Source organism: Hydra vulgaris, chromosome 13, assembly GCF_038396675.1.
Source record: "Hydra vulgaris chromosome 13, alternate assembly HydraT2T_AEP".
In the NCBI taxonomy this organism is placed as follows: Eukaryota; Metazoa; Cnidaria; class Hydrozoa; order Anthoathecata; family Hydridae; genus Hydra; species Hydra vulgaris.
Genome location: NC_088932.1, coordinates 5,479,736 through 5,551,824, shown reverse-complemented (window position 1 = coordinate 5,551,824; position 72,089 = coordinate 5,479,736). Strand labels below are relative to the sequence as shown.

Sequence of the window (72,089 nt, the reverse complement as noted above, 5' to 3'; positions counted from 1 at the left end):
TGAATTCTTGTTTATCGAAGTCCGTGTTTAGTAAATTAAAAGCATGTAAAATTAAACAAGTTAATAAGCGTGTTCTTATTTCTAATATTGTTATCTATACCTGTATTTTCACGCACCGTATCCGCATCATACTTATACAATACATTTAACATTAGAATTTCTTTGAAATTAAAATTGAAATTATTTTTTTATAGCTTTTTTACTTGTAAAAATTATTATTATGTCATCTTATGACAGAGATGTATTCAATTCATTTTCAACAGAGTATCCAATATACTTTGTTGTCACTATAGACCCTACCACCTTTATTTAAATCAATTTTAGTTTACTTAAAGGTTGTTCACCTTTTGAAATAGGTATTGGAATTATGTTAAAAAATTGAATTAGTATGCATATAGATTGGAAAATGGACTATATATATTTGAAGTTACGCTTTTGACAGTAACTTTAAATTCGCCCCCCCCCCCCCCCCCCAAAAAAAAAAAAGTTTTTTAAAAGAAGCCCCCTATCTCCCATACAATCCATGACAATCTGGTAGATAATAATTTTATGTTTTTAATTATCGACCCACTTTTGAGAAATGCTTATCCGTACCGTGTGGGGGTCGTTGTGTGCGATCGACCGTTTTTTTTTACCGAATTATCTTTATTTCACGCAAGTTTTAGCATAAAAATTGAGCATGATACATATTAGATACATTTATATGTTTATACATATTATATTGTTATACACAGTACAGATGAGTATTCTGAAACAAGTCCCTGCGACGACTTTTTATATCCGCAAATCGGTCAATGATCTGGTCAACATCCATATCTTTTGCCCGCGAGGCTTAAAAAAAATGTTGAACATTTGAGAAAAAGCAGTTGTTTATAAACTTGAAATAAATTTCGGAAAGAATATCTTTTATTTCAAAAGATTTAAAAGGCTCAATATTATTTATTTATTCATTTTATTTTAAAAGGTAATTTTAACGACAAGAGTAAAATTTAGCTACATCATTTTGAGAGTACTTTTGAGAAAGCTTGAAACTTCAGTTTTATTGTAAAATAAAAGGGTGCAATCTACCAACAAATACTTGAATTCATAACTGCTTTTTTTTAGTAATAGTTTTTAATTTCACATTCAAGTAAAATTCAGTGGACTAAAAAATTTGAAGAGAGGATTTGTTTTCAAAAATACCAAAATGAAACTCCAAGTAGAAGCCTTATTATGCTAAGGCAAAATGAATTTACCACAAAACAAAAAATATTTTAAACTAATGGTAAAGCTCTATTTAATATTAACTCATTTTAAAGGAAAGAAAACAAACTTAAAACAATTTTAAGTGTTACTTAATCTAAAATTTGTAAAAAAGACAGCTCTTCCTTATACATATTATTTCTTAAAAGAATTTTTTTACTAAAATATTTTTAAGAAATAATATGAATAAAGAGAGTTGAAAATAAAATCCATAAAATTTTAGATTATATTATAATTATTTTTTTGATATATATATATATATATATATATATATATATATATATATATATATATATATATATATATATATATATATATATATATATATATATCAAAAAAATAATTATAATATAATCTAAAATTTATGGGTATATATTTTCATTTAAAAGCCCCAATAAAATGTTTTCTCGTTGTGTTTTTTTACATATAAGGTGAATCCAAAAACATCACACTTAATAAAGTATAAATATATTATCAATAACTAACTTACTATTACTTCTTTAACAGCACTGCTGAGATAATATATAATTATTACAGACACTTTTTATAAATGGTTTATGCATCCTATTTATCTCTTTTCTTAAGTTTAAAATATTCTAAAATATTAAAGCTGTATTACTTAAATAAAGTAACTACTTTATTTAAGTAATACTTTATACTTTATTTAAATAATCCTTTTCTTGTTGACACAGTCTTTATTATTTCTCTTCTTTTTGTAACCTGATCACATCTTGTGCTATTAAAATTTGTTCCTTTTTTTTTGGCCTTGAGACGTACTTCATGTTTCTCTGTTAATGATTTTATTGGTTCCCATGGATTAGTGGTAAGTATAGGCTTGATTGTTGATTTTCACAACATAAATTTTTATTCATTAGATGTATCTAGTTAATTTTGCTTTGGTTAGGCATCTATGATGACGATAATGAATAGACATTCACTATCGTCATCATCGGTTTCAATTTGTCAATAGGGCACAGTAGAGTATAGGGGCACAATTGCCTAATTCTAAAAAAAGTCCTCTATATCTAAAAAATTTCTGAAATAAAAAAAAGCTTTAGAAAATTAGGCCAACGTTCTTTGACACTCCCCCGGTGTAGTTTGACCTGTAGGATAAAGACCACAAACATGGAAACCACCTTTTTAGAGTTTATCATTAATCTTACTGACAAAAATGTTTCGCAATGTTGAAATTACAGATTTATCAAAATTGTTGTACCTGTTTTCTCTCAACCAATTTTTAAGAATCTTTTTTTAATGTTTAAACGGATCAAAAGAATCAACATCAAGAGGTAGTAACAAGTGACTTGTATTAGGAGGTAAGCAAAGTAAAGTCATATAGTTATCCTATTTCCTAAAATTCCCATTCATTTAGGATTTACAATAACTTTAAATTTGTTAAGCTTTGGTTGAAAAATAGGGAGGGAAAAGAGCGAAAAATATTTCACTTTACTATTACCCTTATGTTATAATTATTCATACCTGTGCAAGTTATTGGTGGACTAGTCTAAATCATTTCTATTATTACGTTTTCCAATGTTTTGCTGAGTCTTTTTGTTTTTGTTATTCTTTTTTATGCGTTTATATGTTTTTTCAAAACTATTAACACTTATTTAAAGATGTTTTTTTCTGAATACTTGTGCTTAAAGGCCTGAAACCAATTAGAACCTTAAATATCTGCTCTCATTAATTTACTTAATGCAGTCTTTCGAAAAATCATTTTTTGAATCTTATGTTAACCTTTTAAATTTATTTTTGTCAATTCCAATTCGATTGTTTGCTGGATTTTAGTTAAATTTTATAAAATAAAAAAATGTTGATTTTTGAAATTTGTTTTAAAAACTGTTTTTAACAACTTTTATTCTGAGTTAAAAAATAAAGTCAAATATTTTAGTTTTAAAAAAACTAAGATTTAAAAGTTGCAGTAAAATTGATGACGAAAAACATTACAATGGCACCAATAAAAGAACCAACTTGGTTTGACAATCCAGCATAAAGCAAAAATTTGGAACCGTATTTTCTCATATTTGCAGCAATTGATAGTTTGCTATAAGAGACCACTGATGAACCAATTACGAAGACGCAAATCTAAAATTATAAAGCACACAAATAAAATTATGAAGCACACAAATAGAGTTATGAAGCTCACATATAACATTATGAAGCACACAAATGTATGAACACATATAACATTATGAACCACACAAATAATATTATAAAGCACACAAAAAAAATTATGAAGCACACAAATTAAATTATGAAGCACACAAAAAAAAATTATGAAGCACACAAATTAAATTATGAAGCACACAAATTAAATTATGAAGCACACAATAAGATAATTTAATTATACATGTTATTATACTTTAAGGGTTTCATAAAGTAAGGGGGGAGGGGTCAATGAAAATGAAAAGGGAATAAAAATAATTGGAGAATTAATTTCAACCAAAAGGAGAACTAATTTTAACTTTCAAAGAGTAAGCGTTTTCAAAAGTAATAAAAATTTCATTATCAAGCCCAGAGTTAATATAAGCTAACAAGAAAAAATTATTGATTCATTTAGATTCGTTGATTTATTAACAATTTATATTTAAAAGCCAATAAGATCAAAATTAAAATAGTTAACATGAACTATGTAGTTATTGTCTGGAGTAGCGCAGCGAAAATTAATTTTTGTTGTCGTTAAAAACAACTTAGCAACACTAAAAATATTACGATCGTTTAAATTAGGTTTTAATTTATTTTGTAAAATGACTATGATGTTGAACTATCAATATAATGATTTAAACATTCTCAAATTATTTTAAGACACCTTAAATGGTAAACAAAACTAGCCTTCACTCAAATTTATAATTCTGACAAGTAAACCGATATATAAGCAATGTTTTTTTAATTCATTTTTCAAGGTGAATTTAGGAACTTTTATAGCCTGCAAAAAAGGTCCATTATTTTAAATTCTTATTTCGAACATTTTAATTTTGAACAAAATATAAAGTCGCATGAGTTTGCAATGCATGTCATACAAACGTTACTGAATATTAAGTAAATTCGATGCTATCATTAATCAAAGAGAAAATATCAAGAAATTTATAACTAGGTTTGCTAACACTTAAAAACTGAAAGTTAATATTTTGAAACTGGTATTTTGAAAAAATTGAAATTATATTTTATTATTATATTGTAAATATAGTATGATAAAGAGATATTTTATTTTGCTTTAAAGTTTCGCTCAACAAAAACGAGAACCATGCTGGTGGAAATTGCTATCAGTTTCAGTAATATAGCTATCAGTATCAGTAAATAAAATAACTATCAGTATCAGTACTAGAACATATAAGTGAGATTATATATTATTATAGATTATATATATCAGAAGTTTAGTATAGATAGGTAAAATACTAATTCTACGGTAATTACCTGGATTATTAAGAGATACGGCTTAATAAGCGGAGTTATTGGTGAACTTGATAGATCTTTTGGTACCATCCCATTCTTTAAGTACTGTTATAAAATATTTAATGTTATAAAGTATGCCACAAAAGGAGATTTTTAAGGTGTTCAGAACTTACCCCATAGTTATCTGGGGACTTATTACTATTTAGTTGTGAAATGCAACTTATAATATTAATAGTCTCTACCCTGGTAGGGTGGATCCATAGGAGGGAGGAGGGTGTGTGTGACTGGGGCAATTGCCCCCCCCTTCCCTTACATAATTTGAAAAAAAAAATTTGTATTTAGTGTTTGTAAAAAAAAAAAATTGTTATAAAAGCATAATCGATTTGCTAATTATTGTAACGACTTGTATTACAAATTCTAATTTACGATTTCCCAACTTCGCGAAACGGTCAATACGTTTTCAACATTCACTGAAATCTCTCTGTGCATATAAAGTAAGGCCAATCCGACAAGTTTGTTTTTTGTCATTCTTGTTCTTAGCCAATTTTTAATTCTTCGCAGTTACAGGACATGACTTACAATATTACATTAATTTAACAGGTTTGTATTAGGTAAATTACTCTTTCAAAATTATAAAAAACAATAAGATTAACTGAGATAATTGTTGAGATAATTATTTAAAAGAATTTTAAAGAACAAGACAGAAAAAAAGCTGAAAAGCATAAAAAAAAATAGTCTGTTGCAAAACCAAAAACCTTAATGAATGTTTCTATCTTTTGAATATCCCTAACATTCAGTTTAATATGTCACTTTGAATATATTTAAAGCAAGCATTGCTAATATCAAATTAATAATAAAATATTAAATTTCGTCATTTTTAAAAAACTAAATAAAAAGTAAAATAATAAAAAGAAAATGTGTTGTAATGTTTTATTTGAAAAAATAAAAACCATGGTAGGCAATTAAATAAAAAAAGTTAAGAATTTAGAAGTTCATATAAATTCCCTTTCGTATTTGAACTTTCAACGTACTATTTAAAAGTGATTCAATTAAATTGTGCCGTGCAAATTTTAAACCGGACTACTGAGATACCAATATATGACGTCATTTCATAGTTGCACTGATTTTTGTAGTTTGTTTAGAATTAAAGAATAAAATTAAAAGTTAAAGAGTAATATATATATAAGTATAAAAAAAAGACAAAAAAAGAGTAATGTTCAAACGAAAATTGTATAAAAAAGATTTGTGGGGTCGCTGAAAAATTGCCCCCCCCCTTACTTTATGGTCAGGATCCGCCCCTGATTCCATCTATTTTCTGTAATTGGCAAATGATATTTTATATAACAAGAAATTAAACGATTTTTTAGTCTGAAGCGGCTTATAAAGTGCTAAATTATTGCGGCTGTTAAAAAGAAAAAAAAAAGAAAGTAAAAAGCATCTTGATTTTTTTCAATTTTTCTTTACGCAGTAGTTCTCACATTTTTCTCGTAATAAATATAGATCGCTTCTAATTTTTTTGTTTTCTGATTGGATTGCTTTTGCACAGTCGAAAAGCTTTTTTAAGGTCGACTGCAGAGTTATATCTTGTATAATTGGTGTAACTGTTGACTGTTTGTTTGCAATTTGCTATCAATTTGTTATAACCTTTATGAAGCTGTTTTCCAGTTAATGTTATCGGCATCAAATGTATTTTAGACATGCAATTTTGTCACATTTACTAAGATTTTTCTTACAGGATCTTTAGCATTAAGAGTGATGTTGATAGAAAAGAACTGATCTATATTGAAACTTTCTACAATCTTGGTGAGTTGTGGTAACTCTTTGGATATCAGCTTTTTTAAATTGTGAAAATCATTGAATGTTAACATTTTTGGATAAAAGCGTATTTCGGCAACATAATATTCAAAGATATAATTTTTTGAACTCGAAGTTGAGATTATCTCAATAATTTCTCTTGGAGCCATCTAACTTTTGTTTTATCTGGTTAAATTATCTTTTTTTGAAATCATCTGATTAAATATTTAATTTAGTTAAATCTAACGGGTTGAAAATTATACTAATAATACTTTTATTAATTTTGAACTAAAAATTATATGATTATAAATATATTTTCGGTATATATTCAGAATATTTAACTATATTTAACAGGGTGTATAACGAATTGCCCTGGTGGGCCCAGACGTCTGTAAGACATTTATACGTCGTCTTAAAGAGGTCACAAATTTGTAATATGGCACGTTTTTTCTATAGGACCTTATTATTTTTTAGAAAATTCTAGGTATAGAGGACTTTTTTTAGAAATTGGCGATTGTGCCCCTCCACTTTGAAACCACCTTCGTCGGTCATAATGGTTTAATAAATTTCAAACCAAAGCGTTATAGAGATCTAAAATTTACGACGCGGGTTACATCTCTAGATTTTAGGACTGGTGACCATTTCAAGTTTAATTTTATTAGAAAAGATTCCTTGTTCTAAAGAGATACTAAAAGTATGCGAGAGCGGGATTGCTAAATAAAATATTAATCTAATAACTAATATTACAGTTTACATCATAAACTCTAAGACCTTAGTATGGTTTTAATAAGTCATCAAATATTTCTTTTTTTAGTTTGTTTGCTATTTTCCCTATTATTAGAGGTATGGATACTTTTTAGTTATACTGTGTCTTACATTTGATGACTTACTTGAACAATTGCAAAAATCAAAAAATCTTTTTCAAATATAGTTATTTATAATATTTTTGTTTCCGGAAAGCTATTACTGCTTATATATTTTTTTTTTTTACACACGCCCTTCATTATTATGCGCTACGTATTTTGTACATTATTTGCATGTTAAGTTATTGATTAGTACAATACAATACAGTACAATACAGTACAATACAATACAGTGTAATACAGTACAATACAATACAGTGTAATACAGTACAATACAATACAGTGTAATACAGCACAATACAATACCGTGTAATACAGTACAATATAGCTTTTTTAAGCATATTGTAACTATAAAAGACGTTTACAATTTTTATATTCTTTATTTTCATAATTTTTGTATATGCGTTGCTTATTGTTTTGAGGATTTTATAATATCCGATGGTATCCAGGGATTCTAAAGTGTATTTGTTTTAACAAATTTAATAAGAAATGGGAATGCTTTATTATATCGGATTTAAGTAAAGCTATGAAAACTATAACGCATTTTTAACAATCAGCATTTTTGATTTTTAATTTGTGGTGGATAAGAGAATGTTAAAATTTATGAGAAGAACCATGGACGTTACGTAGACAGGGGTTACGTACAAGATGATCGTATTATGCATATTTACAAACGTAAAAGAAAATCATTAAAACCTGAAAAAATATTTTTAATTCGTTCGATTGAAGTTTACCTTTGCCTCTAACCTCAAATTTATCAACATAATTTTTGTATTATTTTTAAGTACTTTTTCCTAAAGTAACTTAAAATGCGATGTTTCCTAAAGTAACTTAAAACGCGATGTAAATTTTAAATAAATTATTCTTAAAAGATTTTTACAAAAATATAAAAACGCGGTTAGTCATGTCTGTTTGTCGTCTGAAAAAAACGTTCAATGAGACTTTAAAAAGATTTTTAGGGGTATTATAATGATTAAATGCTGTTTTTAGCATTTTATTTGTCTAACGTTTAGTTCTGTCAGAAGTCAAGAACAAAAACTCAAAACAATTAATAAATCAATAAACCGAGTGTTCAAATTGTTTACTATATCAATAAACTTAATGTTCAATATTGTACCGATAAAGTAGACAAAACATAATAAACATTAAAAGGTTAAAACCCCATAGGAATGTAAAAACAGGTTCTACGGGGTTTTGGCATTTTAACTTTTTGGCATGCACGCACATAGAAATAAAAACGTAAAAATACCATCAGAGATTTTCCTGATACTTTATCTTTATGCCACGGGTTCGGACTTTCAAGTGCTATCACAACAGTATAAAGACAAAGGAGAGAGTAAGTTATTGTCCCAATAACAACCACTTTGCTTGTTTTTAATGTTACCCAATGAAACAACAAACAAGAAAAGCTTGATGAAAATGAGCCAAGTGTGACAGCTAAATCAAAAATATAAAGTTACACATTAAAAAGTAAGAATTTAAATTCGAACAAAAAATCAAAACAGACGTGCTTCATTAAAGAATACCTAAATGATATGTCATAGACCCATATGGCTGAAGGGCGTAGCTCGAAATGCTTGAAATTACACCGTTTTGCAGTATATTTAACCACGTAAGAATGGCTAGCAACATAAATGTTGAAATTCTACCTGGTTTTAAACAATCCATTTTATTTTCAAGAAGAGCCAATCGCTTTTGATTTAAAACAATAGAAAGTTTGTTCAAAGAAAAAAAAGAAGCTAAGCATGCAAATAGCATCATTGCAAGAACTAAAAAAAATGTATCCTGTGAAAATCTTGCTGCTTTAACCAAATTTTGACTGTTTTGAAAAGTGTTTCCACTTAGGTTTTTATAATAAACTGAAGTTAAGTTTGACTCGTATAAATTTACACCTTGCATAAGAGCAACTATACCAGGTATGAAACCACTTAATGTTTCTCCAATATAAAGAGAACTCATGTATTGACTTGGTAAAGTTGCCATGTAAGGCAAAAATGTGACTGATGATGTGCAATCAACTAACGCAAGAAAAAATGTAAGCGTTAAAAGTGCAGTACTGCGATTGCTGCCAAATATTACTGTTGTCTTTTTCCACATTTTAAACAAAAGTGTGCATGATAAAATACCTGTTACAAGTAAAATATATATGGTGTTTCGTTCAAAACGTTCTCCACGAAAACGCCTACGTAAAAAAATATAACAGATAGGACCAATATTAGCTAATTGACATATGACAGTTAAATAAGAAGCCAGCTTCCAACCTTCTGGAGTATCATTAATTAAGTTCGGAAGTTCTACCCAAATTCCATTAATTGCTACCCATGATCCAATACCAAACAAACAAACAAGAATGTACGTTTTCCAGCACACATTATTTATAAGAGATTCTCGACTTGAAAGAAACCCTGACAGCGAGTGTTCGCTGTTGTCGTTCATTAGACTTCTGAAATAAAATTTATTTCTTTAATTAAAATACCATAAAAGAATTCATAAACAAAATAGTTATGTAATTATTGTTTAGCGTTACCAAAAATAAAGTGATTACCAAAAATAAACTAGCTACTTACGGACGTAATTTATGTGTAGTAAATTTTTTTTGAAAAAAAATATAAAAAAACAAGCAACAAAGCAATTCAAGTAACTTATTGATATTACTAAAACGTCTTTTTTATTTTTCAATTACTAAATAAGAACAAGTTTTAACATCATAAAATACTTTTGTAATTGCAAATGTATTTCAAAATAAAGATTGTTTATAATTGAAGTTTTAAAAACATTTATAAAGTTTGTGTGTAAATAAGCTGACAGCGCTGAAACATTTTTTTGTAATAATTACGCGTAACTTAAAATTGCTAACGCTTCAGCGCTGAAAACTTTTTTAAAAACTTAAGATGCTCTATGAAAAAAAATTAGCGTTTGTTTGAATTTTAAAATGAATATTTTATACTTAAGTTCATTTGTTTGGCAATATTTTTAGATAAACTAGATGTTGCGTAACTTAGTAAAGCTTATTTTAAGTATAAAAATATTAAGTGTATTAAAATTAATTTACGCAGTAGCGTCATTTTATGGCAAAACGACGAGCTTTGTAGTAAAATACTACCTCCGCCTCAATTATCAACTCCCCCAACTAAATCTCAATACGAGGCTGCGCTTTTAGGTTATAGCTGTTAGAAGTGTACCGAAGACGTTGGTACTACTTTAATAAACATAAACAACAATAAAAGACGCTTAAATGATAAGAGTTCTAAAGATTAACTTGGTTTCTTGTGATATTCCATATACTTTTGAAAAGTAGTACAAAAACGCAATGTAAAAAAGATTGATAGTGATTAAAAATATACTACTATAAACTAATTAGTTATATCTTTACATAAAATACTTTATAAATACTTTATATCTGTCTGAATTATCACCTCCCCTAGTAAATCATTAAACTTACGTCTGAATTATTTCCACTTAAAAAATCATTTAATAAGTGATAGTATGAGAATGATATTTAGGTGTAGTGATGAAAATTATACAACTATAAACTAATAAATTATGTATTTACATGAAAATACTTTACAAATACTTTTATGTCTGTCTAAAATTACCTACCCCTTGTAAATCACTCAATATAAGATGGTTTGATAATGGCATTAAGTCATAGCGAGAGAAATTATACAACTATGAACCAATTTGTTTTATAATTATGTAACTATACTTCAAAAATAAATTTATATTTGCTTGTATTATCACATTCGCCCCCCCCTCCTTCCCCCAAGTTAATCATTAAAATTGAGTCTGAATTATCACATTCCCCAAGATAATCGTTCAATATTATCATACAGGATAATGTTGTTGAATGATAATGACAAAAATGATAACTATATTTTTATAATAACTTATTAAATAATGTAACTATATATTATTTTTACTATAATTGGAATTTCTAGAGCTTTTGATATTTAAGTTGTAGGACTCATTTCTTGTGCCATCTACTAAAATCCATTCTCATGTTACTTGTCATTTAATGAGGTGTCGTCTTTTTACTGTGACTACTTCTAAGTCTTCCAATAATTCTTATTCGTCTAGTTTTTTTCCTCAAAGATCAGTTCCTTGAAATTCGCTTCCTTCATCTTTTTTTCCTGATTCATATAACTTGCAATCTTTCAAGTCATCTGTTAATCGCTATCTTGCTTTATAAACTTCATCTTTTCTCATCCATTTAAAGATATAATAATGTTGTATTAATTTTTATATTTTTTCAAGTTTAATTAACTTTTTACTATATATATTTTTAAGTTCTATGATTGCCATTTTTATTGTTTTATTCTCATGAACTGGTATTGTATATTTTATATTTCATTAAAAGGATTATATATTTCATTCAAATTTAAAAATTCCTTTGTGTTTTTTCTTTTTTCCCTTTTTTTAGTTTCTCATTGAGGTTAGGTTTTGAGGTCCTTCGTTATTTATGTTTAAGTTGTTTACTCATGAAATTTGGTTTAAATTCAGTAAATTTTCATAATTTGAAATTTACTTTATTCATCATTGGCCAACAATTTAGGTAATAAAATTGATTTCAACACAAAGTAAGAATTTTGTTTTCTGGTAACTCATAAGTTTTTTGTGATTATTAACATGTTATTTCTATTTTCCCTTTTTTTTCTTCAGATTTTACATTTTTGTTAAAGCTATCCTTGCAAGAAGTTTCAATAGTTAAACATAAAACGAACTCTGGGCTTATAAACAATAGTACCAAGCCACTAAATGTCATCAATTTTTCATTTATAGAAGTTCAACCAACATATTTGGAACTTCTGGACACCAGAGAAAAATCGATATAAAAAGCTATAGTTCTTTTGGGACTCAGCATCCCTGGTTTCTTGAATTAAAAAAGATTGGATTTTGCTAAAAAGCTTGAATTTTTATTTTTTATTTTTTTAAATTAAAAGTCTGTAAGATCTTTTTATTCATTGAAAACCTAGCTAAAAAAATAATTTTTATCAGATAAAATTTTTTGATTTTTCTTCTACCATGAGCCATAAAACCATGCTCTGTAATGGCTTTATTCTACTGCTGCTAAAGTAATGGCTTTATTCTACTGCTGCTAAAGTCAGTGCTTTTTTTATTTTCCTTGAACTTGTTGCATAATTTGGCTTTAATAGTTGTCCTATATCATTTAAATGGACTAAGTTAGGATAATAAATACAATTGTGAGTAAGGTAGGATTAGGTAATAACAAAATTGATGTCGCTTTAGAAGTTTACATTAGATTTGAAGTATTAGGAAGAGACTCATACTAAAAGATTGTACTACTATTGTGACTGTTCCAAAGTGACATTAAGTACTTTTTTTTCTTTACCTTTCAATATTTATTGAAAGGCTTTATAGTTTTGACCTTAAGTCTAAAAGTTTTACATTTCTTATTTCTAAGCATTTTTTACCTAATATTTAAATAAGCTTTAGCAGTAAGCAACTTATAAAGTTAATCTTTAATGATTGCTCTATTGAGAAATGCTTTGTAGCATAGCAAGTAATCTAAAGAAGTTCCAATAATAATACACAATAAGTTACAAAACATATCTGTATGTAATACATTCAAACAAAAAATTATTACAATCATATCTTTACTATAAGTTTAAAAAAAATTGTTGTTGCCATGACTAATTGAACAAAGTTAAATAAAAAAGCAATAACATGTTAATAATTTTAAAAAACTGTTTATTGGTGTTACCAGAAAACAAAGTTATTGTTACCTTAAGTTGAATTCATTTTTATTACCTAAACTGTTGGCTAATGATCAAATTAAAGTAAATTTCAAATCATAAAAATTTACTAAATTTAAACCATATTTCAACAGTAAACAAACTAAACATAAACAATGAAGGGCAAAACCTCAAGGAGGAACTAAAAAAAGGGAAAAAATAATATAGTGCAAAGACGTTTTTAAACTTGAATAAAATATATAATCCTTTTAATGAAAATATAAAATAAACAATACCAGTTTATGAAAATAAAAAATAGATATGGCAAAGATTGAACTTGAAAATATATATTGTAAACAGTAAACTTAAAAATATAAATTGTAAAAAGAGCTTAAAAATATATATTGTAAAAAGTTAAAGTTTAAACTTAGAAAAATATAAACTTTAATACAACATTATTATATCTTTGAATTAAAATCATTATGATATGTTGGACTAATAAACTATAACTAAACTTAAAAACTAATAAACTAATAAATCTATGATTGACACTAGTCTTTTTTCCTATGTTCCTTAAGTAAAGAAATAGATGATTTAGCGCCAAACCAGCCTATACAACGAATTTGTTGAAATGAGATAATTAGACGCAAAGATTAAACAAAGTCTTTAACAAAAGCCTTTAACAAAAGCTTTTAACAAGTCTTTAACAAAAGCTACTGAGCCGAACAAAATTGAAAGTATTTGCAATTAAGTGCACTTAAAAATTTTATTGATAGTATATTGGTTTTAGCAAAAAAACATTACATAAATCTTTTCTTAACATAAACTGAAGATTTTTTTCAACTTTGTTGTATAGACAGGTTTGGCACATAACCATCCAAATAGTCCTACAACTTTTACATCAAATGCTCTACAAATTCCAACTACATTACAAATTAAATATAGCTACATTATAGTAATATTATTCAACACTATTATCATACATCTCTTATTAAATGATTTACTAGGAGTGATTAACTAGGAGAGGTAATAACTCAGGCAAACATAAAAATATATGTAAAGCATTTTCCTGTAACTTATTAGTTTATTATCACCTTTTTTATACTATCTTTCAAAAGTAGGGATTCGGAATATCACAAAAAACCAAGAAAACTTCATTTTTAGAATTCTTATCCTTTGAGCATCTTTAATCGTTGTTTATGTTTAATAAGGTAAGTACGGACGTCTTCGGCACAGTTCTTACATCTTTAACCTAAAAGCGCAACCTCGAGTTGAATTTTTTTTTTTTTTTTAAAAAACCCACTTAAAAACCACTCGTTCAAAGTGAGGGAGTGAGAAATCAGGCAGAGATAATCTACTACAGTTTGCTCTTGCATGTATCAAACATTTTTTGATTAATTCTAATCATGATGCAAAAAACTGCATAGGTAGGTATAAAACTAGTACAGATATATCATTTTGCGGATAAGAGTTTGTATTCATCGTCCAAGTAATGGTGTTAGCGAAACTTGGTTTAAAAAATTTTCAGTTGTTAACATAAATAGATAAAGCCTTTAGAGAAGAAACTGATGTGATGCACAGTGTGCCTAGAGCATGAAAAAATTCATTTTTTGAACATTTTATTTGTTAACTTTAAATAGTAAATTTATATTGTGTAGAACATATGTAGGTCAGGTACAAAAAAAATTTTCCAAATTCATCAAACCATTTTGTTGTTATAGCTGTTTGAAGTTGAAGAAAAAAATGAAGATAAATATTTATCTTAAAATTGTACCGATACTGTTTTTAACAACAACTTAGAAGTGCTATACAAAAAAAACCAACTCCGTGAATTTAAAATATTTTTTCTGCTCTGATCTGGAAATGATATTGAATTATTTAAATAGAAATAAAAATTGAGGTTTAAACATATAATTTTTGTAGGTTTGTTTTGACCTAAAAAAATTTTAAGCTATGTAAAAATATATTTCTTTGATTAAAAGCAAAGTGACAGGAAAAAAAAGGCCGCAAACAAACTCAATTGTTTCATATAATATAGACTTTCTTTTTTTACGTATAAAAATTCCACAGTCCAGTCAATTTAAATTTGAGTTTAGATTGTTAGTGCGTGTTGATATTTGAGGTTCTGTGATTATGAAATCACTTTTTACAGACAATCCAATAATACCTTTTATATCTTGTGTCAAAATGTTATTGATAAAAAAAGAAGAATTTGAAGAATTTTTAATAAATTTGAACATAGAATTAAGTTCATTGGATAAAATAAAAAAATTGTTGTCGAATTAGAAACTTGTGGTTGAATTGAAAACTTGAAGAAAGGAAGTTGGGATAAAACTGTCTGGGATCCACCTTTAGCATAATCATCATCTATGATTGATATAAAAGAGGAGGGAGCTGCACATGCTAAAAGAGAACGGAAATCAAAAAGACTTCATCCCCCATGAACACTGTTATCAAAGATACTGTCGAGTCTCTGCTTGATATATCCGGGTTTTTTCAAAAAAAATTCCAAATTTTTTTGTTTTTTTTGTTTAACATAGTGTTCTAATTTTTATAATGCTCTTTTAAATATATATAAAATAAATTCTGTTACAAGAGTATACACTAGTATTACAATTAAATAAGGTTAAAGCAGATAGGAACTCAAAGAAAACAAGGATAACATTACGTTATCGCAATCTTTTCATAGAGTCCCTTTTAAAAGAATAATAAATCGTAGATTTATATAATAAATAAGAAGAGTAATAAATCGTTTTAATAAATCGTAAATATACAGCATTAATAGCGAGTATAATATAAATGTAAAACTCATAATAAATATACTAAAGAGATCGTATTAAGAAGTATATAAACACGTATAATATAAAGCTCGTATTAAGAAGCAAATAAGTAGCAAAGTTACCGGTAAAATAGTCAAACAAACAAAAAATTAATTAGTTAAAATAGAAATTTTTTATTAAGATCAATACATCTTAAAAATTTCTTTTTTTGCTTGAAACTTAAATGAACTTAAGGACTTCACCGTAAACTTAAAATCCTTTTGACATTCATTCCATAATTTAGGTCATCGATAAGTTATACTATATTCTGAGAGTTTGTTACTTTCCGAGGCAATTTATAGTTAATGTTTCTATTTGATCTTAGATTATACTTATCATTTAGCTTTATTTCGAACTTATCATTAAAATTTACTGGTAAAAGATTGTTGTAGTATCTATACATAAAAATTAGATGCTGATAGATATTTATTTCAAATATATCCATCATTGTCATATCTTTCATAAGAGATTTTGCATGTTCACGTTTAAATTTAGAGTATATGATTTGGCAAGCGTGTTTTTGTAGCTTATAAATTTTTTCAAACTTTGTTTTATACGTACTTGCCCATGATATATTAGCATAGTTAATGAAACAGTGAATCAGCCCAAAATATATCAATTTGAGATTTGAAATATTCACGTTTGGGCGGACTCGATACATTACGCCAATAGTTCTGGTGATTTTTGATTGAATATAGTTTATCTGGGGAAGCTAGGATAAACTTTCATCGACAAGAATTCCTAGAAACTTTATACTTGCTTGCTTTTTTATTAATTTATCATTTAAATAAAGTTCAGGCAACTTAAGTGGAATGTTTAATTCTTGTTTTTTTTATGAAATAAAGTATAATTTGTTTCTCAACATTAAGTGACAGTTTGTTTGCCTAAATCAAATATTAACGTTATTCAATTCCATATTCATATCTGAATAGAGACGTTTAATATTATTATTGGTAAGAAATAGATTTGTATCATCTGCAGACATTATTGAATTTAGTTTTAATGATGCATTACAAAAGTAATTAACATAAATAAGGAATTGGAGCGGACCAAGGATTGATCCCTGCGGAACTCCGCTTACGACATTTAATGTTCCGGATTGTTTATTATGAACATATTGCTTTCTATCTGTAAGATAACTTTTTATCCAGGAATATATTGTATTATTTATACCGTAATGCTTAATTTTTTCTAAGAAAATGCATTGGTCAACTGTATCGAATGCTTTAGATAGATCTATATATACTCCTAAAGTATATTTGTTATTGTTAAAACCTTTACTTATATGGTTGACTATTTCAATAATTGCATGTTCAGTTGAGTGATTTTTCTGGAACCCGAGTTGTTTTGGGTAAAACAAACTGTTTATAGTAAAATACTCGAATATATTATTATGAATTACGCGTTCAAACAATTTTGAGAATACAGAAAGTAATGATATAGATCTATAATTTGTAATGTCTGAATGATCGTTGCATTTGTAAATTGGGATTTCTTTTAACTATTTTGAGAGCATCAGGGAAAATACCGAACTTTCATGAAAGTTTCAGTATATGAAACAAAGGTTCACTTAAGCTAGTTTTGTTAAAAATCACTATATTACTAGAGATTTCATCATATCCTAGGGATTTTTTTTTTTTTAAAGAAGAGTATACTGTTTCAAATTCTTTATAACTTAATTCATTATCATATAATATTTTGTTATTTGAGGGTTTTAGATATATTTTAAATTATTCTGATGTTGCCAATATTTTGTTGGCAAGTTTAGGTCCAACATTTGTGAAATACTTGTTGAACTCTTTTGAGATTAGGTTTTGACAGAATATATCGGTGTTGTCAATATTAATTCTTTAGGCAGTGAAGGAGCAATATTTTTGTCTTTTCCGATGATGTTATTAATTATGGACCATGTTTTTTTACTATTAAATTGGCAATTCGAAATTAGCTTACTGAAATAACTTTTTTTTGCATTTTTGATTAGTGATTGGTAAAAGTATTTATATTTTTTGTAATTTAGTTCATTTTTTGTGTTTTTATTTTTTAGAAATTTGTTATATAGTTTTTGCTTTTTTTTGAGCACTTTAATAGCGATTTGGTCATCCATGGGTTAGCAATAGCTTTTGCCTTAACTTTAATATCCTCATATGGACAGGTTTGATTGTAGTGTTTTAATAATGTACCTAAAAAGTTATTAAAAGCTTCGTTAGTACCATTGCATTTATATACATTACTCCATGATTCTTTTTTTAATCTACACATTAGTTTGTTAATATTATAAAATTTAATGTTACGTTTTTTCAAGTTAATAACATTTAGTTGACTATCAGACGCGGTTTTTAAATAATTTACTTTTAAGAAGATAGGAAAATGATCACTAATATCTGTAAGAAAAATTCCAGTTTCAAATGTTGATTTTAGGTGGTTATTAATGAAGATATTGTCAATCGCAGTTGCTGAGTTTTTTGTAACACGTGTGGGTTTATTAATTATTGATAAGACGTTGAGTTTAAATAGCATTTCAAAAAAGGATTTTATTTTAGGAGATTTTTGATAAGTCAGAGCATCAAGGTTTATGTCCCCAATAATATATTTACTCTCTACATTTACATAGAGCAAATTTACACTCTACATTTACATTCTGTACATGTATAGGGTAGATTTAGACTTCATGGTTCTGGAAACCCTAACTATTGCATATTGCATTACTTTTCTGATCCTCAAACTATAGACTTAAAGGAAACAAACTATATTTGTTCCCTTTGGTGTCCCCTAAAATTTAAAAATTTAAAAAACCAAGTAATCTGGACTAATCCAATCCCATTAATTATATTAATTTGGCAGGCCTGTTACTCTAGTAAAAGAAACTAGGAAGAATGTAAAGGAGTATTTTAAATGAAACTCAGCCTATTCTTTTAAAAAGTGGTTTACAAATATTTGTGAAAACAGAGGTAAGTATGGTTGGTTTTTAAATAAAAATGGTAGATTTATTGGTAGGTGGTTCTGGTGCATTTTGCCACTATTGCAATTGTTCCAGAAGTTGCACTATTGCAATTGTTCCAGAAGCCAATGACCTAGTATGTATTCTACATGGGTTCACTATTGATAAAAGCTTATAAATTATGAAAAAGTTGTAAGGCGAGATAAATGTCATTGTAAATAAATACACATGACATTTACTTCATATTTATAATAAGAACAATAAAAATAAAAAGCTAGTAAAAAAAAGTAGAAAATGTGGAAAACTTGGAAAAGTATGTAAAAAATGTCCCTAGTGAGAAAAAACTGATAATTCAAGAATGTTTTCCGTCATCATATAAAATCAATAAAACTTATGTCAATGTATATTTGTGTTTGATATAAAACTATTTTGAACTCAAATATACTTGATTTAGGATATGATATAATATCATTTTTCAAAAATTATATTACCCGTGTATTAGTCATAGTTAGAGTAAATTAGTAATTACCCATATATTAGTCATACGTCATGCCAGAATCATGTAAGTTGACCTCAAAGCAACATAGCCAGTTAATAACTTGTTGGTCAAAGGGATCGCATCGTAGGGCAGCAGCAGACAAATTTTTTAAAAAATATATATCTTTTAATTTATACTTTATAGTTTATTTGAAAAATTTAGAAAAAGGGGGGGGGGACATGACTCTCTGCGTTCCTCCCCATCCCCCACTGTTGTCCCATTCCCTGGAATCTGAATTTTTTCCTAAAAACCACATTCTGGGCACACTGTGTGATGGTAGAAGAGGAGTTGGTGTATGTCTTTATGTTGATAATTCAATTGATTTATATAAAATTAGTGAAGGTTGCTTTGGTTCAAACAAAATTGAATAAATGTCCCAGTAAATACAGATTGGTTCAGAATTGGTCAATATTTAGTCGAAATCGGTCGAAAAATAGATAAAACGTTTAGCGACCTATTATTGACTAAAAATCGACGTTTGAATTGAAATGTATATTTCAAACTTTTTAATATATACGTTTACTAAACGTCGATGCAAGAACTTTTTTCGTAAGTTTTATAAACAGTTTAAATTCATTTTGTAAGCGCTAGTATGATAGTGTAGCAGTAGGTATTCATCTTTGCATTAATCAAGAGGTTTAAAAAATAAATTTTATTTTTTTATTTTAGACACATTTTAGTTTAATTTAGTTACATTTGCTATAGAAAATTGGTAGAACAGAGCTGGTAAAAGCCACTGCATATAATATGGCGCGACGTCACGAAATTTTAAATGTCAAAAATAAGCATGGGTGGTACAGGAAATTTTGAAAACTTCCATTCAGAAAATCCTCTTTATGTAAAGTTTATGTATGTGTGTATGTAAAGTGTGTAATTCCACTTTATGTAAGTGTGCAATTCCAATTTTGATTTATGAATGTACATTTAAAATGCTAACTGTTTTACCATAGTTTTTTGCGGTTACAAATCAGGTTACGAAATCAGACGATCAGGATAAGAATGTAGAAGACGATGTTGCACAAACAGGTGCATGATAAACAAGTGGTAGACGGTATTCTAGCAAGATTTTTGATAATGCATAAACCAGTGATCCAAAATATTTGTTTATGAGTTTATTAGTTTTATAAGTAATTTTTGACTTAATTTTAATGTAAACTTTTTTTTTCTGCTAATGAGATTAAATTTAAAAAATATTTGATAGAAATTTTTTTAGTTTAATATTTCCACCGCCAAAACTTGATCATTTTATTTTTTTTAATTATCGAAACATAAACAAGTATAGTGCACAAACATTTTTTCTCTAAATCCCCACTATATGAAAATGTTTTATACAAGTTTATAACTTTATATATAGTTTTATAAAATAAAAGTATAGTATACATAGTATAGTATAGAAGTTTATAAACATATTATAGTAGTCATAAAAATTTAAAAAAAAAAGACCAGGTCTTTTATAACTATATATTATTTATAAATTTCATTTACTTTTATAACTATGTCATATTTATAAATTTCATGACCTATATAGCTCTCATTACTTATATAAAGTTAAAAAGTTACAACGTAATTTTAACTTATATTAGTTTTAAAACTTAAATAAATTAAATTTACGTTAACTAAATCAAAGAAACTAATAGACAAGTTTAATATACGTTTACTTAGACTAAATCTAAACGCATATACGTTAATTAGACTAGATTTAAACCAAAATTAAACAAAATCCTTACGCTTTATATACGTATAGTAATCCTATAATAAACGTCTAAAATACTTAATATAGACGTTTTACGGACGTTTGTTCTAAACGCTAATCTGGATTTCATTCTAAACGGATAATTGACCAAATCTGAACGTTTTGTTGAAATGTTGCTTTTACGTTTAGTAGACGTTTGTGTGTTTACTGGGATGGATTATCGTGTATTTTGGTAAAGAAAAATACCGAATTCGTTGTCTGTATAGGCCAAGTGATTTTATTGACATGGATGATTTTGATTTAGTTTTTCAAGAAGCAAGAAAATTTGTTGATAAGAGAGCATTTAAAGATGTTTTGACAATGGAAGATTTAAATTTTCCGTCTGTTAATCTAATAGTAGTGCATCTTCAATCAAAAACAATAATGACATAGAGCAAAAATTCGTAAATCTGTTAAATGAAACCTTTCTATATCAACATGTAAATGTCCCTACATTCTAAATTTCAAATGAAGTTGCATCAAATACGTTAAATGTAATTTTTACTGCTGAGTCTGGCAACGTGTGTGCAGTAGAAACAAAATTCGTGCTAGGAAAAATTAACAAGAGGCGTTTGATTATCTTTTTTGATTACTGTCTAAAAAATAAAGTAAGTACATCCAAAAGACTGATGTGTAAATTCTTCAAACAAAAAATCAAAATTTGATAAAATATCACAATTCATTTCAAATATTGACTGGGTCAATTTATTTGAGAATAAGCAGGTCCAGGAGATGCATGATAAGTTGATATATTATACCAGTATAGAAAGTAATTTATTCATTTCCATTGTTGATGTTTCACGTCTTAAAAATAAAGCAACTCCGTGGATAAATAAAGAATTAAAATGAGTGTGTTTTCATTCTGTCAAAGCATGAGCCAGTGAGTGTGTTTTCATGCTGTCAAAAAGCCAGTGAGTGTGTTTTCATGCTGTCAAAGTGTGCATGAAAACACACTCACTGGCTTTGCCAGCACAGCAAAATCTATTACTACTACTCCTACAGTATTTATAATCATAATAAACTTAAAATACCAGGATAATAATTTTAAAAAACCGGGCCATAATTTAATTTTATTTGGGTGGAAAACAAAGAAACGTGGCGGTGGTTTAACTATTTGTGTAAAAGAAAACCTACGGTATTATATTAGGTATGACATGAGTATTTCTGACGTCAATAAAGAGGTTTTAACGATTGAAATATTGATCAATAAAACTAAAAACATTGTGATTAGCTTTTGTTATCGGCCGCCTGCTGGCGAAATTAAAGCATTCAGTACATTTTTACGTGATGATTTTATAAATAAATTCAACCACGAAAAGAAATAACTTTACATATTAGGTGATCTGAATTTAAATTGCTTTGAGTATGACGTCAATAAAGACATTATTGGGTTTTATAATGGTCTATTAAAAAATGGAGCAGTTCCTCTAATAAACAAATCAACAAGAATTACTCAAACAATAACTTCCTTATTTGATAACATCATAGTCAACGATATTTTTAATAATTCGCTTAAAAGAAACATTATTAAAAGTGACATATCTGATAATTTACCTATTTTCTTTTCAATAGCTATTTAAACGAAAATTGTATATAAAGAAAAAAAATCATTTATAAAACGAATTTTTCATAACAAAAACCTAAAATCTTTTAAATATCAACTTTCTTTAGTTAATTGGGACATTAATAACTTTTCTGAAGATATTAAGTTAATATACAAATCTTTGTTTAAAAATTTTTATGATGTTTATGACATCAAATTTCCCAAAGTAGAAATAAATTACAAGCATAAAAAAATTAAATCGTCATGGATTACTAAGGGTATTCTAAAATTAAACAAAAACTTTATATCAAATATTTAAAATTAAAAACAACTGAGAGTAAGACCATTTAAAAAAATTACGTACGACTATTTGAACGCCTTAAGAAAAATTCAAAAACAATATACTACACTAATTTACTTAAAAAATACAAATTAAACTCAAAACTTACAACTAATAAACGATGTTACTGATAACACTAAAAACACGTCGCAAACTTTGCTTTCAGTTATTAAAGCAAACGATAATTTTTTACTTGATCAAAAACAGTTGCTTCCGAACTTAATAAATATCAAAATATTTATTAAATTCGGAAGACCTGGCTGTAAGACCAAACCTAGCCGAAAAAATTCCAAACCCTAAAAAAGTAATAAAGACAACATACGACCCTTTAAACTTATATCTAAATTTTTTTGATTTGTCTATTGAAGAGTTTGAAAGTGCTTTTAAATTATTGAAGTCAAAAAAAGCAGTTGGTCCAGATGATGTCAATGGGAATGTTATTATAAACTGTTTTGACGTTTTAAAAGACATATTTTTCCAAATTTTTAAATGCTCTATTAATCAGGGAGTTTTTCCTGATGATTTAAAAATAGCAAACATTATTCCTATATTTAAAGATGGAAAAAAACTAATGTAAAACACTTCGTCAAATCTTACATGGAAAAATCACATTAAAAACTTATCAAGTAAAACCTAAAAAAGTATCGGAATATTATACAAAGCAAGAAATATTTTAAATAAACATACTTTAGTACAATTATATCACTCATTTATTCATTGTCATATAAACTATGCAAACATTGCTTGGGATAGTACAAATAAAAATAAACTCAAAGCTCTTTATTGTCAGCAGAAGCATATAGCACATCTTATGTATTTTAAAGACCGTTATACTCACGCCAAACCTCTATTATTTAAAATGAAACTTTTTAATATATATGAGCTTAATTTTTCTAATATTCTTTGTTTTATGTTTAAATGTAAATCCATTTCATCCTTGATTTCTTTCCGTAACTTGTATTCATCAAAAGATAAAATTAAATACATTTTACGCAATGATAATTTTTTAAAGCAGCCCATTTTTCAAACAAATCTTTTGAAATTTTGTATTGATTATTTAATTCATCAAAATAACTACTTTTCTTTTAAATGAAAGCTTAAAGACTCATTTTTACGATCGAAGATTTAACAATAATACTTTTGATATTTTTAGTGATTTTCCTTTTTACTTTTTGTTTAAACATGAATTTATAAAAATTATTTATGTATCAGTAACAACTCTAATATGTAATATTAGAGTTGTAATATTAGAATAATAGAATATGTAATATTAGAGTTGTTACTGATACATAAATAATTTTTATAAATTCATGTTAATGTATCTTGTATTTGTAACGGAATATTTTAAGTTTCTTACTTCGTTAACTTATCTTTTATCTTGTAAATATCTTATAAATTTTAACACGAACAATTCTTCGCAGTACACGACAACAAAACCGCGTTGGTCTCCTACGAGTCCGCGAGTTCTTTTATTATTTAATAACGATTTTTTTTATATGTATTCTTTTTATTATTATGTTTTTGTTTTTTAAATATAGTAACGAAATACTTATTTAAAATGTAATAAAAAGAACAAAAAAAAATCATTCCAATACATTTTACATGTTATATATAAAACATTTAATATATTTACTTTAAAAACCTCCAGGAAAAAGAAAGATAGTAATGCAAGTATCAATTTCAAATGTTAAATTATGTGTATAGAAGAGGAAACATAATGGTTCATTGAGCACCTTTTTGTAGACTTATTCATCATGGCTTACATACTGACAGTGTCTACGCGTCCAACGACTGGACGATTATTCTCAGCACTATTTATTTATTTCCGGCTAGGAGTAAAGTGACTAAGCGTATATTTAGAAAAGGATATATTAAAGGTGAACCACGAGACCAATAGGACAAATAGAGATAAGGAAGATCCGACAAGTATTTACATCTACTACGTCAAGCCGAATAATAAACTAATAATGAGCTAAATATATTCGTCCGGTCGCTGGACGTCCAGAAACTTTGTTAAATAATACAAATAAATGTAAAATGTAATATGTATATACTCTTCCGTGAACAAGTTAATTTTAACACGTTAAACATTCACTTTTTGACCAATTATGCCTTAAATCTTGTTTATTTAACTGTATATTATTTAAACTATTTCAGCTTAGAATTGTTTGCAAGACTAGTACACCCCTTTCAAACTAAATGCTGTTTAAACTAAACTTGTTTTAAAGTAAAACTAGTTTTATATAAAAACACGTTTTCAATTTTCTTGCATTCACATGGAACGTTTTAATCTCAATTTTAAAAATGGCGCTTTTAAATAGAATATTTAAAAGTATTCTTGTATATATCTCGCAGTCAGAACTTTTGGTACAAAACGTTATCGTACTGATGGAACGACGAACAGTGCCTTAAAATGAGAAAAAATAGCAAAAATTATATAACCATCGCATTTATGAGTAAAACAAATTTTTGATGGCAAAACACCCTTTTTTTAAACCAGTCATAGTTTATATAATGCTTATCTAACTTAGCTCCCACTTTTGCTTTAAAATTAGACAACTTATTCTTAAAGTTGGTAAGCTCTGATTTATCGAAGTCATCTTCATGAAAGTTATAAACATTTAAAACTTCTTTAAACAAAGATTCAAGCAGATTAACTTTATTGAAACCTAGTTCTTTAATTTTTTGAAGAAGGTTATTTCTTTTCATGTTTTATATATTATCTATAACACAACACACAAAAATTATCAAAAGTTTAATAATCTTATTATTGTCAAGGTGATTGCCAAAGAAAGAAATTTTTTTTATTTCAAAAGACTTTTTTTTTAAATTTATTTAAGTGTTTCTTTCTCGGTGTACTTAAGGCGATTTACAAATTATTCGAATTCTTTTATTTGAAATTGCATGGTTTTCTTTTCTGTTAGGATTTTTAAGAGCATCAATAAAACTAGCAGCAAAATGTAAAATACGTTATGAAATAGTAAAAACCCCTAGTTCAACGACAACACCGCAGCACACGCATTTAAGAACAAAACACAATATTAATGTATTAAAACGGGACGTCGTGCAAGATGAAGCTCCAGAAAGAAGCGCATCAAAAATGATGATTACAAACTATTTATTCAACAAAAAACATGAACCATTTTCTGCAATCGTATCACGAATGTGTGCCTTAGATAATATGCCATTCAAAGTTTTCTGTACGTCTATCGATTTGAGAAACTTGTTTTTGGCTAGAGGCGCTCGAAATTATGTATTACCAAAATCACCTAACTCGATTCGCAAAATGGTTTTAAAAAAGGTGGGCTAAAATGATGCAGGATTTTATAAATTTAAAAGAAGATGGAGTATTTTATAAATTTTAAAGATGTTATTTAAATGTGAATGTCCTTGGCAAGAAACAGTTTTGCAATTTAGGTTTAGTACTTGTTGAAGGACGTTTTCCTGCAGAAATGCATTACGGCTCTGAAAACCACATTGCAAGACAACAATCTAAACACCGATAAAGATATTACGTCGATAACAACTGATGGGGCAGCTATGATGCAAAAAGTTGGACGGCTTTTACCATGTAATCAGCATTTGTGCTTTGCACATGCAATACATTTAGCTGTAATTGATTTTTTGATGTTATTATAGATGCTGAAACTTTGCAAATCTGCTTTCTGCTAATGTGGCATTTTCTTTTATGCTAGAGAATTTTGGATCTGATTAACTTTCATTAAAATTAAAGAAGAAATTAGAAGACCGAATAAGCCAAATAATATGTCTGGAACTCTTCAGTATTTACACAATGGCGAAAAAAGTGCGATTCATGCATCTTTTACTAGAATATTGAAAAAAACAATAGCCAAAGTTATCTAAAACTTTGCACAAAGATTGATATTTAACACTAACATGGAAACTTCCTCAGGCGAGCAGTCAGAAGCTGACGATGTGATAGAAGTGATGTTGGAAGAACAAACTAAGTCCTTAATATTAAAGCAAAAATTGGAGAACAAAATTCAATTAAATTTATTGTCCAACATAACGTCCAACTCAACTCAACAAATAATAAATAGGAGCTTAATTTCAAAAATTAAATCTGAAACAAAATTATTTGAACAGAACGGCGTTGGTGGCAAAATATTAGAGTCCGTCTACTCATATTTGATTTTGATTCCGTCATCGAACGTGGAGTCTGAGTGAGCCTTCTCAATTGCTGGTAACTTTTGTACAAAAGTTCGAACGAGACTCGGAGACGCAGCTTATATTCTAATATACTTATATTAGAATGTTTCTGCACTAATTGAATTTGGTATAATTTTATGTTACATTTTTATTTTTAAAGAAAGTATTTTTTATGCAATAAATAACAATGAATTATCTCAAATAAGTTATTTTTATTATTTTTATATACATAAAAAAATTTAAAATATTTTCGGAATTCGACCGGGAATAAATTTAATTTTGAATTCCGAATTCCGATTTTTTTTATTTTCGTCAAAATTTGCATTCCCTAATTAGGCAACCTTTCTTTAGCCTCATTAAAGATTCCCATTAACTCTTCACTGCCTATATTTTGAAGGCTTGCACTTGCTGTCTCCTATATTGACAACTTCAACTAAAAAAAGATAAGCAGAGGTCATCTTAACAAGCTGTTCATCTACGAAACACAATTCTTTTTATCGGATCAAAAATATTAAGTACTCAATTTCTAAAAAATCTATTTAGATTATTTTTGAAAAATCTTATTTCGCTGTAAAAAAGTGCAGCCGAATTTTATTTGACATCTGCACTTTTTTCAAAACATTTTGTGCTACCTGGATACCACCAAATGGTCAAAATTTGTCTCTTCAACAAAGATTTAATAAAAAACTTACCAGTGGTAGCGATTGTAGACAGAGCTAAATATTACATAAGAGAAACATAAGATGAAAAAAAGTTTTACGATATTATATTCACATATATAAACTTATATTGCTAAATAAAAAAAAGAAAAAGATGCGATAAACAAACAAAAAAAACCCTTAATATTATGTAATCTATACTTATTTTACAAACTTCTAATTAATAAATTTACCAGTAGTTGCAGATGGGAGTAAATGTTAACGATGGGACTAAATGGTAAAGGATAGAAAAGGAAATTCTTCAATGTTATGTTATATGTATTACATTATTATAGAATATATATACATATATATATATTTATATATATATATAGAAACCTGAACTTTTTATGCATTTTCGCTTTTAGGCAGTTTTTGTGTTCTAAATAAAATTAAACTATTATTATTATTAATGAAATAGTAATCCTAAAATTTAACAGACCACATTTTACAGAGCATTAATATATATATGAAACACTGATTTTATATATATATATATATATATATATACAGTGGCGGCTCGTCAATAGGGGCCATAGGGGCCCGGCCCCACCTATATTTATTTAAGATAAAATATTTGATAATGTTAATATGTATTTTTATATGTGCAAATATGCAATTATCAGCCTAAACTATTTGCAGACAAATTTTATAAAAATAAATAGTTCTAAAGTTAGTTCTAATTTTAAACTATTTCAATTTATAAGTAATACGTTTATTTGCAATTAATTCAAAGTATTGTAGCGTTGTTTTAATTCATTGCCAATAACGGCCGGGCCGATTATTACTGGCCCTATTTATTTTGTTTGTAGTAATATTATTTTTGATGCGCGCGCAGAATTTATTGTGCTTTCAGATAGAACGAAAAAACGCACCGCAGGGCCTCATTGAACTGGCCCGAAAAGAAAAGAACCATAAAAAACATCACGAATTTTAAAAACTTCATACACCATTTTTAATTCTCGATTTTAAGAGTGAAGAATTTAGTTTAGAAGTTTTGTTGACTCAATAAGGTACAGTAATATTAGGAAACTTTATAACATTAAATGTAAACATTTATTAGTAAAAATAATGTAAACATTATACATTTGTTAATATTGGAATTTCACTGTGAATATTAGCAGTGTTTATATTGCAATATTAACAGTGCTAGTATTAGTTTCTTAAACTGGATATGTAAATAAAAAATTTACCAAGTAGTTATTAAGATTATAAATTAACAGGAATAAGAACATGGCAAAAAATATAATACTTAAAACAATGTAAGAAATTTTATAAAAAAGTTTGGAAATTTTATAGTTTGGAAAATTGATTTTAAAATATCATAAAAAAGTTCTGCATTTCTTTTATAATGAACAATCTTGTACATTTTATAATATTTGCTAGTGAACTACATTTTTCAGGCATATATTGTTTTATTTATTTTTTTAAATTTTAAAGCTTATTTTTTTTACAGAGAAAAAAATTGTGGCTCAGCCATATTAATGATGATCTTGATTTGTGTATTGTTTGGCAAGTTTATATGTTGTGACACGAGAAAGCTTAGTCATTTCTACAAATATAATAAGAGCTACTGCAATTTTGAAATTCTTGTTCTTTTCTCAATGAGGGATTGCTAAAGTTTATTTTTTCCAAATAGCTTATGTATCATATTCTGTGGCATAATGAATCAGCCATTGAAAATTGTTTACATTATTTGGTGGCAGTTTAGTCATTCTATCTTTTGAGTTGTCAATTGGATTGACGCTGAACCAGAGCCAATATCAACCATAATAATAAGCATTAAACACAAGTTTTAAAGACTGGATTTTCAAGTAAAGATTAAAATTAGTCAATATTATTATTAGTTCGATACAACAAAGGTACAAACAACAGAAGATTTAAAGAACATTTTTTGTCAATCATTAAAACTCTACCACTGGTGGTACTGTTACATTTCATAATACAGCTTCAATAATTGCTACTTCCAAAAAGGCACTAATTAAAAAAATATACAAAGTTTAGATTATTTTAAAATGTTGGACATTTACCATTGCCATCGAAATAAAAAAATCAGAGTATTTTATTGAAATGTTTTTTTTTTTGTGGGGGAATAAAGCTAAAGTCAAAGAACTAAAACTATATAAATATTTATGTATGCTTACAAACAGATATTTAGTTTTTATCTTTAATTACATAAAATTGTTAAAACATGTAAAGACAATGTAAATAATCTTAAGAAGTTTACTATTATTTATGACTGACATTGTAAATGTTGTATTTAAGAATTATGGATTTAATTAACTAAAATATGTGTTGTATTATGAAAAGATTCTTTAAACAATTTTTTGTTGTAAAAGTATCTTTTGTTTCTTTTGTTGACCTTTTCATCAGAGAGTTAAATGTATATGTAATGTTACATTCTTGATTATTTTATCGATTATTAATTAAGATTAAGAGTCCTTCTTGACTGAACTACTGTTGATAAAAATTTTTATCATGCCAAAATCATATTCTAGTTACAATATAGTTTAAAGTTATCTTATTACAATAATTTAGGTTCATTAATAAGATAATTTAACATGAACAAAATTGATAGTTTATTGGCAAACGTTTCTAGTTTTTCTTGAAGGCCCAACTTCAAGGAAAACTAGAAATTAAAAATCTTGGGGCATACCAACCAAAAGGTGTTCGTATAACTCAAGTTGATGGTAAAAAACGCGAACATTTTGTGTAACATGGTTTGAAAAAAATCATGGTTAAGTGTAAGTGATAAAAAAATTCGTTGTTTTGTTTTTATTGTGTTTTGTTTGGTGGCGAGAGCTTGTGGGCAGAAAATGGCTGTAAAGATACAAAACAATCTTTCTGAGCGAATACAAAAACACGAATCCAGTAAAACACATATAAGTAGTTCGTTGCAGTTTCAAATGCTCGGAAAGACAAACATTTTATCGACAATTGATGCTGGATACATTCTTAGCATAAAAAAACATAATGAATTAGTTGACAAAAACAGATACATTATCGAGGGTTATAGATTGTATAAAATTTTGTGGTGTACACGAATTGCCCTTTAGAGGACATGACAAAACTATTGACTCAAATAATCGAGGGGTATTTTTAGATATGGTTTCATACACAGCTACATTGGATAGTGTGTTAAGCGATCATCTTAAAGATTCAAAAAATACTTCGAAAACAAACCAAAATGACATTCTAGAATGTATGTATAAAGTATACATAGAAAAATTAAACGTGAGATTGATAAAGCAAGATTTGTTTCCTTGCAAGCAGATGAAACAACTGATGTATCTTGTCGTTCTCAGTTCGTCATTATTTTGCGTTATTTAAAAGGTTATCAACCACTCAACGCCGTTAATGCAAGTTCTCGAACTTTTTTGTCTTGTTTGTTCTCGGTGATAACAAACATACTTTTTTTCCGGTCTGCAACATTCGTTAAGATATTGTTTAAAACTTAACATATCTTTTGCGATGTAGTAAAAAAATATGTAGTAAAGAAACGCAATATTTTGTTGAATATATATATATTTTTTGTTTAACTTTACTTAATTATTAGAAGTAATCTATTTTTTTATATCATGAATAAAAATTCATTTTTGATAACAATAATAAATCCTTATATAATATAATAATCCTAATATAATATAAAATTAATAATGTTATTAAATAATGCTATATATCATATATACATATGTATATACTATATATCATCACATATACATAATAATACTATATATATGTATATATATATATATATATATATATATATATATATATATATATATATATATATATATATATATTTATATATATATATATATATATGATTGTGTACTTGACTGTACATACAATGGCTATGTACTACATAATGGTAATGTTGCAAACACATTATAAACATATTTTTTATAATATTTAAGTTCTTTTATAATAAAATAATAATAACATTAGATGTTGTTATTAAGAATAATAGTATTATTTATATAACTGTTTTTAATACTAATTTGAAAAACTTTGATATTATTAAATCAAAATTATATCTAGTGGTATAATACTAATTCTAGATATATTTCCAGTGTTAAAAATATGAAAATATTGAAGTGTGTCTAAATAAAAAACATTTGCATTAACTGTGATTTTATAAGCAGGAATTTTGTGTTTGTTTTCCAAACAATGTTTTCAGCATTTTTCTAAGTACTCTGACTGTTGTTGCATTGAGGAGGAACGAAAATGGGAAAATGTTTTTTTCGAATTATTGGGGTAGTTTATATCAAAGAATACTACTCCATCTTCAACTTCTTTCCACCATACATTAATGCCTTCTACTAAATAGTCAGCTGATTTTTCTAAAAGTTTTTGATATTCATTGCTATTCTTTTCAATCCAAGTAAATGATATTTTTGTGTCATTAAATAGACTATGTAATGGTTGGTAGAATTTGTGAAGTATTGAAACGCCATCACATAACTTTTTTCCTTCCTTTAAATATTTTTTTGCTTGGTTGCGGATTATTGCATTAAAAATAACATTATCTGAATGATGATTAGAAGATGTTTTTGTAGACAGTTTCAAATTTTGAAACATTGCTTCTTCTTTTTCCACATTAGACGTACGACCTGCAAACAATCTATACTGTAGTGGAGCATGGGATGTGATTGAGTGATAGTATGCACCAAAGAATTTTCGCTTGTTATTTTTGGCAATTCATCAAATATATTTATAATATGGTTTGAAATATCATGCATTGGTTCATTATTTAAAATTTTATAGTGTAAAAGATTTAGTTGTGTTAAAGAAAAACCTGGTTTTTTAAAAAGAAGGGCAGGCAATCCTTGCACTCCATGCATTTCATTTGCCAATAGCTCCTTTAATTTTTTGACAGATGTATTTAATGGAAATTGAATATTTCTTTCATAAAGCTCTCGTTCAATCTGATTTTTTTTTAGACATGAATATAATTTTGTTTTTCCTTGGTTTACTGCCAGCTGTGAGTTGTTACTTGCATTTATATGGTCTATACGATTTTTAAAGGAAGTGTATGGGAAGCTTAGTGATATAGATATATTATTAGAAAGATCTGCATGCATGTTGCATGCCCAACAAAAATAATTACCACCCTTCTGATGACCAGCTTCCAGTTGTGCTGCTGGATTGTCACCTTTGAATATTTGTGCAACATCTAAAATAGGTGTTCCCTTGAATTCTAAGGGATCGCTCAATTGCAAAATGTCATTAATCCTGTCATCGCTATACAAAAGTTGCTGGTCATTGGAAGGACATCTACCAAGTATGTATAAATAAGACTTTTCGACCTCTGATTGAACATTTATATTCTCTCCATACTTTTGTTTATATTCAAAGCTACTTAAAAATATGGCTGTATCATACATTACGCTAACAGTAACAAGAAAGTGAGTGTGATTAGATATACTGGAGCAATCATACCAAAACATTAAATTCCTTGTTCTTTCATAAGTTTTAAGTATATTTATCAGCTCTTTTTTAGTTAGAGTGTCATATTCATCTTTAAAAATTCTGAATTCAAGAGCATCAACAATTTGCCTTTGAGAAAGTGCTTCTAGTTCATTATTGTTTTGAACTTTCATAAAAATCTCATGGTCTTTGAACATATTTAGTCTTATATCTTTCAAGGAAATTTTTCTGCCTTCAATATGAACCTCTTTTTTTGTAATTGTTTGATTTTCAGATGATATAAATACTTTTTCATATCTTTGGGGTACAATCTTTTCCCCTGAATTATATGTTCCATCGTCTATTTTTTTTTTGAGTTGCTGCTTTATTTTTTTATTAGTTGGTTCGCATGGCAAAGATATATCTCTGATGTATGGCATGTTTAACCTATAAATGAGTTTAAACATGAATGATTAATAAAATTTGAAAAGTTTAACTTATTAATGATAAGTGAAGGAAAGGTAATAAATACCTCCGTTTTTTTCTTCTATACTGTATATTATTAATATTAGTGCCATCAGGGTATGTATTGTCTGATATTTTTCTTTTTAGATTTAGTCTTTTTAGATCACAGTTCATAGATTCTAAAAGTCTTTTCAGTACTTGGCCTCTGTTTGCGGGTGTAATACCTAAAAATTATTTTGTTTAAAATTCTTGTTTTTTATTGGTACTTATTACTGTTAAAATGGTTAAACTAGTTTATTAGCATAATACATTTATTATTGGTTTATTATTTTTGTAAATATACTATATCGCAGACATTTAAAACTATTACCTTTTTTGTTTGTCACAGAAAATTTACGTGCTAGTTCAGAAAAGTTTATTTTAAAACCATTAGGGTAGGATGAAATTACATCCAAACACTCAACTTGTTTCCAGGAATATTTCTCAACAGAACCGACAGGGTTTTTTGCTTTTTTCTCTCCCTAAATTAGTGGTAGAAAAAAAAAAACTTTGTATAAGTCTCACTATATGCACCTTTCAATCCTTAATCCTTCTCTGTAGTATGCTAGAAGGTATATAACATAACTACATAAGGAATGGCTAGTACTTCTCTGTACTTAGAACACATTTGTCATATGGATTGTTAAACGAGCTCTGTGAGTGTTTTCACATCTCGTAGGTTCCTTCTAGATGTGAATAGAGTTTTAAAGTATGTGTGGATGAATATATGTATATATATATATATATATATATATATATATATATATATATATATATATATATATATATATATATATATATATATATATATATATTGAAATATACAACTTGAAATTATAATACCAAGGCCATCTGTTGCATTTAATTAATACACATTAATTAAATGTCCAAATTATAAAAAATTCATACATCATTTATAATTAATGATCATTTGAGCTGGTAAGAACTATAATGGTGTAAGTTAAATTTTCTTCTATTTGATATTTATTAGGTTTTATTAGATTCTTTATTTGGTTTATGTAGAAAAATCCCTACATACTACTTTACCCAGGGATTACTGGATGAACTAATGACTTATGCCAGTCCTAAGTTTAACATAATGACGCATTGTAATTATAAATATTGACTTAATTCAAATCTGTTTTGATGTTATACTAATCTTTTTTTAACCAACTCATTTGCTTGTACTTGACTTACATTTTTTATAGCTGATAGTTTTAATATTCTTCTTTTTTTCGCATTTTTTTGTGTTTCAAAACTATGGGTTAGGCGGAGCTTATCTCTATTGCTTAATGATACAGGAACACCAAATGCCGTAAAAAAGTTAATTTTTTATTATACTTTGTGTTATATACATATATTATAAATTTAAAACATAGTGAGAGAGAGTTCTTTCTCTCTCTCTCTCTCTCTCTCTCTCTCTCTCTCTCTCTCTCTCTCTCTCTCTCTCTCTCTCTCTTGAGGTTTCTTTCCATTGATTTTCAATATCATTTTTTATTTTATTTGCATCATATCTGTGTTTTTTATTTTGTGGATTAGGTATATTGATTTTCATAGCCTTTGTGAATGTGGTGGAAAATGTTTTATTAAAATCCTGCTCTAGTTTGTTCAGTGCTTTATGAGTTGCGATTGAAAGTTTTTTCTGCCTATACATTCCTCTTTTTTCTTCTTTATATTTGAACCTTTTACATTTGGCAGGAAATATTTCTAACACTAATTTTAATCTTTTGTTAGCTATTCATCCTTGACAGTTAAAAGGCTATGAAGCATTTTTGAGCTTCCTAAATTATTAAATCTTTCTTTGGAAAAGGTAAGCAAAATATCTTTCAAAGACAATTTTGACCTGGTCTTCCCTAAGTTTTTTAAATGTTTAACAATAATCCGGCCTTTTCTTTTTATTTGTTCATAGCTAAAGTGAAATGTAGGATTTTTTTCAATATAAATTTTGTATTGATGATTTAGCACTCTTGATCTAAAAACTTTATAATTTTCATTTACTAAATGTTTGATTCTATGTTTTTCAGTTAAAGCTATATATACTGCAACTTTAGAGAAACCGCAAGTTAAAAGATCAGCAATTGACAGCTCTGACATAACAAAAAATTGAGTTAATTTTATTATAAATCTGTTGCTTACTTGTATTCTAAATTTGGTTAAGTAAATTTAAATTCTGCCCGCTATTTTACATGTTTACATTAATCTATGGTAATTTAAAGACCGGAATTTAAGTAAAATAGTTTTATGGCATTATAAAATAGGGGTGGCTCATATCACAGTAATGTTTAAATTTTGAGCTTAGACTTTTAAATAAACATTAAGAGGTTTAACTTTAAAAGTCTAACTGGTCGTATGTCAATTTGTGTGTTCTTCACACTCAAATTAATAAAAACTTTCATATAAAATGGAAAAAACAGATTTTAAACTTGAAATAACTAATTTTTTTCGACCTTTAATATGTTTGCAGACATATGACTGGTTAGAAATTAAACATATAACTTAAAACTTGTTTGAAAAAGTTGTTTTCTAAATTTAATGTTTTATCTTCATTGAGCGCAGCACCATTTTATACCAAAATATGGTTCATCAACCATAAAGAAAAATTTTATATCTAAACTTTAGTAATTTAAAAAAAAGTTAACTTTGTTTGATTTTAGACAAATTAAAGCGCTCGGGGAAAAAAAAATAATTAAAAAAAATAAATTATTTGGGCTAAAAAAATGCAGTCAAACATAACCTTTTTATAAAAACGCAAAACTCGTGTATTTTCCAGAACATGCATTAACGGCGTTGAGCAGTTGAAAGATTTATAGCATTTATTGATGTTCAGGATAGAACTGCTATGGGTCTTACAAATGTATTAAAAGAAGAATTAAATTGTTTCGGTCTGAAGGAAAAATTAATTGCACAGGCTTATGATGGTGCAGCAGTTATGAGCGGATCAAGGAATGAAGTCCAAAGTCTAATGAAAGAAGTTTACCCAAATGCCCATTATGTTCACTGCTATGCACACCAATTGAATTTAGTTTTGAAAAAAGTTTGTTCGTCGAATAAGCGAGTAAGAACATTTTTTTCTTCTTTAAGTGGATTTGTGACTTCTTTAAGTGGATTGGTGATAAAGATTTTATCTATTGGTAATTTTAAGAAACGAAAAAAAAAAAAATGTGTTGAAGTAAATTTGAAAAAAATCTACAAACGTGTTTCTCTTAAAATATGCTCTTGTCCTTAAAGCATTCTCAAATACATAATTTATATAAGTATGTTGTACGTGACTCATAGTGAAGCACTTTTGCATACTATTGTGACTACTATTGCATACTATTGTGACTACTTTGCATACTATTGTGTATACTTTGTATACTTTGTATTTTTGTATACTTTGTATACTTTGCATACTATTGTGTATACTTTGTATACTTTGTATTATTGTGTATACTTTGTATACTATTGTATATACTTTGTATACTATATTATTATAATTTGAATACTATTGTGACTACTTTGCATACTATTGTGACTACTGGTGAAGAACATTATTTATAAGCTGATTTACATGTCTATTATAAAGAGTTGAAAATTAGAGTTTTTTAAAAAAGAAAATTTGTACTAATTGCAAAACTAGCTTACATGTTCCATGTCAATATATAAGCTCTGAGGAGATTTTGTTTTCATGCTTTGTTTCAACCATAGTTTGGAGGAGGCTGATATATTCTTTTATTTACTTTAATAAAACTTTTTTTAAATTTAAAATTTTTTTGGCAGGCTACATTAAGTTATAAAATATTTGAAAATTTAACAAAAGTGAAATTTATGTTTGTCTACAGAACAGTAATTTTTGTACAGTTACATATAAACACTGACATTAAAAGCAAGAAAAAGTATTGAAGTCAAATAAGTTAACCAAATAAAAGTGGATTATGGCATAAATAAAAGTGGATTATGACATAAATAAAAGTGGATTATGGCAAATGATTGTGGCATTTTTTGTATTGTATTAATTGAAAAAAAAAGATTTAAACTAAACTAAGTGGTTAAAATCAAACGTTTTAATGAAAAAAGAGTAAAAAAAAAAGAAAAGAAAATTATCAAAAAAAAAGAACAAAATAAGTTGTCATGCTATGAATATTTTTGCTATTATAAAACGTGTTTTGTATGTATAAACTCTTGAAATATTTCATTTGAATTTGCATGTGTGCAATTTTTAAATGTGTTTCTCATCAAATATAATGTCCGTGTTCTATAAAACATGCTCAATACAAAGTTTATATGCAATTGCACCAGACTACTGGTAAAGTACTTAAAATATGCAAAGTATAAATTTTAAGCTGAGGCAGAGGTTGTTCTAAGCTTGTTACTGCATCTTTATACCAACTTGTTAATTATAAACAGTTTAACATTTAAAATTTTGGAAAAAGATAATTTTTACAGATGCTTTGCCAAACTAGCTTACATGTTCCATATAAATCTATGAACCCTGAAGAAGTTACTGTTCAACCTAAATTTTGAGAAGGCTGATAAGGCGTACATCAATATTTTTCTTTATATATATTATATAGGATGAAAATTGGATATTAATCTAATGGAAATAATTTGAATAATAAATTGGATAATAATCTATTGGAAAATTTAACAAAAAAAGTGATATTTGTTTTTTCACTGAACATTAAAACTTTACTGAGTATTTAAGTCAAAAAATTTAACCAAATAAAGGTGAATTGTGGCAATTTTTGTAATAAAAATAACTTCATCAAAATTAGCTTTTACATTTGAAGAAGCAAGTTTTCAAAAAAATTATTAATATTACATCAAAATAAAACATGACGCATCTCTGTTTTTATATTAATAAACAAGAGATATTCACAGAAATTTAAAAAAAGAACACTTATTTTTATTGGTTATACCAAAAATTACATAATGAAACTATTCATAAAATTTGTAAATATGGAGTACATTTTATTTAAGGTTTTTTTTCTAATTTTTTTAAAGCAGACATATTTTCTTTTTCTTCTGGAGTATATAATGTAAAAATAAATTATTAGCATTATAAATATATAAAATTTATCAAAGTTTGCTGCTTTATTCAATATTATTTACCATCAGTTGCTATTAAAGGATACACATTTTATATTAATTATAGAATACAATAACGAGTGTTTTGTTCAGGTTAAAAGCTATATATCAACAAACATGTATTGAATTTTGAAATTGAAATAAACAACAACATGAACTTGCACGTTTGCAATCTTTCTTGTTTCTACCTTTTTACACTTAGTTTTTCAGAAAGGTATGGTAAGTTGAGAGTTATTGCTTTTGGTAATCAGTTTACTATATCAAAACACACTTGTGGACATCAGGTTATAGATTTTTCTAATAACTTATTATGCTACAATGCTTTATGATCTTTTATTACTATACATTACCAAAGGATATCTAAATTCGCTCTTGCTTACAATTGCTTTTAGTTTAAGAGTGTTGCAAATCATCTGGGCTAGCTATAACAACCAATAAGCAATATTCTCAAACTTTTTTAGTGTTGTATATAATTTATATATGGGAGTAATACGTGTAAAGTTCTAAAAAGAAATTAGGCTATTTTTTCAAAATACTTTTCTTGCTAAATGATTGGATAAATGGGAACTTAATTTGAAAAAAATTATACCAAGTTAATAATAGTCTATTGATATTAGTAGGTAAATTTTAAAACTGTTTTAAAAAATCTATCGTGTGAGAATCACAGCATAGTCAAGTTTTACCATCTGGTTTATAGTTTGTTACAATGGTTGTCTTTTTTATATCTTAGTCTAATCAAAATCAAATCAAATCAATATATTTTCACTTTAATAATAACTGTATATATATATATATATATATATATATATATATATATATATATATATATATATATATATATATATATATATACAAATGTGCGGGACATTTACAAACAGTTATAAACTGATGACGCGTAAAGACCTATATTATAATTCTAAGACTTAGAATTATAAAAACGATTAGAAAAACAAACTAATTTTTTTAAATCTTTATTTTTAAGAAAAAATTCTGAAAATCACGGATGTTTTGAGTTGTGATGGTTTGTATACGTATTGTACTATATTGCACAAAATCGGATAGAAAAATCATAATTTTTTTTGCTATTATTATTTGGTTTTTTATGAAATTACTCAAATTCACTTTTATTATTCAATATACGTTTCTTGAAATTTGTTTTGATTTAAACATACGCGCAAAAGCCTCTCTTTCAAAATCAGCGAATCAAATTGCGCGTATCTCTGCCTATTCTGAGTCTATTTAGGGTTTCAAAATATGCAACCCGTTGCAGGAAAACAGAAAGAAAAAACACAGGGACTAAAAAGTTTCAGTATGTGTTTTACTATTAATTCCTGTTAATTGGTACTGTGGTTTATCCTCCTCCAGCTAGTTGCCTTATAGAGGCCATATTAACAAGGACCGCAAAGACAAATTCGGCTCCAAACGGAGCGTATAAATACATCTTTTCATTTTTAAAACTGGCTAAGATTGCTTGTGGGTTTGTAATTTTTTTTATTAAAATTGTCAATCTGTAGTTTATGAACTGAAATATTAAATTTAAATTTAAAAACTTTAATTTCCAGATTTTAGAACAAAAAAGATTATATTTTTGAGCAAATGTTTTTGCTCAAAAATCTTTTAGTTTTAAGTTGCTTACGCAATTAACCCAGGTTAACTTAATGTATTAAAATATATTAAAGTAATTATTTTTGAAAAAAAAAGTAAAGTGACTTAACTCAGATAGGTACGTGGACTGATTTTTTAAAATTGAACTAATACTTGAATGTTATATATCATTAAAAAGCCCTCAAATACAGTATTTTAAAGGTGAAAAAATTATGAAAATCGAACAATTCTATATAAAGTTATGACGTTTTTAGTAGGAAATTTTTGATATATAGATTTCTTGATAAAACTGTGGTCAAAAAAAAATTTTTTTTTTCACATGAGTTGTTATAACTTTGCCAATTCTTGTTCAAATATCTATAACTTGGTATCAAAAGATAAATGTAAAAATGGGCTATTAGTTCAAACAACAATTGCAAACTTGCACATATATTTCTTTTTATTATACCATCAACAAAGAGACTTAAAAGGTCTTCATTAGTAACCATTTTGTTATTGTTATTAACAAACTCATCCAAAAAAGTTTCATAAAACATATTTAAATTAACAAGATCGTCGGTTTTTAAGCTTTTTAGAACATCTTCAATGAAATACTTTGTTGACAGAACGGAATATATTTGCAACCAATCAAATAACTGCGGTAAAGTATAGTTTACACAGCAATTTTTAAAAAAGTTTTATTTTTAAATAAATCAGATAGCTACTTTTAATAGCGCAAACCTTATCCAATTTTCTCATATCGTGCAAAGTATAATTTACATTAGCAAGTTTTATAAAATAATAGCAAGTTTTATAAAACCAATTTTGCAACCTCTGCAAAGCATAGTTTTCACTGTAAACTCTTTCCTAATTGTATTTTCTAAAAAAATATAACAAAAATATAAAGATCGGCAATAAGTAAGCTGTTGTTAGACTTCATAATACTAAAATCTATATTTATTTTTTACACCGTCACTTGTAGCACTTGACGGGGTTTAAATCTGCCTCTGCAGTTTAAGAAAAAAAAAAGATAAAAAAACATAATTAAAACAACCTATTTTTATATATAAACGGTTTTTATCATCGGGCTCTTAAATTAAAACTAGTTTTAAACTTGGTGAAAACAGTAAAATTTTAAACGCGTTTAAAATACGACAGTTAAAATGTGTTCTATCGTCAGTATGAACATATACGTTATATATCGATATATACGACATATATATACGATATATATCAATATATACGACGCCAACGAAATTTAATAATCCTGCCTTTACTAGTGGCGCAAACTTGTTGGGAATTTTTTTTGCGTAACTTAAGGACGATCCCCGAAGCGAAAAAAGTTTCATGACGTTATTTATAAACGTCATTGTTTTAAGCGTGAAAAACAAACAAATTAAAAAAAAAAATTACAAATAATTGCAATAAATATGGATTTCCTTCAGCTCCCTTTTATATTTTTAAAACGCAAAAATGCTTCAATTCGTTTATTCAGTGAAAAGCCTGGAGGTGAGAATTATAGTTATCACAATATTAAAGTGTGTATATACGTATATTTTTTAATGTATTTTAAATAGAGTGCTCAATGTAACGTGTATTTTTAAATGAATGTAAATAGAGTGCTCAATCTTTTTAAAAGAACAGAGCAACATTATTCATAAAATTTATGTTATTAGTATTACAATGATTAGGTGTGTTTTTTAGTTTTACTATAATATTTAAAATTTTACTTTAGTAAAATATTACTTGGATAATCTTATACATCTTAATTTGATTTTTTTTTTAAAACGTAAAATCATCTTTCTAAGTCAAGTGTTTAAATTGTTATGTTTTTAAAGTGTAATTTTGATTTAAAAAAATACTATAAATTGTTTATTTGGTTTTTAACATAAAAATTTAGGCGTCATTCAACTACATCCTCCCTCGTTTGTTTTTATGATTGATTATGATTAAATGTATCATGGTAATTCAAAATCATATAAAAATATAAATCTGAAAACTCGAGGAAAGTATTCTAATTTGATATTAAAGTTTAAGAATTACGCTTTAAAGGCTAATATTCATCATCTTTTTCATACTCGAATATGGTTAAACTCCTTTACAAAGTTAACATAAAATCAGCCTGATTTCTACTGTCACTTAAAAGCAAAAATGTTTTAACAAAATGCATCAGTATCTGGCTGATCTCTGAACCTAACCATAACCCTGACCCAAACCCTGTACTTGCACACTATGTATTCTGTACATTCTAAATTATTGGTTTCTAAATAAAAACAGTGTCAAAGAATGTCTTAAAAAGGTGGTGAATATTAACTTAAACATTTTTTTTTTAATTTAAAAGTTTACAAAAAAAATTGCATTGGTATATAATGCTTATAAACCTGGTTATATAAAAGTTTAGCAATGTCATTTTTTTTATAAACTAATATAAAACGAAATGTACATCAGTCATAGAGGTGCCATTCATTTTTGAAATGGTTGTCAAGAAGCATCTTAAATTTTTTTTGTGAAGGTTCTTTTATGACGTCATTAGAAAGAGAGTTCCATTTATTAATTATTTTTACAGAAAAAAAAGTGGATTACAGTACTTTTCTCAAGTTTCCAGACTAATGTTTTCATATGATTCTAAATCAGCATAATGTATTAAATTTTAATATAGATTTAAAAAATTATGTATTAAAAAGTAGAAATTAATACAATCGAGTACCAAACTTTATTTTTGAAAAAACGACTGTTCTGGATGAAATTGATTTGTTTAACATTTATATCATTATGAGATTAACAAACATATATCTAAGAATCACACTGCAAGCATCAATAAAATTTACTTCATTAATGCTCAGACACTATTTTCATAAGCTTCTATAGATCCATTACTTTTTTTCTTTTATTTTTCTTCTATGTCTTTTTTTTCTTCCTATCTTTACTTAGCTTTGCATGCAATCTTCTTTAAAATACTGAGATCTCTGATCTATATATTTTTTCTCCATTGTAGACTTTTAAAAAGGTTTTGGAAGACCATTTAAGTAGCTTATAAGATTCTTATAGGCAATTTAAAAATCACTGCTAACAATATTATAAGCTTTTTTTTCCTATGAATATTTTATTTTTCTTTTTTAATGTGTTTTAAATTATTAACACAAATGCGTTTTAAATGCAAAAATTGTAATTAATAGAATTTATATATAGCTAATTTTAGTGTTATTTCTTTTGATATACTAAGAACAGTCTAGATTAGTTCTGTCACCTTTTTTACTAGAAGAAAATGCAAGTTTTCATGTGAAGCTATTTTCTATTATAGTTTTGTCTTTGCTTTTTCATATTTATCTGTCAGGTTGTATCAAAAGACAATTTTTTTACTTGTAATGCCTACATCTTTATGCAATTTTTTAGCAGAAAAATTGCATAAAGATGTAGGCATTACTTGTTTCAACTTTATATAATTTTGCTGAATGTTTTTGTTTTCTGCTCAAGATTTTTAGTAGAAAAACACTGTTTCATTATCATTTTTCGGAGCAAGTTCCAATTTTTATTTAAAATAAAATAGTTTTTTTAGTTGCTGATCTGATGATGGTCACAAATAATAGTGGTTATATATTAAAAATTGTGTATTTAAAAATCAGACTTAACCATTTACATTGGTTATATAACTTACTTGTTAAGTCAACATTGGTTATATAACTTACTTGTTTTTTTCAACATGTAATAATAATTTATTTACTTTATTTATACTGAAATTGTTAAAATAAGACTTTTAATACCAAATACAATTGGTTTTGTAATAATTGCCCACTATCTGGTTTTTAATCATTAAGGCCATAATTGTGCCATTATGGCACAATTATGGTCTAAATGATTATAAACCGTGAGTAAAACCGTAAAATAGTGATAGATAGTTATGCCCATAATTAAGAGGTTTGAATGTCTGTTAATATACCAACTGTTATGGTACTTGAATTTGACGTAAATTAAATACTTCTTCTGCTTATTGTCGTAAATGTAAAATTTCTTGTGATCAGTTGTAGTAAGAAGTTTCTTTTAGAAAAAAACTGATTTTAGTTATGTTTTTGATATCTTTTACTTATTATCACTGTTACAATGATATATAAAACTCTAGCATATATTATTATACTATTAATGCAAATATTTTAAAACATTTTTAATGTCTTTATCTTAAAACATTAAACACATTAAAATGTAATCGAACCATTGAAGACATTCAAAAACAATTATTCTAATAATGAATAATAAATACTAAATACTTAAGTATGTAAAATAAAATTATAATTGTAACTTAATGAAGACATCTTTTATGTGACTTTTGTGTCACAGTATTATTAACCTTGAATTACAGCAATATTAACACCACCACCACCATCACTGCTTTTTTTGGTTCTATCAGACTATTCCATAATCTAAAAAATGATAAAAAAGCTTATCTTAAAGTTTAGAGCTCGAAATAATAAACTTTTTTGTTCTGGACAATTTTTCTGATAAATACTCAAGTTTGACGGACATGTCCGATAAAAATTAAAGAAGTACGACGGAAAGCTGTTCCTAAAAAATCTAAGCTCAACAAACTAAAATTTGAAAAGAAAAATATATTTATGTTGTGTTATTTAAAAATTAAGATACCATGCAAAATGCTTTGTAATTTATTACAAGTATATCAAATACATAAATTTAATAAAGTTATTTAATAAAGTAGTAAGTTTACTTACTACTTTATTAAATAAAGTAACAAATTAATTATAATGATTGTTTACAATAAACCCATTTTATTTAAATTATCAAAGAATATTATACATAATTACATTTATATAAATATGTATTTTTTTATAAATCTCTTCAAACTTTTTCTATGATTAATTTTAAAAAGACTTTATAGTGAAAAACTTTAGCGCGAAAACAAACATTACTTAACAACTCAAATTTAATAATGTAATAAAAAATACTGGTTTTTATAAACATTAAAATAACTATTACGTTCAAATTTTTATAAAATAAATATAAAAGAGGTTTAAAAGCTAAAATATTTGTATAAAAATGATAAAATAAATACTAAACTATAAATTTAAATTAATAACTGATTGCAACATTTTAATATTAATGATAAAAACCGGACGATTTAATTCAAAAAAAATGTAATGCTCTAGCGTCTTTTAAAAAATGAATTAACTCAAAAAAATGACGTATTTTATTAACATAGCTGTGTGTTCAACTTCAATTTTTTCAAATTATTTATCTTATTGAGAAAGGTTGAAGGTTAGCTGCAAGAGTACAGGGACAGATCAATATTTAAAAGTATGGGGCGTTTGATGTACCCTACCCTAGGTACAAGACTTGATAGCTTCATGCAAAATGTCATCTATTAACAAATCCACATCGAGAGTAAACTTATTGAACATCACATTTAGTACTTAAGTAACAAACAATATTATCTACTAGAACCTATAGAAAAGCATTTCCTCTAGGATTGTAAAACAATATAAGATAAAAACAGCAAGACTTTACTTTAGACCATCAAAAAGCGTTTTCTAATTATAATATGCCGTTGCAGTGCTTTCTGAGTATCAAAATAGGATTAAGAAATAATTTTTTTTTAGACTAATCTGCTGATTGAGAAGCATAACTTAGAACTTTTTAGATTTCAAATAGTGGGGTGGCCCTAGGTAAAAGGAGGCTCTAGGTACACAAACTTCCCCTATCTTGTATGTCTTTTACAAAATATTGTTTTTTGGATGTCTTTCACAAAAATTGAAAAAATAATTGTGTTTTGTTTAGCCTTGATGTTTTATTATGATTTTATGGTTTTATTATTTTAGGTTTGTTTATCATGAAGCTACCTACATTTGATGTTTAATTTTTTACAAGAATTTTTATATAAAATTATTTGAAACACAGGGGTTATTATTTCATTTTACTTCACTAAGTACGTTGTTCTACCAAAAATTAAAGTTGCAAGTTTTATTAAATTATACAAACTAGAGTTGTTATTGGGAAGGTTTCATAAATTTCTAGAAAAAAAATTCTTTCGATGTTGACTTAATTGTTTTCGTATTGAATTCAACAAAACATTTAAAATCTTCGATGTTCATTTTGCAAGTACTCATTCCAAATTATAAGCATTTTGCAAATTGAGTTTCAAAATAAAGCTTTTTTGCTACCTACGAAATCTTTTTTTTTCCTATATATATTATTAGTTTTATATTCATATCAAGTAGTCAACTTGAAGTTCAACCTGGACAAAATTGGTAATTGATTTAATTTAGGTTTTTTTTTCCTTATTAACTTTCTGACTTATTTTACAAACATTTCATAAATGATTTTATATGGTTTATAGTATAGAAACTAAGAAAAGGTCTAAAATGATTGTTGTAAGTCTTGAGGGGTTACACATATGTATGTGTAACATATATGTACATACAATGTACATATATGTACAAAATGATACTAAATCTTAGAGATCTGCAGAGTACCTTGCCTAAATCCAATTTCTGGCAGTTTTTCTGGGTCCAAGCTGGCACCCAACACATCTATTTTTTCCATGTATCCAAAAAAACTTGTGGAAAACCATAACTGAGTGAGGTATCTGGAACATCACAAATAAGTATATGTAATGTTTAAACTTTATTTATGTTTTACTCTGCCCTCTTTTACATAAAATTAGGAAAATCGTCACCCTTATATAAAAGTAGTATACTCTTCTAATTTTTGATAAAAGTTGATTTAATAAAATATTAAGTTATTGATTAAGTATTAAAAACACATTTTCAAAGTTGCAACAAACAATGCATTGGAAGAAACAAGTTTAAGAGATGAGAAGTCTGTTGTATGCATTGCTTTTGTTGTAAATTAGCTATTTAGTGTTAAGAAGCCTTTGTTATGTTTATTTATGTTTGGTGATATATTTTTTGTTTATCTTAGTTCATATTAGTATTTATATAACAACTTATTTTTATTATTATTGTTAGTACTGTTTAGGTGCATTGTCTGTCTTATTTATCTTGGTAATACTCTACATTACTGACTATGTATTCATGATGTTGAAGATCTTGATTGTTTTAGAGATTTTTATTTATTATTATTTTTACTTTTTACTCATTTATCTTGCTAAAGAATTTATGGCCTAATAAGTATTTATGGCCTACTAAAATTTATTTTATTTTAAATACATTTCATTATGACCTTAATTTTTTAACTTTGAAATACAAACCTTGATAAAAATAGCTGCTTTAAAGTAAGTTAATAATAGTTAAAGGTTTAAGGTAGTTAGTTAAGTCTATTAAAGGTAGAGTTGTATTATTATATAAACTTCTTATTTCTTGTTAAAAAAGCACTCTACCACTATATCAGAGACTTTTTTGTTTGTTAATTTTGATAAGAAGACACTATATCTACCACTATATCAGAGACTTTTTTGTTTGTTAATTTTGATAAGAAGACACTATATCTACCACTATATCAGAGACTTTTTTGTTTGTTAATTTTGATAAGAAGACACTATATCTACCACTATATCAGAGACTTTTTTGTTTGTTAATTTTGATAAGAAGAAATAAACATTTATAAGTTACATATCCGCTTGTTTTTTTTTTAATTAGACCAATTTATGGGTATACCAAATCAGCATACAGTTTCAAATAGTGATCGATTCTGGTTGAAGTACACCGGGACCATGGCTGAAAAAGATATAGGTAAAGAAATCAGGTAAAAGACTCATGTTTTGCTTTATTAGCTGTATTTATAACAGTTTATTTTTAAGATAGTTGCACTCAATTAAACAAAATGTTGATGATTTACGCGCTGCTTATGAAATTTTATCTATGAAGATACCTTTTTTAGGTTCTAACTCAAACATACAGTGGTATTGCTTGCTCCAAAAAGCCAATACATGATTTTCTTTTAAAAGCCTATTTATGCTGGATTTTCTCAAATATGTTTGATTTGAAGTCCCATAAATAAATAATGGCTACCTTTTATATCATGTAACCTAGAGTAAACTAATTAGATTTAGATTTCATTATAAAAAGAGCTTTTATCATGATATAGATAATGATAGATTTTAAATAAAGATTGAATGTTAACAGAATGTAGAAAATATTATAATATAAATATATTAAAATATAATTAATAATAAAAATATATTATAATATAGTATATTATAATATAAGGGTAAAGGGGTAAATAGATTCTATCTGTTGACCAGCCTCACACCCCTTCTTCATCTATTAGGCTGGCGCAGATGTATTTTTAATACATTGTTTCCCATTTAGGATGTTGAATACTGGTCCTCTTGACTCAATGCATGGGTTTTGCTTGTGTCTCTGTTTTTATGACTAGGCAACTCATTCTATTATCTCCTAATAAGGGTACAGCTCTAAATCTCAGTTTTATGGTTCTCAGGCCGGCTGGTAGTCAGGTTTCCCAAACTCTGTGGTAGCTCTCAGAGAGGCTGATTCCATCAACAGCTGAAAAATATCAAAGTATTAACAGTGCCATGGATAGTGTCCTTGTTTGTACTATTGGTGTGCATTACGGAGGCCACATTTGGAGCTTTGCTCTACATTGCTCTCCTTCATCTCAAGACTGCACTCTTTTTGATGTTATTTCTGATCATATTGACCAAGCCCTTTATCCATCAGCCAATATAGTTGTTGTCGGTGACTTTAATGCTCACCACTTTAAATGGCTTGGCTCTAGTGTCAGTGATTCTGCAGGCATTAAAGCCCATAACTTTTGCCTTTCACAATCCTAAAACTCAAATAGTCAACTTTCCAACTCGCTTTCCTGACAATCCGAATCATTTACTTTCTCTACTCAACTTATGTCTTGTTTCTGATCCTAGTCAGTGCTCAGTTTCTCCACATTTACCCTTAGGTGCTTCTGATCACAGTTTGATCTCTCTAAAACTAATATCTCATTCTTCTTCATCACCTAAATCCCCCTATTATCGGACCTCTTACAACTACAGTTAAGCTGACTGGGATTCTTTCCGTAATTTTCTTTGTGATGGCCCTTGGGTAGAAATCTTTTGTCTTCCTGTCGACAAATGTGCTTCTTCCATAACTTCGTGAATTCAGGTTGGCATGGAATCTTTTGTTCCCTCTCGACGATTCTAGGTCAAGCCTCACTCTCCTCCATGGTTTTCCTCACAATGTGCTGTGATTGCCAATCGAAACTGTTACTTCCATATTTATCAGCAAAACAATTCTCCAGAAAACAGACGTCTGTTTATTACTGCTAAAAAAATTGTAAAAAAGTTTTGTCTAACGCCAAAACCCGCTATTCTCAGGTCATGAAATCTCGTATCTCATCTCAAAAATTAGGCTCTCATGATTTCTGGAGAATCTTTAATAGTATTAATAATAAGGGAAAATCTTTAATTCCACCTCTCTTGTATGGTTCAGACTTTGTCACCTATCCTAAAGATAAAGCTGAATTGTTTACTAAAAACTTTTCATCAATATCATATCTTGATTCGACTAGTTGCGTTCTACCGGATATTGCCAACAAACAGTTTGATCTATTGCTTGACATTCATATCACTCCAGCTTTTGTATCTAAAGTGATTTCCTGTCTAGATACTTCTACAGCTTGTGGCCCGGACAACACACCTGTTATTGTCTTGCAGAAGTGTTCTCCGGAGCTATCGTCTATACTCTCAAAACTATTCAACAAGTGCTTATCAAAGTCTTATTTTCCAGCCTGCTGGAAAGCAGCATCTGTTATCCCCATCTTCAAAAATTCTGGAGAGCGATCTGATTCGTCTAACTACCGTCCCATTAGTCTTCTTAATATCATAAGCAAGGTTTTTGAATCTTTAATTAACAAACACTTAATTTCTCATCTTGAATCTAATAACTTACTTTCTGACCATCAATATGGATTTCGATCTTCTTGTTCTACAGCTGATTTGCTAACAGTAATAACTGATAGGTTTTATCATGCATTAGATAAAGGCGGAGAGGTTAAGGCCATCGCTCTTGACATTTCAAAAGCTTTTGATAAAGTTTGTCATGCTGGTCTTCTTCATAAGCTTTCTTCTTATGGTGTATCCGGCAACATATTTAAGATTATTGAATCCTTCCTTTCCAATCATAGTAAAAAAGTTGTCCTCAATGGACAGCACTCTTCTTCTTATTCTGTAACTTCAGGGGTTCCTCAAGGTTCTATTCTTGGCCCTATACTCTTTTTAATTTACATTAACGATCTTCCAGATATTCTCACATCTAAGGTGGCATTGTTTGCTGATGATACTACCATTTATTCTTGTCGTGATAAGAAACCAACACTCTCTGATTGCTTGGAGGGGGCGCTTGAGCTTGAAAAGGATCTCACTTCTGCTGCAGCATGGGGCTTACAGTGGCTGTTGAACTTTAATACAGATAAAACTCAATTTTTTTCAGCCTATCGTTATTGCAATAATTTAGATCTTCCTATATTTATGAACGGTGATGTACTCGATGAGTCATCTACTCTTCATTTTCTAGGATTAACTCTTACTTTCAATCTTTCTTGGAAACCATATATCAAATCAGTTGCAATATTAGCATCTGCTAAGGTTGCATCTCTTTATCAAGCTCGTCGCTTTCTTACTTTGGATTCTATTCTCTATCTCTATAAATCTTAAATCCGGCCTTGTATGGAATACTGTTGCCATATCTGGGGCGGTTCTTCTAATGATGCCCTTTCTCTTTTAGACAAGGTGCAAAAACGCATTGTAAACATAGCTGGACCTGCTCTTGCAGCCAACCTCCAACCATTATCACTTCATCGTTATGTTGCTTCTCTTTCTCTTTTCTATAAATACTATAGTGGGCATTGCTCTAAAGAGCTAGTGTCTCTTGTGCCATCTACTAAAATTCATTCTCGTGTTACTCGTCATTCAATTAAGTGTCATCCTTTTTCTGTGACTGTTCCTAAGTGCTCCAAAAAGCTTATTCGTCTAGTTTTTTTCCTCGAACATCAGCTCTTTGGAATTGGCTTCCTTTTTTTTGCTTTCCTGATTCATATAATTTTCAATCCTTTAAGTCGTCTGTCAATCGTTATTTTGCTCTACAATCTTCATCTTTTCTCTTTTAGTAACATCCAACTTTAATTAGTGGCTGCTTGCAGCCTTGTTGGAAGCAAAGATGTTTAAAAAAATATATATTATAGTATAATTAAAAAATATAAATAATATAATTCATAAAATGAAAATTGCTATGCAATAATTCTTATAAATTTTACACAATAGTGTAATAATTTTAATTTTTTATTTCAGTCTTTCTAATCAAAAATATTTACATTTAAATCAGTGCTCTTTTTCAAATTTTTATTTTATTTTATAAAAATGGCATTGTGTTTATAATTTTATTTACAATGATAATTATACTTTTGAGAGAAAATTTTTTTTAGTTAACATTAACATTCTTTTAGAAATTCTCACATCTAAGGTGGCAAAATTTTGGTATATTCGCTGATGATACTAACATTTATTTTTGTCTTGATAAGAAGCGTAAACTCTCTGATTGCTTAGAGGGAGCATTAAAGCTTTAAAAATATCTCACTTCTGCTAGAGCATAGGGCTCTCAGACTTATTCAGGATTCTCTTCTTTATCTCTATAAATCACTAATCCATACTTGTATGGAATACTGTTGCCATATCTAAAGAGGATCTTTGAATCATGTCCTTTCTTTTTTAGACAAAGTTCAAAAGCACATAGTAAATATAGTTGGTCCTGCTCTTGCAGCCAACCTTTAAAAACAAAACTTTTTTAAGTTTTTTATTTAAATTTCATCTACAGAGTAATCATGACTAGAAAACTCTTGGTCAAGTGACTCAAACTCTGGCTCAGGTGACTCTTTATTTGAAACATTTATTGGTTCAGGAGATTTATCTAAAACATTTATTGATTCGTGAGATTTATCTGAAATATTTATTGGTTCTTTGGGCAAGATTGGTTGTTGTGCTGCACACATATCTATGACTTCAAGTTTTGAATTTAGCAAAACAAACACTAATTTTGCTGCTCTTTCATTTTCAATCTGTTTCTTTTGGCACTATGATTGCTTTCATAACTGCTAAAACTTCTTTCACAAGCAGCACTTGTAGCAGGAAGGTGAAGAATTTTTGCTGCTACTTTTGATAATTCAATAGATGAACATAATTTCTTCCATCAGTTTAGAGCAAATCTTAGGTCAATAGCTTTCCATATAAAACTTTTTGAAGAAACTCCTCCTATATATTTGCTAAATCAGACATCAAAATATCTATGTTGGTATTAGATGAGTTTACAGTAGTTAAATAGATTACCTCACATGCATCAATCTGTTAAAAAATTTAGACATTTAGATACTTGGGGTCAAGTAGATTAACAGCCATATGAATTTTTGTTAAGCAAATTTTTTTTCTTTGAGCAAATAGTTTTTTTATTTATATTTTCCATTTTCATTTTTAGTTTCATTTTTAGTTCCTCTTCTTTTGTTAAGGGACTGTGTACTATGTTTTGATTAATGTTATTTTCTAAGTTGTAAAAGATTTCAACTTGAGACGATAACATTGGGCAGTCGGCTTCTGTTATCTTGATTGCATCAGCTATTGATATATATTGATTGATAGCAAACTGATATGTAATTGGTGGAAATCTCTAGCAGCTTTTAAAATTTTCAAACCTTATCCCAAAAAAATATCTGATAACAAGCTATTTTTTGTTGTAGAATTTAATACACATTGCTCAAAGATGGCCAAAGATTTTAAAGGTTGTTTATTTTTCTGTATACTCTTAAGGCACGCTACAGTAGAACCCCACTATTAATTGATAGATTTTAATCATATATCCTAATTTAATAATATAAAATTAAAAATAAATTAGATTACTATATAAAACTATGTTTTCAATTAATTGTATACTTTAAAAAATTATTACTTTCATGTAAATACAAAACAAACTTTTTAGTTATAAAATTAGAAAAGTTTTTGAATGTGAAGAACTAATTTAGGGGGTAAGAGTTGGGAGAGACTTAAAAATATTTAAAAAAAAAAACTGTATTTATTATTTTTTCTTAAAATAAATATATATCTATTTAAATTTTACCTTAAGTCAGTGAATTCCATAAAATAGGCGATGATGAAGGTTATGTCAATACAAAGTTGATAACTGCTTCATATCTGCAAAATAGAAATAATTTTCAAGTTTTAATTTTTAAATTATTTATATAAATTATACATATATATTTAATATACATGTGTATTTGTTTAAATTTATTAAACTAATACTCACCTAACATTACACCATCCATCACACATAAGTCCTACAGAATCTGCTGTTGCAAAAAATAATTTTAACATTGCATAATATTCTATTGAATTCTTTATCCAAAAGTGTGTTTGAAATTTCATACTTTGACGAGAGCTAATAAGCTGGACGTAAGGTATTTTAAAAAGTTTTCTGGTATTTATTATCAACTAAACTCATGGGTGACCCGCTTGTGTAAATAGCTTTGGATAAATATGCATTTATTTATTCCTGTAGACATTATTAATCTCAGATAAACAGTTATAAAAAATATACTATACAAAAAAAATGTTGATACATTATCACATTGTTTCATACTATCAAACATTGAACAGGATTTACCACTTTTTGAAATTTTTTTTTAATGTTTTAAAATGTCTGAAATAATGTTTGTGACATGTATTATTACAATGCTTATTTAAAATAAGGTTTTAAAATTTCCATGTTGCTTTACTTTGTGTTGTTTCTGTCATGATTTTTTTTTACATGACTATGTCGTCATTTAAAAACTTCTATTTGATTTCAACTAGACATTTTCTAAATTTCTTAATATGCATGGCCATTCCTGTTCCACCTTTTGATATATTTTGCAAAAAGAACATTGAACTTATTCCATTTCGCTCACCTGGTTTTCTAGCTTAAATAAAATAGTCCCAATTGTTTTTCTTTCTACCCACAGGTTACTTTATTATTGTTGTTCTAACCCAAACAATATGATTACTTTGATTAGAAATCTGATTATTTAATGCTTACAATACCTTATAATGGCTACATTCTGAACTAATTCAGTTATTAGCAAAAAAAAATCTAGTAATAGTAATTATATTATTCAAATTTACTTTAATAAAACTTATGGGAAACTGGTACATTAAGATATTCAAAAAAACTTTATACCACCATTAATATTTTTATGTTTCAAAACAGTTTCCATAAAGGTATAAAATTAGAAAATAAAATTACTACAATATTATTTATAACATGATTAACTTGTTTCTCTACCTTTAATGAGTTCCATCGACTTTGGACATCTTTCTGAATATTAGCCTTCTTTTTATTGGGATGAGAATTTTACCATATGAGGCCATCAATAATTTAAGCAATGCTACTTTATCCATATTTGTATAATTGATTTATCAGTATTCTATATATCGCAATCAAAATAATGATATTGCTCCTGTCAGCACAATCTGTTTAAAATAATTTCTTTAGGCCGCTTAGGAGCAGTTAGTGTTTGGTATTTGCAATAATGACTTTGTGTGTTGCATTGCATCATATTTTACAAGTTGCTAGAGAGCAATTAGAGTTTCGTATTTGAAATAATGACAAATGAGCAAATCTTAATTTTATATACAAATAGTTGACATTTTTAAACAATAAGATTTGCAGTCAAATGGTAATACAATAATAAGCTGTTGATAAATTTTTAATTTATTCAATGTTTCTGCGAAACTTATATTTAATTATGCAAAATATAAGCAAATATAATTTTTTTTTACCACATTGTAGATGTAAATACTTTTAAAATTTGTTTGTATAAACTTAAAAAAAAATTTTAATTGGTCTCAAGCCCTCCTCCCCATTGTCATTCACCTGATGTGATAATAAACCTGATGTGATAATACGCCTGGTTCTTCTACAACTAATTCTCTATAACAATGAACTTATTACACTACTTATAGGTTGATCAGTATTTTTTTAATGACTTTCTTGAGGTCTCATTCTATTCCATGGTTATCTCCTTTATAATTTATAATCTCCTTTATGCATTACTACTATTTCTTCTTTTTGACAAAAACAATTCTTTAGAGAACAATTATCTTTTTTATCTGATGCTGATGATGATGTCATTAAAAGGTCCATTGTTCTCAAATTACTTAATCTTGTATTTCATCTCAAAAGATTTAGAGACATTTGGATAATCTTTAGTAGTTAACAAGTTTAACTCATACCATCTCATAACATACCATCTTTCAAAGATGGGCCTAATCTTATGATAATTCTTTATTAAGTTCACCTTTCTAATCTTGTGATAATTCTTTTTGTTAAGTTCACCTTTTTAAGGCTCCAGGGATCTTCGACAGTTGAGGAGGTTAAGTTAAAATTTACTATGTTTTACTTGCTACTTTTGTACTGTATTTATTTAATTTAGTTGAGCAAACCTATCAAATATATATTAGTAAATACTTTTGTAATGCAACCATAAATGCCGTAGTGGTGTAGTGGTAGAGCGCTCGCTTCATAAGCGAGAGGTTCCGAGTTTGATTCCCATCACGTCCCTAGTAGTACCACGCTCAACTTGTTTCTCCGCGCAACGGCCTTGTTTGTCAAGGTTCGTGTTTCGGAATTATAGAGTTGAGAGAGGGTTATAACCACAAGTAGCCTCCTCATCTGTAGTGGCCTTCTCGGCCTTAGGGAGGTGAATTACAAAAAAAAAAAAAAAAATCCATTAAAATAAATAAAGAGTGAAAAGGAATTCTTGTTTGCAATTTCATATGCTGTATTATAAAGTTATTAGTACCAATAATATCCATGATATCATGATATCATGAACTTCCTGCAATGATATGATATCATCAATATCCTGTGATCATGGTATCATGATTTATGATTTATGAACATGAATATGATTTTTGATCATGATCATGATTATGGTTTATGATATCATCAACTTCCTGGAACAATACATCTATCATGTGCAAAAGTTTTAAAACCCTTCAAATCTACTAAAAGTTCAGCCTATCAAGAACTTTAAACATTTCTGTTGTGAGTTGTAGCCAAGAGTTTTTACCATTTTTACTGAACTACTCTCGGGTGTTTAATACAAGGCGGATTGGAAATAAAATGAATGGTGGGAATTTTTTTTCCAGATTTAGTAAATGATGCTGTTTTAATAAAAGGGTGGGTGGAAATTTATCTCAAATTAAATAAACTCAGGATTATATTATTTGAATTGGGTACAAAATAACAAGTGTTTATCATAAAATCAATTGAACTTAATATGCTTATAAGCTTTTTACTATGATAAGGAATATGATGTTGTTAATAGTGAAGCAAAAGATAATTTTCAACCAAATCGAGATTTATGAGATTTTTATACAAAGTTTCTTTCTTAATAGAAAGTAAAAAAATAATAAATGTAATAATGATAGTAATTAAGAAATTTTTAAACTTTCTGAAATTGACACAGATAGATTTGGATGTCAAACCTTACATTCCTTGTTTTAAATAAAATCTTGCCGTACAAGATTTAACTCCGTACAAAATCATGATAATTTTCTAGAATTATAATCGAGATTCTGCAATAAAATATAAAGAAAAAAGAAAAAAAAGAGTAAAGTTTATTGGATGTAACTTTAACAAATATCATTATTTTATAATATGACTAAAAAATCCATCAATAAAGAGCTATTTCTAATTTAAAAATAAAATTTTTATTTAGCTTCTTAGAACTAAACAAGTTTGGTTCTCAGACACAACCTCTTAAATGAAAAAACGTGCCCAGGCAGACTATGCCAAGAGTTGTCTAGAAAACAGAAAAAAACTTTTTAAAGTTTTCACTAAACATATTCAAAAAGCTGGTGTTATTGTTTCATACATACCATTTCTTGAAGGCTGAAAAAGATAAGGTTAATGAGTCGTCATTCAACCAAAAAATCAAAACCTACCTCTTGCCATAAAGTAAAAGTGGATTGATTATCATGGAATTACCATCATTGGTCTGCTGAATATTGGATAAATAAAGTTTGTTTACAATTTTGTTACTTACACTTTATTTTGAAATTATCTACCTATTCAAGTAATGATGGAAAATAGCATTTGGTCTTTTAAGACAAAACGAGTTTTGTTAAGAGTTACTGAAAAAGCTTATAAGAGATTTTTAAAATGTTTTTTTTTTTCACTTAAATGTATATCATCGATAGTTCAGTGGTTTAGTGCACTGTGTTGTTTCTGAGGGTTCAAAACCGCCACTTAGCATAATACATTTTTCAGTTTTTACAATATATATTTATAGCAAAAAAATATATCTAGCAAAAAAGACTTTAAATTGGTTAAATAAAATTTTAAAGTTTTCTCATACTACAAAGAGATTAATTACAATCAGATCATCGGCATAAGAGATTTATAAAATCTCTTATACCGATATCACAGGTCAACAAAAAAAAAATTTTATTGTTTATTTTTTTATTATTTATTTTTATATACAGATAAGTAATAAATAAATAAAAACTTTTTTATTTATTACTTATCTGTATAAAAATTTCCTATACTTCTTTATAAAAACTTGCTAAGTGACTCTTACTTGCAATTACCTTGATTGTTATGGCTACCAAGAGTTGCGTGCCAAACACGATGAGTGGACACTATTACTACTGCTACTACTACTACTACTACTACTACTACTACTACTACTACTACTACTACTACTACTACTACTACTACTACTACTACTACTACTACTATACACATAAGTGTGTGTGTATATATATATATAGAAAGCCTGAAGGCTGGATTTTTGATGCTTCAGATGACACTTTCAGGAATTGTGCGAACTAAAATACCCCAAAATGTGTGCTCTTTCCACCCTGAATATGAAGGTGACAAATTAATAAATTATATTTTTCAGCATGTTATACTAAATTTGAATTCATAGACAGGTCTATGAAGTTCAAGATTTATGACAATATAAAATTTCCACCTTCCCCAAATTGAGAGGGTTGTAAACTTCACATGGTCATAACTTTCGAACACTAAAAAAATGTTACATGAAATTGAAAACCTGTTGATGAATTTAAATTTATGTACTAAAAAATTTTAAATAATATGCTTAAAAAATTTATTTTATTAGTTCTTTACCCTCACATATATAGACAAAAAATAGTGCTCAAAGTTTTAAAAGAACAAGCCAAAAATAAGTTTCCAGAAAATCACTTACGAATTTTTATTTTATTTTACACTGTGCTGCATCTATAGAGACTCACCAGGAATGATTTCTGATGTCTTTATAAATGAAATAATACACACACACACACACACACACACACACACACACACACACACACACACACACACACACACACACACACACACACACACACACACACACACACATATATATATATATATATATATATATATATATATATATAATAAATATATTATATATACATATATTATATATATATATTATATATATTTATATATATATATATATAAATGTATCTATATATATATATATATATATATATATATATATATATATATATATATATATATATATATATATATATATATATATATATACATATATATATATATATATATATATATATATATATATATATATATATATATATATATATACATATATATATATGTATCTATACATATATATATATTAATATATATACATATATATAAAATATGATTTATATATATATATAAATATATATATATATATACATATATGTATGTATATAAAATATGATTTATATATATATATATATATATATATATATATATATATATATATATATATATATATATAAAAATATATATAAATCATATTATATATATATATATAAATCATATTATATATATATATAAAATGTCTTATATATTTTACTTTAGTGTTAGTATGATGCAAAAAGCAGTGGAACGACGTCGTATTGCAACTAATATTGGTGTAATGTTGATTGGTACTATTACATTATTTTTTGTTTTGAGATCAACAAGACAAAAACGTGATGCTAAACTTGCTGAATTGATGAAAGAATAAATATTAAAAAAAAAAAAACAATTTTTTTGGTTTTCATCTTTCCTAGCTATTCGAAATGATGTAAAAATTTCAAGTAATAATCGTTATGAATATTATTTAAATGACTGATTACTACTTAAAATTTGGTATAATATGAGGTATTCGATAATAAAATGGTATAAATATTTTAGATTTGCAACTTCTCATTTTTTTTTCTTCATAATTTTACAATGTAAAAACGGTCACCTGCATTATAGGATTACCTTGCGAAATTTCAGCACTGTTATCGAATAGGTTTTTGAGATATCACACCCTGTAAATATCCATGGCTAACATCACCCGAAAGGACCGAACAAATCCTTTTAGATGGGCATTATATAGACCTAGTGTGAACATTTAGAGCTGTTTTTGAAATCTTTTAACTACGTCCGAGCCATTTTTTTCATTTTTAAGTTATATAGTGAAAATAACCAAAATCCAAGATTTTCCAAAAAAATAAACAGCTCAAAATCATAAATTACAGTGATTTTTTTAAGTTGTAGGTATATAGAGATCATAATAAAATAATTTTAAGTCATTTCAAACATCCCAGAAGGTCAAATAATTATTGGAAATTAAAAAAAATGAATTTCATTTGAATTTAATTACTTTGTAATGACTAAGCATCAGCAATGATTTTATGTACATGTACGCATGCACACACGCACGCATGCATGCCCTAACTTTTCAAATTAAAAAGGGTTAAATCCTTCCCTGTCATCCCCCTTCCATTGGCATGAAGTACACAATAAAATTATGTACACAAAAAAATTGTGTACACATAAAGATTATCATGAAATTTATGAAATAAAAAACATTCATAATTATTTTTCCTTGTTGAATGAAGATCATTTTTTAAAATGAAGACATAAAGCATCAAAAATAGCAAATAAAGCAAAAACACATGAAGAATGCAGAAAGTCTGTTTGTTTTCTTTGTATGAGGAAAGGAGACCGAGAGTTATATGACTTTATCATTGGAAGAATTCACAAATTGTTGAAAACAGACATTGACTTTGCAGATGAAAGAGTCCCACAGGCTATTTGCAATGCTTGCCGAACTCTCTTGCAAAAAAGAGATGCTGGGGACATGAGTGTTTCACTTCCTGCAATCTACAACTTCTCTGCAATCATTGTCAAGCCTTTGACACGAACATCTGGTCCATGTGACTGCCTTATTTGCCAAATAGCAAAACTCAAGCTCAACCAGAAACATCCCTTGGAACCAAAAGAACAGAACAGAAACCTTGACCAAGGTGAATCTTCTAAGCCTGGCCCTTCACCAAAGTCCCGCTTACAGTCATCAGAGAAAAGATGCGCACAATGTTTGTCCATTCTTGCAAGAGGTTTCAGACATTCATGCACAATCAGAACAAGACACCAAAACTTGCAAGCATTGGTCCAGTCAGATCCTGTTGGTGCTGAGCAAATTGCATCTGCTATCATCAGCTCAAAGGATGCATCTCCTGGAGGAACTGTCCGGCTGAGTCAAGCAAGAGGAGGGCAGTTATTTCCATTAACACCAGGTAATAATAAACTTCTGTGGGAATCACTTTTACTCATAACTATTGTTGTTGTAATCATTCACAAGTAACAAAAAGTTGTTAAATTTATTTCATTTGCTTTTTAGGCCCAGCATCTGCACGCAAATCAACCAGTTCAACACTTACAATGCAAAGCTTGTTAAATGTTCAGTTGAACACAGGACTATCCAACACGGGAATGCGACAACTTGCCTCAACACTTAACAAAGCAACAGAAACTCGACTAGTTGAGCCATTTTTCCAGCAAAAGTTTGCTGCTGTAGGAAAATCGTTGAATGATTTTTTTCAACTATCAGTTGTCAACATTTCAGCAGAAAAAGGAAAAGCTGAAGAGAAGAGAACAATCATTCACTGCAAAAATCTTAAGGAATTAACCAACAAGGTGTTGTTGTCAAGGGAATACGGCTCCAATCATTTTGTCAAGCTTGGCATTGATGGAGGAGGATCATTCTTGAAAATGAGCTTAGCAGTTATCAAGGTAACTGATGAAGATGATGAAACAAGAAGTCCTCAACAAAAAAGTCTTCGCTTGCTGACAAGCTCATCTGCTGGAGACACAGGTGTCAAACGGCAGCTCATAGTTGCCATCGCTGAAAATGTTTCTGAAACATATGAGAACGTCAAATTGATGATGAACATCATTCAATTAAATGATGTTTCTCTCTGCATTTCATGCGATCTCAAGATGGCCAACATCATTTGCGGAATTCAATCCCATTCAAGCAAACACCCTTGTTGCTGGTGCAACATTGATTCTGACAATCTCTCAGAATGTGGAACATCCAGAAGTTTCGGATCAATCAAGGAGAGATTTGAAGCCTATGTTGCAGCTGGATTGGATACAAAATCAGCAAAAGATTTTGACAATGTAATCCATCCACCACTGATTAAAATGGATGACTCAACACTCATTTTAGATGTGATTCCACCAATGGAACTCCATCTTCTTCTTGGAATTGTCAATCATCTTTTCAAGAATCTTTCTGAGTTATGGCCTGGTGCCAAAGAATGGCCAACTTTGCTGCACATTCAGCTCCAGCCATACCATGGCGGACACTTTGCTGGCAATAAATGTCATAAGCTTTTGCAAAACCTTGACATTCTCCAAAGAATGGCAGAAAAAGCTTGTGCCTATCAAGCATTTGGTTTCATTGAAACTCTAAGACATTTCAAAGAAGTTGTCACTTCATGCTTTGGAACAACTCTGCAGGAAAATTATAAAGAAACAATTCAGAAGTTTAAAACTTCTTTCCTATTCTTGCCAATATCGGTGACACCTAGGGTCCATGCTGTTTTCTACCATGTTTCTGAATTTGTAGAAAAACATCAAACCTCCCTCGGAATCTTCAGCGAACAAGCAACCGAAGCAATGCATTCAAGGTTCAAGGTTCACTGGGAGTGGTACAAGCACATCCCAACTCATCCAGAATATGGAAAACAACTCTTCAATTGTGTTGTTGACTATAACAGCAAGCATCTGTAACAAACAACACCTACAAACTCAACTTTTTAAGAAATATATGTTTTGGACTAAAAAAAATTAGAAATTGTAAATTTTAGAATTTTTTGAGAAATTTAAAAACTGTTTTTGGATTATGTATTTTGTGAAGAAAGCTTTTAATTCTAGTCTAAAATTTGCAATATGTAAGAATCTGTTTATTTTTTATCATAAATATTGTCCAGACCAAGCAAGTTGTGAAAATATACTTTATGGAATTTTACACTTTGTGGTTATTTTACCATAGAACGTTAAAATGAGAAAAATGGCTCTGACAAACTTTTGGATGTTTGAAATGACTTAAAATTATTTTATTATGATCTCTATATACCTACAACTTAAAAAAATCACTGTAATTTATGATTTTGAGCTGTTTATTTTTTTGGAAAATCTTGGATTTTGGTTATTTTCACTATATAACTTAAAAATGAAAAAAATGGCTCCGACGTAGTTAAAAGATTTCAAAAACAGCTCTAAATGTTCACACTAGGTCTATATAATGCCCATCTAAAAGGATTTGTTCGGTCCTTTCGGGTGATGTTAGCCATGGATATTTACAGGGTGTGATATCGATACTTTGAGATACTTTAAAATCATGTAGCTTTGGGGGATGGGGGATTGTTTTGTGTTTATTTTAATTTTTGTATTGTGTTTGCTTAATTATTATTGCACAATTGTACATGAAATCAAGCAGAAAATTTGCACCAATCAAATCAAGCAGAAAATTTTAAAAATGAGTTATTACCCATGGATTCGGCCAAAGCTTCGGCATCGGCCGAATCCATGGGTAATGTTTGCAAGTTATTTTTCAGTTATTAAAATAGTTAAGTCTTGGTTTCCATCAATTGTAAAACTAATGTAAAATAGTTGAGCTCATTTCGTTGCACAGCAACTTAAATTGCTTCTAATACCACAACAATTGTTTTACAACATAAAATTCATTATACAATCGACATTAAGTTGCCTAACTTACATTTGTTTCTATTGTAAAACAAATTTGTTGTGGAACTGTTGCGCGACATTGCTACAACTAAGTTTAAGCAACTTTATTATTTATTAAATTTAAACATTTCTTTATATTTGATAGTTTATAGAGATTAAATGCAATATTATTATTCAGCGTAGAAAATAAAGAGATTCAATGCAATATTGTTATTCAGCGTGGAAAACAAAGTCAACAGTCAACAACCGTTTAAAATGAAAAAAAATTGCTAATTTGATCTCAAAAAATGAACTCTTGTCGGCCCTTAGTTGACCAGTTATAAAAAACATAGTTATGGATAATAAGATTTTGTGAAGTATATTGCGGTTATTAAATATAGTTTGTTTTTAAATATTATGTAAAAAAATGGAAATAAAAGTTTTACAAAATATTAAAAAAACCATATGAAAAGTAAGGTTTTAAAATAGCCAAGATGTATTTTTAAGATACAAGTAATATAGTTAGATACAAGAAATAACAAACTTTTACTGTGTAAATATAAAATTATCGGTTCCGGCAGAACCTTCGGCTTCTTTACCACTAATTTTCACATAAGTGGTCCATAAAGTACATACTTTGTGTACGTACCACTGATCTATATTATAACTGGATAGCGCATCTCCTAATAAAATATCGTAATTTTTGAAGCCAAAATATTTTCGCCAGCGCCATATTGGGAGGACCCACGGAGAAATATTATTTAGTTAAAATATTGTTAGATGAACAAGCTATTTCTTTATTTTGGTGGTTTAACTTTATGTTTTTTTATCTAACATAGATCAAATGTATGGAAAATTATTATTATTTTTTTTCAAATAATGATAAATATTTTTCAGTAAAATAATTACAATGTTCATTCTATAAATGTCTGGAGAAAATTCCCAAAAGCGAGGGACACAGTGTATTGCATTTGGTTGCCATAAAAGAAAACATTGTGACAGTAAAAGAAGTGATAGTGATGGAATTTCTGATGATGAATCATTTTTAAAACGAAAGTTTCCTAGAACATTTCATAGGTGACTTTCTTAATTATTTTTAAAAATAAAAGCATTTTAAATTTTATTGACCTCTGTTAGTTTGCTTGCAATGTGAACAAATGGATTTAAATAAAATCAGTTGTGCAAAAAGTATAACAAACTTAATAAAGTATCAAACGTTATTTTTGCTACCAATTTTATTCAGATTTCCTTCAAACACTGAAAAAAGAAAAGAATGGACCAAAATACACCGTCAAGAATGAAGTCCAAGTAGTAGCAGTTTGATATGTTCTGATCATTTTTTAGAAAAAGGTATCAACAGAACTGGACAAACTGTTAGGTTAAGGGAAAATTCTTTTCCTAAATGATTTTAAAAATTCCCAGACCACTTAAACAAGGTATATAATCAATTATGTTTTTATGTATTGTACAGGTTTGTTCAATATGTACCTTTTAGTTCTTAGTTACCCTATGCAGTGTGCTAGAGGGTTTATAACACAACTGTATGGTAAGCAGCTAAAACATATAATAACCATTTTGCTATTGTATGCTTTAATTTTATAAATGCTGCATGAACTATTAGCTAAGCTCTGTGAGTAAACACAACTTAGAGGTTCCTTCTAGTTTGATATCAAATTTGAAAATTTTATAACTATATATATATATATATATATATATATATATATATATATATATATATATATATATATATAGATATATATAGATATATATATATATATATATATATATATATATATATATATATATATATATATATATATATATATATATATAATTTTTGTTTCTTTCAATATTAGAAAATGAAATAGAGAAAAGTTCCTGTTAATAGATCAACTTTTAAAAATTCTGAAATTAGTGATTTTGAAACTAGTGTTATACCTATCTCCATGAAAGTTGGCTCCCCCCAAAAAATATATAATTGCAGTTTAACTCCAGAAAAAAAACAGATCGTAGAAACAAGATAATTGTGTCTTTGAAAAAGAAAGTATAAGCAGAACAGCAAAAATCTCAAATGAAAAAAAAGATAACATCTCTTAAATCAGTTGTAAAAATATTAGGTCAAAAACAAAAAATATCATCAAATTGTGAAGAAATGCTATTAAAAACATTTTCAGAAGTTCCTCAAGCTCTAACCAGAAGAATAATAATGTGTAAAAATCATGGTAAAGGATTTAAATATTCAGAAGAAACCATATCCTTTGCACTTACCCTGCAGTTTTATTCAAGTAAAGCTTATGATTATGCGCGAAAAATATTTAACTTTAATTTACCACATCAAGCACAAATTAGGAAATGGTATGGAAAAGTTTCAGCAGAACCAGGTTTTACAAAGCCAGCGTTTGCAGCGCTTAAATACAAGGTTATAGAAGCTGAAAATTTAGGATCTAAAGTTGTTTTGTTTGATAGCGAAAACAATCCAATATCATGGAAATATATAGTTTATCTTCAAAAACTGCAAGAAGATGAAGGATTACGCTTTGGAAATAAATTAAGACTATTTATATTAATTGGAGGCAACAAAAATTAAAAGTAAATCTTGCTGCTCAGGCAATTAGTTCAAGTGTAGCTAATGCAATAGAGTTCTGTTGCAAAGACCTTAAATTAATGCAGTTTCAAAGAAGTGATGCAACAGTTAAATTTATTAGAATATTTGATAGATTGTTTGACATTTAAAACTCAAGAAATTCTTTTGCTAAAGGTTATAAATCTGCACTAAAAATGAGTAATAAGCATATATGGGATAAATTTCTTGATGAAACATGATTATATTTCAAACTTACAAGACTCATCTCATAGATTGTTGCATACGACAAGAAAAACTGGGTTCATTGGATTTTTAATAGCTATAAAAAGTATTAAGCAGGTTAAAATATTTTGTAAAGTTATATTTGTATCTGAAACTTGTAAACTTGGTTCTAAAAAACATGCTCCAGAATCCAATTTTCTTAAAGTAAAGGACAATGGTGGTCTTATGAAACCACCAAAAGATATTATTACTGTTTGTGAAGAAACAGAAAAAAAAATTACAAGAATGCTAGCAATAATTCCTGGAAAACTGCCACAGTCCAAAAATATCCCAGAAGTTATATCTATTTCAGTTTTAGAAAGTTTAGGATCTGTTATATTTAGAGACTTGCATGAACATATGTTTGATACTGGTATTAATGAAAACCATGTTTTTAAATTAATCAAAATAATTTCTCAATGTTATTGCAAAGTCAGACTTAATGATCTGGGAAAAAAAGCCACTGAGAAAATGTCACAGAAAAATAATAGAAAAACATTAAGTAAATTGGTATTATTTAATCATCAATAACTACAACTTTTACAAACACAAAACTATCTTATATCATAAATAGTAACATAATATATATATATATATATATATATATATATATATATATATATATATATATATATATATATATATATATATATATATATATATATATATATATATATATATATTTATATATCAATCAATCAATCAATCAAAATTTATTGACAGGCTCAAGGCCCAATATAATAAATATACAATAGGTAAAATAAAGTGGATTAGAATAAAACAAAGACTAACGCACTTGAATATAAACAAAACCCAAGAAAAAAATATTTAAATAAAATAAAGATAAGAAATTAAAGTGTTATAAATACAACTCAGCTCTCCATTTAAACATCAGTGGAGACTGCAGGAACCTGTCTGAGTTAACAAGCATATATATATATATATATATATATATATATATATATATATATATATATATATATATATATATATATATATATATATATATATATATTATATATATATATATACATATATATATATATATACATATGTATATATATATATATATATATATATATATATATATATATATATATATATATATATATATATATATATATATATATATATGTATATAATATATATAAACATATATATATATATATATATATATATATATATATATATATATATATATATATATATATATATATATATAAAATCTATTATTAACAACAATAAATAAAATGCTGTTCAACTTATATACTTTAGTAAAAAAGTTGAAAAGATTATTTACTTACTTTTAGGAGTATTATATTTTCAACTTGTACTTATAATCATAGTTTTTGAATATCAACATAAGAATCTAGATAAATTATCTAAAGAATACAATCATTCGTTAGACATTTTACAACAGATTTTTACTATTTTGTTGATATTGCCTTTTTTCCTTCTAATTACTAGGTACTTTCGATCCTTTTCTTTTCTTCTTCTTTCTTTTAGTTTCTTTTCTTAGAATTTCAAGCGCATCATAACAAATCGTGGGTCCTCACAATATGGCCGCCAAAATATTTTTTCGGCTTTAATTTCGATATCAGAGATGCGCTATCCAGTTATTATATAGATCAGTGGTACGTACTTTACGTCCCCTCAATGATAGAAAAAATGCTAAATGATAAAGGTTTTCGATTTTAATAATAGTTGATACTACTGTTTATCTAAAATGTATTTGACACACTTGTCTAACTATCTAAAATGTATTTGACACACATGTCTAACTATCTAAAATGTATTTGACACACTTGTCTAACTATCTAAAATGTATTTGACACACTTGTCTAACTATCTAAAATGTATTTGACACAGTCTAACTATCTAAAATGTATTTGACACACTTGTCTAACTATCTAAAATGTATTTGACACAGTCTAACTATCTAAAATGTGTTTGACACAGTCTAACTATCTAAAATGAACAACCTTGATGATGTTTGTACAGAATACCATAAGGCTTCCTGGTATTTTGGTATTCAAATAAATCAATTTTTTTAAATGGTATACTTTAAATCAACTGGATTAATAGATATTTCAAGTTGTTTGAGGAAAAATTTCTTATTATGGAGATCTTCGCTATCAATATTATATATTAATGTTAAAATCTGTTTTCATCATATGCAACTCTTAATCTGTTTTCTATTTCCTAAAATGATAATATTACCAATATTTTAATAACTTTATTGTAAATGTTATTTTAAAGAAGCTTTAAAATAACATTTACAATAAAGTTATTAATTGCGTAACTTCTTTTTACAAAAAATTCACAGTGTATACTTTTAATTCGTTTTAAAAATTTTTTTTAGTTCATCTCAAAGTTTAAAAATCACTTCTTCTGTTTTTCAGACGTTGGATTTGTATCAGAAAAACAGCCGGCGTTTGCCACGATTTTGGCCAAATGTATTAGACACTAGATAATCAGTATTGTATAAGTATCTCGTATAAGTATCTCGTATCGCGTGGTATTGCTTACATACTAATGTCGATACTATCAGTATCGTTTCGATACCAAACAATACCGTTAATAAAAAGAATCCTATAGTATCGCATGGCCTCGCATCAAGACTCTCAATAAAACAAAATAAGAAAAATTAAAATTTGACTTATTGAATTTTTTATTAACAAAATACAAATACAATTGCTTTTTAGAGATTTAGTTAATGTAACAATCTACAATACTTTGGCTATCGTCAATTCGTTGTTTTTTTCTTTTTTCTGTACTTTCGCTGGTATTTTAGGATTATCTTCTATTATATGTTAATAATTTTGGGGACATTAACTGTAAACTTTACATCTAAACAATTTAAAATGAGTTATATAATTTCAGAAGTATTATTACCAAAAATAGACCCTTTGAAAAGCGGGAATTCAATTTTTTTATTTTTGCAATTAGTTAGTAAGATATAAAACAAAAAAAATTAGATTGGGCTGACATACATCCTGGCGGTCAATTTAGCACACTGTGTTGTGAGCCGTCTAGTTACGTAGACCTGGGAGATGTGAAAATTGAAGTAGATTGTAGATGATTTCATTGGGTGAGAATCATAAATGACTGTAAAGACTATTTTATAGCAGGAATAAAATTTTAAGACTCAGGGATAGGGTGAACAATAACTCACGCTCTAGTCATTCTAAACAAATGACAAAACAATAGTCTATGAGTAAACAAGTCAATATAGATCCGCTGGTTTATTAACGGCAACCATGGCTAAAATTATCGCACCATACAAAAACAATAAAATAAAATAAGTAAATAACAAAATATTAAGAAAAATGATAAAAAATGATAGTACGGGTAATATAAAAAGAAAAAATAGGCTAATAAATGTGTTACTATTTATGGTCTAAACTCTAGATAATAATTTGAAAACTGATAACATCTGTTTTGACCCTGAAAGGATCTATTTTGTGAGATAAAAGTATATAAACGTCGTTAATGTAAGAAATTCATAATATAAAGCTCACAAAGCGCTATAATACGTGAATAACCAATCCGAAATAAGTAGTGGATAATGGTGATCCTCCTCCTCAGGAATGCACTGCGATCACCAATGACGTTTCGGAGAGCCCGACACCTGCACTAACGCCACTCGTCACCAAATGAATTAAAATTTTTAAATTTTAATGGGTAATAAACAATAATAGTTATAACGTGAAAACGTATTAATTATAATAATTATACTAATTAAAATTTTTATTTTTTAAAAATTAAAAATATTAAATCCTTCGGAAAGACTTGAACCTAGATATCCGAACTAATAGGCCATAACTTTGTCCGCTTGGCCACGCAAACTACTACGTCGTAGAATTAAGTTATTATATATAAAAACAATTCTGCCGGTAATGAATCTCAGGATGGAAAAGAAATGATGCAAAAACTTTATTTATTATTAGATCAAAAACCTCACCAATCAAATAAAACCTACTTTTGATATTTCACTAATTATTGTTCACCGTTGGTAGCAACATTATTATTTAAAACTAATAATGTAAAATAAACGTCTTGATAATTCATATTTAGATGCAGCAACAATAGCGTATGTTACTATATTTAGATTATAGATAATGAAATATTCATTCAATCATTGGCTGGTTTTTATTTTAAAAAGAATCTTTAATTCCTTATATAAGCCAGTTGTTAAAAAATTGCATTTAGATGTTTGTGACGTAAATTGAGACAATCAAAAGTTTAAACTTCTGAGAGTCTCAATTTTCGTTTTTTATTCAGTATTAAGGATATGACACAACATGTTGTTTTACTTTCAATAAAATTATTACATAAAGATCAAATCTTATATTTTTTGGTGGGTGATGTTTTTGAAAATAAAACCCAAAAAAATTTAAATCAAAGCAGATTAGTGGTGGCTGATGCTAAGCTCCATTATTTCCAGTTTACATAATTACCTATCCAATCTCAGAAGTTAGGCTTAAGAGACTTTTGGAAAATTTTCAACAGCGTCGTCATTCCATCTCTAATTCATTGGACTGATTTTACTACCCCATCCCAAGGATAAGGCAGAACTATTTGTAAAGAACTTTTATTTTAAATTAAATCTTAGATCCAATGGCCATACTCTTCTTGCCAGTTAAAAAAGTTACCATATAGTTAGGCAATTACATAAATCCAACTTCCACTTTTAAAATCATATCTCAATTTAACTCTTCTATGGCTTGTACTGGACCACAACTAATTTTACTGACTGATAGAGAATGACATCTATGGTTTCAATTTAGTGTCTGGTAGAAAATGACATCCATGGTTCTAATTTTACTGTCTGGTGGAGAATGACATCTATGGTTCCAGTTTTTAAAAACCCAGACAGAATAGATTTCTTATTTGATCCTAAATTTTTTGTATGTCTCAAACTATTTTTTACATAACATTTAAAAATGTTGTTTTAAACAAAAAATTATTGATAATTTTGATTTTCTATTGGTTTGAATGAATTATATAATACATACAATATCAAAAAAAAACGAAACCAATACCACTTGGTGTTATATTCCAGCCATTCATCAAGATGTGAAGCTGCTTATTGAGCAGGGTTCAATATGAAAGGCAGTAGGGGCTTTAAATTTTTAAATGTTTTGCGTCAAAGTCTAAACTCATATAAGACTAAAGGGCTCAGCATGTAACTCTCAATTAAATATTAGGTATAAAGGCTACTGTTGATATGGCTATAACTTGATTATTTTTAGATAATTCATCCGTCTATAGAAAAGGAGAATGAAAAACATATTGCAAACAGAAAGCGATTGATCGATGATCAAGGGGGGTCAACCTCAATCTGTTAAGTTCAGCAATCAATCAACTTTGTGAAAAACTCTATAATTGCACTACAACAGACTTGAGATAAATCTGTTGTTGATTATATTTTAATTAATCTGCAGTCATGCAACTGATTTTTGGTCAGCTCATCATTAGTTATAAATTGGTATCACAGTACTCTGGTTTGAAGAGTCAACTTTACGGAGAAAAGTTGGTAAGTAGCCCAAATATAAAACACCAGCAAACAGAGTTTTCATTAAACGAATAGCAAATAGCTATTTATTAAACTTTGGTACCGAAGTTTAAAAAATTTGTTTAACAAACAGTAATAATTTTTAAACTTCGTAACCGAAGTTTAACAAATGTTTGCCATTTGACTTCGTTTAAATTTGATTGGCAAAATTAATCGAATTTAAAAACAGAGTTTGTTTGCATTGATGACGTTGTTACTAAATATAATTCATCTTTAGATCTTGAACATCACCTCCTCCCTCATCAGTGAATACTACTTTATGAGTTAAGTAGCTACTCAGTATTTAATACGTCTGCAGAAGGT

At 27.5% G+C, this 72,089-nt stretch overlaps 2 protein-coding genes across 3 annotated transcripts; one reads left to right on the top strand and one right to left on the bottom strand.

The window, feature by feature from the left end:
• Window positions 1–3,055: 3,055 nt before the first annotated feature.
• LOC100199911 (riboflavin transporter 2) lies at window positions 3,056–14,208 on the bottom strand. Of its 2 annotated transcripts, none has more exons than XM_065816667.1 (4): window positions 14,080–14,208; window positions 8,819–9,735; window positions 8,542–8,729; window positions 3,056–3,327 (listed from the first exon to the last, which is right to left on the bottom strand). In XM_065816667.1, the coding sequence occupies exons 2-4, from the start codon at window positions 9,726–9,728 to the stop codon at window positions 3,145–3,147; spliced, it is 1,281 nt and encodes a 426-aa protein (XP_065672739.1). In that variant the 5' UTR covers window positions 9,729–9,735; window positions 14,080–14,208; the 3' UTR covers window positions 3,056–3,144. The 2 variants fall into 2 exon arrangements, with proteins under 2 accessions (XP_065672739.1, XP_065672738.1); XM_065816666.1 differs by lacking the exon at window positions 14,080–14,208 and adding an exon at window positions 9,860–10,036.
• A 27,468-nt stretch (window positions 14,209–41,676) lies between these two features.
• Window positions 41,677–59,404, top strand: LOC100198852 (uncharacterized). Its single transcript, XM_065816564.1, has 3 exons — window positions 41,677–41,836; window positions 47,932–48,037; window positions 59,236–59,404. The coding sequence occupies exons 1-3, from the start codon at window positions 41,758–41,760 to the stop codon at window positions 59,381–59,383; spliced, it is 333 nt and encodes a 110-aa protein (XP_065672636.1). The 5' UTR covers window positions 41,677–41,757; the 3' UTR covers window positions 59,384–59,404.
• The last annotated feature ends 12,685 nt before the right edge of the window (window positions 59,405–72,089 follow it).

Coding starts and splice junctions, on each gene's coding strand:
- LOC100199911 (XM_065816667.1), bottom strand. CDS start 9,728: ATGAACGACAACAGCGAACACTCGCTGTCAGGGTTTCTTTCAAGTCGA. Junction 8,730..8,818: donor GTCTATGACATATCATTTAG/GTATTCTTTAAT, acceptor TTTTTGATTTAG/CTGTCACACTTGGCTCATTT. Junction 3,328..8,541: donor TATCAGGAAAATCTCTGATG/GTATTTTTACGT, acceptor TTATAATTTTAG/ATTTGCGTCTTCGTAATTGG.
- LOC100198852 (XM_065816564.1), top strand. CDS start 41,758: ATGGATTTCCTTCAGCTCCCTTTTATATTTTTAAAACGCAAAAATGCT. Junction 41,837..47,931: donor ATTCAGTGAAAAGCCTGGAG/GTGAGAATTATA, acceptor TTTTTTAATTAG/ACCAATTTATGGGTATACCA. Junction 48,038..59,235: donor GATATAGGTAAAGAAATCAG/GTAAAAGACTCA, acceptor ATTTTACTTTAG/TGTTAGTATGATGCAAAAAG.